Source organism: Polyodon spathula, chromosome 3, assembly GCF_017654505.1.
Source record: "Polyodon spathula isolate WHYD16114869_AA chromosome 3, ASM1765450v1, whole genome shotgun sequence".
NCBI classification, from domain to species: domain Eukaryota; kingdom Metazoa; phylum Chordata; class Actinopteri; order Acipenseriformes; family Polyodontidae; genus Polyodon; species Polyodon spathula.
Window position 1 is genome coordinate 55,009,097 of NC_054536.1, and position 72,089 is coordinate 55,081,185.

Below are 72,089 nucleotides of genomic sequence, written 5' to 3' on the forward strand. Positions count from 1 at the left end.
ATATATATCAATCTCAATCTCAATCTCATAGCATATAGCTTAATTTGCTCATTGGTTAATCCGGTCATGTAGTTAGCATCTGTTTACACAGTTTATACCACACCAAAACAAAAAAAAAAAATCCACTTTTAAAACTTTAGAGCTTGGGGTCCCAGAGTAGTGCACAAGGTCAGTCATACAGAGCGGGTTTGTGTCCGGCTGTACGAGTAGGCTGGTCTTCCATCATTGGCTAGGGCGCTCCCGTGGGTTAGGGAGACAAAACCATCAGGAACTGTTTCTCCTCATCATGCTACAGTGAACCCCGCTGGTTGGGTGCCCACAATGGCGGACACTTGCAAGGCTGGCCTTTGTCCTTCAGAGGTCGGTAGCCCACCGACCTGCTGCGGTAAGGTGAAAAGCAACTGGGCATTCCAAATTTGGAGAAAATTGGGAGGAATATAATAATTGGACACACTAAATAAAAAAATAAATAAATAAAAATAAAAAATGAAAATAAACTTAAAAGCTTTGTTACTGGTTTAAAAGGGTATATATTTATTACAGTATATAAACTGTACAGCTGCCTTAAGCCATCAAGCTTATTTTTGGTCACAGTGAAAAATATAAATGAACTAAAAAGAAACTGATCAACTTTTAACGTTGCTGATAAAAATATTACATATTCATTATTATTTTATGAAAAATATAACTATTCATGGATTAGGTCCAATTGTCTTTTTGTATTACTTAAAAAGAAATAATCAGAAGCACTGTCTGATAAAGTGTTCAAAATGGTAAACACAGCTGAACAGACTGCAAGAACACAAACAACTTTAATATTTGAAGCAGTCAGCTGTGAGCCGAGCTGACTTCAACCCAGATGGCTATGAAAAAATGAGTGGACAGACAGAAAATAATCATTATGGAGTCTTTGAAACAGAAAAGACTAACAGTCTGACAGCTGACTATGACAGGAATAGTCACAAAAGCCTTAATCTACAGAAAAGTTTGAAAAAAAAAAACATTGGGATATCCTTATATACCCTTATATACCCATGTACTATCCTGAAGAATACTTAGCAGGGCCACCAGTAGAACACATAAAACAATGGAATTTCAACCAATACTGAGCAGTGATCCAGAATTAGTAGCACACTAATACTGATTATGTTCTTATGGAAATTATACCATTGTAGTACTGTTATATGTCCTTGTGCTACCATTGCAGTGCCTCTGCATTGCCATTGAAGGTGAGTCATCTGTTCTGATTGACTGCTTTAAATAAAAGCAGGTCCTGGAAAAAGCAATATGTTAACCTGCCTGAAATATTAAGATATGAAGAGATGTCTGGATAAAATATATATATTTTTTTAATGGAATAGAATTAGACTGCTGTAAAAAAAACACATTATTTATTTAAGTTGTACTATTTACTAGAATAAAGCAAAATTGCAATTCAGGTTCCTTCAGCGGTAAAAGAGGTATTTTCCAAATCCGAAAACAAGAAAAGTTTTAGGACCACAAAAATGCTTGTGCAGTCTGTTCATCAGGACAAAAGCATAGCCAGAATACAGGCAACAAATGGTAAGAAGCAGAGAATGGATCATACCATCTATAAAGCAGAACTTGTTGTTTGCACGGCCTTTGTAAGGTAAGCAATGGGGCAATAGTGTTTGTGGAAAACAATGTCAAGGAGAACAGGTGCATGGGCCCAAACAGCTGCAAACCACATGTAAAGACAGGAAGCAAAGTAAAATCAATGTCATTCAATTTGCATGCTGTCAACAGATTGCTCTGTGTTTTTATACAATGCATCAACACATAACGACAGAACAACACATCATAAAAAAAATAAATAAAAAAAACGTCAGTAATTATATAATTGGGAGAGATTAAGTAGCAGTATTGTTTATTTTATGGACAGTTTCTTTTCAACAGGGGTCCAAATCCATCACTGTTTGTTACCTAAGATCTTTTGGCTTGATACTAATGGCAATATGCCTTTGTTTGTCATGTTGTTATTCTATTGTAATGGAATAACAACATAACAAACAAAGGCATATTGGCAGGCCTATGGCAACTCTAAAGGGGTTACAGTCTTCCACAGTTGAGCTGGGAGACACTGTTCATATGGTAACAATAGCCTGGGTGCTTCATAAAACTGGCCTTTATGGGAGAGTAGCAAAAAGAAAGTCATTGTTGAAAAAAACACTCCCATCAAATCTCGGCTAAAGTTTGCCAGAAGGCATGTGGGTGACTCTGAGACCAAGTGGAAGAAGATTCTATGGTTTGATGAGCCCAAAATAGAGCTTTTTGGCCTCAATGCTAAGCGTTATGTTTGGCGCAAGCCTAACACTGCACATCATCCTGAGAACACCATCCCTACCGTGAAGCATGGTGGTGGCAGCATCATGCTATGGGGATGCTTCTCTGCGTCAGGGCCTGCAAAGCCTGTGAAGATAGAGGGCAAAATGGATGCAGCAAAGTACATAGAATTCCTGGCGGAAAATCTGCTGAAGTCTGCAAGAGACCTGGGACTTGACCTCAAACAATGACCCCAAACATACAGCCAAAGCCACACTGGCACAAAAATTCAAGCAGCTCGGCTTTTTTTGATGGCTTGTGACCATCCATCTTCTTCTTGATCACAAGGAGGATCGGTGATGATCTGGGGGTGCTTCAGCAAAGCTGGAATCGGGCAGCTTTGGCTTTGGTGTATAGTCAATGGTACACGGGATATAAACGGGTCTGTGTAGCACGAGTCTTTAAAATGTATATTTGTATTTAGGCATGGGGATTGCACAGCACTTCATGTGCAAGTAAAAAGTAATAATATATGAGCACGGGGAATTGCACTTTATTAATTCACGTGCAGTTGCACCGCGACTCCAACTGAATAATTGATTAGCAATCGCGTCTCGATACAGCTGCATAAAAGCTGCATGTTTTCACTCACTCTGGGTTGTGTGTTCGGTGAGTGGAGACGGAGGTAATAATAATAATAATAATAATAATAATAATAATAATAAAAAAATAGTTAAAAATAGAAGCTCACCGTGTTTTGTCTGTATAATCCGTTTTGTTTGTCTTTTTATTTTGGCAAGTGCTGTGTCCTGTGTTTTTGTTTGTTACAGCCTTTTTATTTACTGTTCTGTTCTTTCATTAAATGCTGAGCACAAGCAAGCGCTCAGCTTCCCCAAAACTCCATCTCTTTGTTTATTTCCTGGTTCCTGTTTCTGGTCTGACGTCCCCCACTTCAGCCATCTTTGTGACAGTATGTTTGTTTGTACAAATGATATTCCTAATGGATTATATTTCTTTAAATGTGATTGCCCAATTAATGCATACTGGTCCCCTTGTGCATCTTCAACTGAGCCATTAAAGGCATTGTGATATAACCGTATGTACCCTTTGAATGCTAGTCACTTTAATTTATGATTACATGCATTACTAATGCAGTGAGTATTACAGTAATCTGAAAAGAAAAAAAATTGGTAATGAACTGCCTGAGAGAATTCTGTCAGATCAGGAAGCACATATTGCATGGTGCATGCAGAGTGTTATGCTTGCCAAGCCCTAAATTAAATAGTGTAAATTGATGTATTCATTTAACCAGAAAGACAAGCTACGGAAGCAGGAAGAGAGAGGAAAATGACTTGAACAGATGGAGGACAGTACAGTAGTTGCCAGTGTTGCTATCGTACTAAGAAACCATGGATTGTGGCACTGGAGTAGAAAAGGATAAAGCATTTTCTAACATCCATCAAATATTACATTGTTTTAAAGTATTGTTTTCCATGCACAAAGTAAGGTTAGCCAGGAATTGTATTTTATAACTGATCCCACTGTTATTTACTGAGGGTTTCTCTGTCTCTACGTCGTTATTTCTAATGCCTTAAACCCCTACTCCCTTAACCAGCAAAATAAACAAATACATTAGGGAATTTAACCAATTGAAGATGAGATTCGCTTTCAGCTCAATGAAAAAAGATTTACAGATCAGCTGGAAACTACAGTGACTGGAGCAGCTGAACCACCTTAATCGCTTAGCTGATGTATTGTAAGTGAGCAGACGTGTTACTATAATACATGAAGTGCACGTACGCAATTACTTCTATTAACATAGCGCATTCAAATCAGACATCAATCAAAACCAACAGTGCTCGATTTAAAATACAAATATTTTCAATGAAATTATGAAAAAACCTAAAAGCATGCAATGTCTGAACTGTTCCAGCGAAAATATTTTCTTCATTGAAAAAAGCTGTAATAAAGGGAAGTTTACTAGTATTGTTATGCTGTGAACTAACTTTATTCTTAAATGTTGCATTATGAGATCTTATTAATATTTTACTAACGGTTTCTAATTAGTATTAATAAGAGATATTGATCTGTATACCAGTTCAACTTTTACTCCCCTCACAGTCTTGAAATATACATTAGTGTGGATTAATTTGCTGCACTTTGTTGTGATCTCGTATTTCATTCAAGATGGGAGTAAGGTATTGATTATATTTATAATTTAGTTTATAAGAGCATTGCTATAAAGTTGCACTTAGCTTTAAGTAGCTCACAAATAAAAGGGAAGTAATACAATGTGTGTGTGTGTGTGTGTGTGTGTGTGTGATTAGATAATAGGGGAATAAATTAGTAGCAGGGGCACAGGTAGTGGTTCATTACTCTAGTTGTGTGAACACAATATTATTACCCTCAAAGACATGTCTTCAGAAAAAACTATTATTACACATGTCATTCAACTGCTTATCCAGTCAGCCATCTAGTGTTTACTTCAAAAACCAGCATATGTGATATGAAAACACAAACAGCCTACTCATTCCAATTTTTAAATGTTCCATTATGTATAATTTAAATGCATTCTAAAGAATTGCATTCATTTCAATGAGCTTTATGTTGTGCTTTAATACATGACAGGCAATAATACTTGAAACCCAGTGGCTTGTAATACCATACAGTCTATTCACAATGCCATGTATTGCTATATCATTTAGAAAGGCTTCATGGTTTCTTTTCGTGCAGTAGTGTGTAATAAACATTACGATTCGTTGAAATTGTTGTTTACTGTCCCTTTCTTGCAGTAGTATATAAGTTTACAGGTGAAATTAAGAAAAAAATGAACAAATAAAATTATATGGTTTACAAATGATAGTAGGAAATGGTCAATTATAAAATGATTAATATTTACCTTTTACATGTTTTACGAACAGATATACTGAACTCTCAAGGTAAAATTAAAACTACACATGTTTCAGCTATGGACCAATGTACAGACACCAGATAGGACCTTTCTGTGTTTTGTTTTGCTCTTTGTTTTGTGATCATTTTTGTCAGCTATATTTTTGTATTCATTTTTTTGTATGATGTTTGTACACATAGCTTATGATTTGTGCAAAATATGATTTGTGATAGTGGTTTTCTAAATGTATTAGCAATGTTTTGATACTGTATAACAGTTTCACTTTCTTGTAACATAGACCTATTTTGAGTAATTCTTTAGTATATTATTGTTTTCTATTGTTCATCAATGGCTGAAAATTTGGAACACCTGTTCATTTTGACTAATTAAGCTAATAATGGTGAAATTAATTAACAGAGCTCTGTTGAAATGAAAAACAGAAGACGCTGTAGCTCTCCAGGATCAGGGTTGAAGACTCCTGGGTTACATCATATTGCTATGTCACGAAGTCACTTTGCTATGTCACTAGAATTTATATTGTTTACCCATGTTATTGTTTTTAGTACCTTAGAAGAATTTAGTTTAAAATATATATTAAAAAATATATTCAGTCAGGACAGGGTATGTGATTTATTTGTGTTTAATTAGATTTGGAGCTTGATCTTGACTTTCAGAGGCACTGTGTGCTGCCTCAAAATATTAGTTGACAGCTTACATTTGAGGAAGCCCTGAGCAAGGCTGGAAATGAGGTGGAGTTTGGGGAAGTGGAGGGAAACTCAAAACACAGCACAGACAAAGAGAGGTATGCTTATGTTGATTCAATGTGGGAGTTCCCTCCTTCATCCAATGTCAGCTTGACTTCTGGTGATGGTTGCAATATACCATTCAGTGGTAGTACAGTGGTGAAATAGAGGGTAGGAGTAAAGGACACTGTGAAGGGGGATTATAAGGGTTGTGGAAATAAGGGCTTACAACAATAATGTTGTTATTAATGATTAATGATGCTTTAGTTACAGAAAAAAAAAATATATATGGTGGGTTTTATTTGTCTTTATAAATCAAACAAGTAACTAACATTCCACATGTGCATATTTAGTCAATCAATAAGGTAGCGAGCAATCTAAATGTGCAAAACTAGTCAACCAGTTAACAGGTTGTCCAAAGGACATATCCAATATCATTTTTTAACTACAGTACCTCATGCTTGAATTCCAGCACATGCAGAATTGGGCTTGATGTATAAATACTGCTTTTCTGTTATATACTGTATTTATGCATTTACAGTGTGAGTCAACAATTTACTGCAGGGCATTTGGACCCATAACCCCCACACATGAAACCTATTTTAGTAAGATAGCAAAAAAAAAACACAATTGGCAAGAGCTATTCATTTAATTGTAGCTAACAAAATATTTCCCCAAATCTTACTCATTTTGCACTAACATTTGGCAGTGCAGTCTTGAAAGTAAACGTGTGTTTTTATTTTAAACGAGACATCTGGTACTGCATACACCAGGTTAAAGCTGGTACTACATACACCAGGTTAAAGCTGGTACTGCATACGCCAGGTAAAAGAAAGTTCCAAGTTGCTTGCCTTGCCACCCAGGCCTGCTACTTCTTTGTTCATTTCATGTCAGTGAAGCAGTGGGAATAATTTCATTTTCCAGGTGAAATTACTGAGGATGTGCAAGACAATCAAATAGCATGGCTTTCAAATAGAGATTTCTTTAACTTTGACCAGTACCAGATACTGTATCATATTCTAAAATGAAAATACAAATTTGCACATTTGAAACTCATACAATGAGTGGATGTTCATGGCAGAGAACATTTAAGGAACTATTCTGTTAGCTGTGATTAAGTGTTTGGGGAAAGCCTTTGATGGACTCCCTCGTATAGACCAATTATGACAATATTAAGAGCTTCATGCAACAACTTATATAGGAGTCTTCCCCTATCAGGTTTTACTGGTCTAGCGATGATTTGCAGATCTTTGCTGCAGTGAATTGTAGCCACTACATATTTAAGAGAATTTCTTTCAAGCCCTATGGTTTTAGTTGCTGTTTATACCAGCAACCTGATTGCATTTGGCTATTAGGGTGTTGAGCAGATTCTGCAACATTTCAGCCCTCATCTTGCACATCTCAAGGACTTCCTCGTGGTTGACCTTCTCTTCCCTGCTGTAGTCCAGAGATATTTTGTTGGTGATGAGTGAAAGTCCAAACACACGTAAACCACAGTGTTTCGCTACAGTGACTTCTGGAATAGTGCTCATCCCTTGAATAGATAAGGAGAGGTGGTTTCTTAATTAAAAGACAATTAACATTATGAAGAAAAAACACTGTTGGACTCCCGCTGAATCCTTAATAAACCATCCATTTTAACTAAAGCTATTCAAATGCCTCAGCGTTAATATCTAATGAAGATGTGTTTCTGATTGTAGATTGCATTTGTGTGATTAAAATGATAGGTTTTTCAAATGTAAACAGTTTACTTGCAAACTCTATGCAAACACTTTCAAAAATATTGAAAACTGAAATTTGAAACTGTTAACATCAATACATATGTACAAATCAGAGTTTATTGATATACTAATAAAGAAAAAACATTGGGTTTTTCAGGTGAAATAAGGTGGGTAACAGTTTTTTACACATGGTTTATTTACTTCTGATAGATGTCCTTCCCATGAGTACACTGGGGTTCTTTATTGATTGATTTTGCTCAGAAGCTCTCTTCTGTGGGTAATTCTGGCAATACTGGATCAAGACTGCCATCATTCACTATTTACAGAATTAAAAACTAATGAAAGCTTTAACGAAAGATTTTATCTGGGTAAGCTTTGATATGGACATCATCAAACATCTTGAACATCAAGATGGAAAACAATCCATCCAGATCATATATGTTTTAATAGCCTGGGTCAGCCAGTTTCTGGAAGTGGGGAAAGGGAGGGTCATCCCCTTCTTCTCTTGTAATTTCTGACCACTTCCTTACATTTTGTAGTAATTGGCACATAAGTAAGCTGTGACAAAGTACATTTTCAGTTGCAGGGCACAAAGTAACCCTACATTTTTCATGGCCCTGAAGAATGTTTAAAGCTACACATAAACCAATGTTATCATGCTAAAGATTTATAGTAGCACTACAAAACAGCACAACAATAGTATGGTTAATCTGACCTGGTTTTAATTTATTTTTTTCATAAAACCTAGAAGCCATCATGCAGCTTTCTGCACAATGCATTTTATTGTGGCAATCACACACATTTTCTCTACAATCACAGTTAACAAGAAGTATTTACCAAATATATAGTGAGATTCCCTACCTAAATTAGTTAGTAAATAATTGCCAGCCAGTGTAAGAAATCACCATGGCATCACCTCCAAAGGTTGCCATGGGAACCATGACTTTCTGAAGCATGTTACTCTACTGTAATGAACTCCAAAGACATCCCTGCCTGGAAAGCTCTAGAATGGGACACATGGACTTACCCACAGAGTCACTTCCAAGGATGTGCAGCATGCGGGCCTCAGCTATGGTCTCAAAGTTTGGTCCACTGACCATGCAGTACACGCCTTCTCGAACAAAGTCAGAATAGCCAAGTTGTGCACTGATGTCAAGTGCAAGCTTCCGCAGGTCTTTATTGTAAGCATCAGACATGCAAGGGAAACGGATTCCAAACCTTTAATGACATTATAGTAATTGATGTTGTTAGGAACACACATTTAAAAGCTGTTCAAAAAACTATTTGAGGCAATGAGTCTCCTTTCACAAAGGATGTGCTAGTATTGAGTATGTTGGTAACACTTTATATTAAGGTGTGGCTTACCAATGTTTTATAAATACATAACAGATATTAATAACTATTTTATAGAGTGTTAATAAAGCACTGTATATGGTTTGTAACTATGCAATATCCATAGACAGAATTACGTTTAAACATCCCAAATTAGAAAAGGTGGCTAAAAACTGTCTCCTTTATAAAACTGTAATTCTGTCTATGTGTATCGCATGGTTATAAACCATCTACAGTATTTTATTAACATTATGTAACATAGTTATTAAGCACCTATTATATATTTATAAAGGGGTCAAGAAGAGCTACTTCCTTGTAGTGACCCCTGGGCAGCGTCTCTGACGGCAAAAAGCTCTTCAAATCGAACTTACCATGCAAGGCTTAAGCAAAGCAATGTTGGGCTTGGTTAGTACTTGGATGGGAGACCACCAGGGAATACTGAGTGCTGTAGGCTGCATGTTAAGTTCACATGAATATATAAAATGTTTAAAAAATATTAATATGCAGCACCTTAATATAAAATGCTACCAGGGTGTGTATGTGTGTGTGTGTTATATAAGCATGGCAAATATATAGTACACTATTATATAAAAATCAGTTTTTTGACAGTGCTACAGTGTTTAAAAATATGAGCAGCTATGTTAATCGAACCTACCTTTCATCATTGGGACCACATAGTGGGTGCTGGCCAGCAAAGCCAGGCAGGTTGATGTGGTCTTTAATGATCATGATGTCTCCTGCTTTGAAGTCCTCACACAGGCCCCCAGAAGCATTTGTAACAATTATAGTCTCTACCCCCAACAGCTTAAATATTCTCACTGGGAAAGTCACCTAGAAGAAAAAAGGCAACATCAAAATACCTCTAGAAAGAAAATGCTATTCAGTATCTATAATGCATAGTCATATTCTTATTAAAGCAGCACTGAGGGCAACTCCAATACTGTAAGTGGAACATGAATGTAACAAATTCAATTTCAGTCTACCAAGATAAACATGTATGTGTAGTAACACTGCAATAAAACAAATTGTAATTCTATGTTTATTGACTTTTAGTTGCTAGGATACAGTGAAAAACACATCATTCTATTTTTAATCCTTTAGAGACTCCTAGTGAAGAAAGTAAATGAAAAATATGTTGTGTATAAAAAAAATAATTACTATATGTATAAACATGACTGGCTTTGTTCAATGTACATACCATTTGTCCTTGAGAACATAGTGACTATCGGAAGACTAATTAGCTTTAGAGTAGCCAGACAGGGAACTAGTCACCATCCTGCCACGTGCAGAGCTGTAATTGGTAATCACGTCTTAATGCCAAAGCCCTTTCATGGCGCTTTACCTTGACCTTCCTCTGAATAGAAGAATGGTACCATTAATATCTATTACAAAAAACAGGGTGAGGGGAAAGGAAAGGAAGCTTGTTTCCCTGGTGGATGATACAATATCAGTGGCTCCTTCGCAGTGGAAATCTTGGAATGGATACATAGTACAGTGCATGTTTAACAGGGGCACGGAAGTGAAAGAAGTGTTTTGATGGTTCACCGCTAAGTAAAAAATAATGATAGTGGGCACTAGTCACAAAACTAAGGACTATATTTTTTTTTTTTTAAATGTGATTTGCATTATTGTTTTAGGCTAAACAACATATTGGAACATAAGAATAAACTAATACACCCGCTCTAAAACATTTGAAAAATGTCTCATGAGCTACACACTTTAATGAATCAAAATGGGCTTTAAAAAGTGTCTTTTACAAAACATTCCTTCAAACAGTACTTTTAGGGTAAAAGTATTTTTTTATGGTTTATGAGTTACTAACAAACTAATAAAAATATCACATGATATCACTTGTAAAAACAGCAAAGTCAGTGCTTTATAAAAGCTAGCAAAATAATGTAATACAGAATTACTAAAGTATTATTATTAAAAGTGTGTAACTGTGCATTTTGCGGCCTGTCTAGTGCCTGAGTAATGAACTTGAATAAAGCTCCTTAGAGTGTGATTTCTTATCCTTTCAGTGCGGTGTTGCAAAACTGCTGCAATGGGGTACATCTGCCTTTCATAAAGCTACTGTGGTACGTGCTTCTACTGCCACAAATGAACAACAGTAGGTATGGTAAACGGTGATAGTAAAACTGAGACAGACAAGACAAAGCTTCAGTGTGAGTAGGTTTATACAAAAAGAAAAATCTGCATATAACACATGTGCTTCCTATACATTTTACAAATATTAACAGCACAGGTAAAATAGTAGAAAGGAGTCATTTGAGGGTCATTGTACTGTAAATTAATTTACCCCTGCAATAATCCGCATTACGTGACATGATTAAAAAGAATAAATGCAAAACAGAGCTACTCCAACTGCATTATTGCTACTGAAATCCTGAAAGTTTCAATTATGGGGAGCTGGTGAGCTGACACAGAATTGTCAACACTAGCAATGCTGTTTACAGCTACTTTCTATTCTTAAATTCTATATACTGACAGTAGCCGACCCAATCCAAATCAGAAACTCGTCACTTCCAGGATATGAACCAGCCAACTTCCCACTGTGCGGCTCACCCTGCACCCCACACAAGAGTCATTATTGGATGGGGACCTCAGTTTAAAAAAAAAAAAAATCATTATTACCTAAAATCTGCTGCCATCCATGAAACAGCCTGTTGACTGTTGGTCCTTTCACACCCAGCACATGGCATCAAAGCGCCAGCGCCCAGCACGTTTTCATGTTGTCAAGATGCCTTCACTCCAAAGGCATCAAATCACCATAAGGATCTACTGTTAATGAATGCAACATTCCACACAAAGTACAGAATGATGTTTTCTTTCAGCACTAAGTAGCTGAAATAATAATTCATAATAACTTTAAAATTAAATATACATGGGAATATTCCATGTATATTTAGTAGGGCTATATGGATACTCTGATTTTCTGAGTAATTACCTTTAAGAAATTACCTGACAGATATTAAGTAAATGGAATAAAAACGGGTTCATTGCTTAAGAAACAATGGAGACCCTTGGTTTCCCTTTATTGAGTATCAATCAGTAACAAGCTGACAGTGGTATTTAATGTAGAACTTGTCGTAATCAAACCAGCTAAAACAAGTTTATATTTTACAAATTATTATTTGTCTTAACCTTTATTTTATCCTTTTGACATGCATATATTTTTTCACTTTCCTTAGTTTCCTTAGAAATACATTATCTCTGCAGTGAATTATAGGATTAGTGCTGGACAAACTGTTGTCACTGATTAAACTCGACAAAGAAATTCATATCCCACTTTCCACAGGATTAGCTCCAGTTTAAGGAAAGGTCACGTTTATGTGATGATTTACTTGCATTTGCTATTTTTACAGCATATTTTCATTGTCAATTTATGGCCTCTGTACAGCAGTAAACATGTCAGCACCCCAGAAGAGAGGAATAGTTGCTTTCAGTTGGCTTTTAAAACATGCAATGCAGAAGTTAATTGCTATTGATTGGTAAAGGTCAGGGAAGAGCAGCCTTTCATGTTTTGAAATCAATACGAGAAACAGGTGTGTTTTGATGTATTTAATACCTGCCGATAAATACTTCTTAAAGGCAATTACTTGAAAAATATGAGTACTAATGTACAGTATGCAATAAATGAATGTACTGGACCCTGGTGTGAAAGGACCTCAAACCTGTTTACTTGTAAATTATTCTACGTGCCGCAGATTTGTCAAGTAACCTAAACACATAATGATGTCAAATTATAAACAGGCTAAATGAATGTTGGGTGAATGTATAAATCTAAAAACAAACACATTATTGAGCCGATAACAAACCTACTGCTCAATGCACAGTATTGTATTATAATGCTCAGATTTTAGAGAGTTGCCATGGCAGATTCAAGATTAAAAGACATTCATCTTTACAGTGGCTCTTTCTTCTTCAAGCCAATTGCAGAAAACACATGCCGCACTAGCTTTTCAGACCTAGATATGATCCTTGAGAAATACTAATGAAATCCTTGGCCACACAAGATTAAACATTAGAGCAGATGAATCAGATTTGCTGTCAGGCTTAGTGACCTGGCCATTGCCTAATCAAGAATTACTAGATCTATAGCATCTGACAAATGGAAAGGCTTCTCCATCCAAAGTATATTAAAGGCCTGAAAAGAAACTAAATATGAAAGGTAATAGTTTTGTCTTTGAGTATATTAAAGTCTGGCCACATTAACACTTACACATAATTATGAGAAAGTTCAGCAGAAATAGAGAATGTGTTTTTATATGAAATTAAGAAATGTATTAACTTTAGATATAATGAGCAAAACACAACACAAGGCAGAAAAACAAGACAACAAAACAAGACACAGCCAACAAATCAAAACATTACAAGACAGGTACTGCGACATGAAATGAAATGTGAAACAGTATTTGCTCTTAATTCACACAAGCTGTAAAGCCCTTGAACTCAGACAGATAGTCAATCTTGTCTGGTACATAAAGTGTCAACTAATGACAACATATGTCGTTGCTTCTTTCTTCCCAAAGTGTCTGTAACCTTTCTGGTTTTCAGTACCTTGATATCAGTGAAGCAACCTGTCTGTCAGTATTGCTGGTCATTCCCAAAATAGCATTTTTGATTGCCATGAGAAAAGGAAACAGGTGGCCCATTAATACCAATGTGTTAAACAGTATAATTATGCAGAGACAAGGATGACTTGTGGTGACGTCAGACCTGGAAGAGAGTCACCGCTCCGTCAGGTATGAAGCGCTGCTTTGCATATTTGTTGTAAATAAATGCTTTGTTCAAACAGAAATTAAAACAAAATGGCACAGTATCCAAAACAAACAGACAATAAATTTGAACAAGTAACATGCTGGTTTATAGCCAGCACGAGTAGCACTTGTTTTCATTCTTACTTTTTAGAGATCTCTCTCTTACATTCCTCCTCTGAACAACCAACCCCAGTTAGCAAAAGCTGCTGGTTTTTATATTGCAGTCGAGGGATTAACTGGCCATCAATTACCTAGTTTATCCCTCGACTACCTTCTGAGCAGGTTTTCTCATCTGTGTGACCGACAGCCAATTTGTCAATCTTGTTCTCTGCCGACCACACATTCTCACGAGATGTAGTCTGGCAAAGATTGTAAAGCAAACGTTGTCTTCTCTGCCAAACTACTTTAAATTATAACAATAAAACACACATAAAGCAGTACATTTAAATAATAGTATGACAAACCAAATACAAAATAAACAAAATACACACAGGGGAGGGGTGTACCCCGTCACAGCACTCTAAAAGTTTGCTTTCTTGGGAGCTGGAGCCATTCATACATCTTCAGTGCAGTGACAGAGGAATGGTTTTGGTGGATGGAAATTGTAAGTTAAAAGGTGTGCCTTGAAAATAATAGGTAAGAGGCCTAAGCCTTCAACTACAAATAGGCTCTTTTAAATAAGTAGGAAAATGATGGGACTAGAGTACACACAACTGTGAGTTGTTAGACTCACAGTTGTCACTGTGGGCTTTGTACACTTGCTGTATTCACTAACCAGTGGCAGCCAACCTAGTGCGTGGAAAAAGTACCGCGTTCGAGTCATTTAAATATAATGAATAATGTTAATGTATGGAAATATATACAACTTACGTCACAAAATACCGCATGGGAGGTATTTGATATGCAAACCACATTCACTTAAGGGCGCTAACTTTGCTAGGTGCCTCAGCGTGAGATAAAAGTACCGCTTATTGAAAACAGGTGGTGTCACAGAACCAGCAGAAGAGCTGCACAGGAGAGCAAGAAGATGAGTCAGGGAGAGAGTATTTCGGAGCAGGCAGACGTTACTTGGGCTGTGTGAGGAGATGGTAATAACTAGATACAAACTGCACAGATCATACTTAGCCTTATATGTAGGGGCACCGGAAAATTCACGATATCACGTGCTTCACAGAAATCATGTATTTGACTGCCTGTCATGAAAAATATGCATTTTATTTTCTTTACAGTATCTTACATTAGTCTTCACCTTCCCAGTTCATTTAATAATTTTATCAAGTTTAACATATTTTTAATAATCAGAAGCATTATCACTCTGTTAATGTACAAATGGTGCGTGACGTGAAAATGAGATTCTCAATGTGATCATCAGCTATCCCGGTTCGGCACATGATGTGTATATTCTCAGACAGTTTGGGCTCTGTGACGATTTGGATGAGGGTGTATATGGACCTGGTTGGCTTCTTGGGAAGTAATTTAGGCTATAATATGTATTTTATATCTCAATGATAGTAAGCATGGGCAATTTGCTAACATTGGTAATGCTTTTCATAGGTGATGCTGGTTACGGGATCAGACCTTGGCTACTTACATCGTTGTTGGACCCCTAAATGCAGCCAGAGATTCGGTACAATACAACACACGTGGCTACACACTCTGTTATTGAGTGCATATTTGGAGTGTTGAAAAGTTGCTTTAGCTAGCTCCAGTGGTGTGCTACAAGTGTGCAAAATAATTGTTGCATGTTGCATTCTGCATAACATAGCTGTCAACAATGCACTAGCAGGGGATAGTGACGATGCCAATATTGATGCTGACCCCCCTGCAGAGGACATCAAGGAGAAACAGAACATGACCAGTGGGAGAGTAATGAGATAACATGTCATCCACACTTATTTTCAATGCAAGTACATATTTAACTTGAATGTAAGACAGACAAACAAACAGAGAACACTTTCATGCGCTCAAGAATCCCCACCATATATTCTTTGTAATGCACATGCTAATGTTGAAGTATTTTGTATCACAAACACAAATGGCAGAGTATTTTGTAATTTCTAATATTTTATATTGGAGAATACAATGTTTTGAAAGTAATTTGTATTTTGACATATTATTCTGCGTATTGTACCCCCAGCGAGTTGGTAAATACAATTAAACGTTAACAAAAAAGGTTCCCCGAACACCTTTTGGAATGTAAAATGTTTAAATTGACGGAACTAGTGATGTGCTTAGATAACATTTGATTAACATAAACCAGAGGTATATGAAGTTGAACCAACAAATGTTTATTTGCAGAGTTAAACATACAGAATTACTTTCTCTTTAACCATATCACAGGACGATGTGAGTGTTTAGGGCAAGACATTCCCCGCCCACTTCCCCTTATCCTACGGAGACACATTGAAGACAGAGCTGGTGGCAATGCTGCGCAGGTGCTTGGATTACCTGGCGTTGTACTGTGGTCATTAGCGCAATTGGGGGAACATGTCAACACCACGTTGGAAGCTGGCAGTGAGTGTAGAGACACTCAACACCAGCAAGTGATTGCCGTCCCCCACCTCTTCCAGTGCTGTAGCATGCGATTCAATGCAACACTCTGGCTCTGCATTGCTGCGGTGTGTTCTGACAAGTATGTTTTTATGTCAGGAAGGGTGGACTGAAGCAACTCATACTGTCTTCTCTGAAGAGCATATATGGCTCCGTTGCACTCCGCTGCACCCTTGGCTCCTGGACCGGGATTGTGTGGTTATCATGAGGTTGCCACCCGGTGTCACTCCCACAGCTGGCACACCTTCTCCTTCCCGACAGGCCCTAGCACTGAGGTCACCCTATTCTCAGATGGCACATATTCTGCACTGGACTGGTAGGTGACGTAATCACATACAAAGACATAAGCCCGATATATGCTCCTTGCAAAAGAGCCGGCTCTTTTGCACAGCGGTATCGGCGCTATGCTTCAGTGCGAATGGTCCCGGGTTCGCGCCCGCCCTCCGCTTCTGTGTGGATTGCCTCACCCTGTGTGAGGGTCTTTGCCTGCAGGAACCAAGATAGCTACATTGGTGTCAGAAGTGGACACAGGTACGCACTCGTCGGACTGTAGCCTGGTGAGCAAGTCCAGGGCGGACTTGAGGCTTGCAGGGGAGAGTGTAGCGTACATGGGGGAAGGCAGCAGCAGGGCTGGTAGATCACGTAATCACATACAAAGACATAAGCCCGATATACACTCCTTGTGAAGGAGCCGGCTCTTTTGTACAGAGGTATCGGCGCTATGCTTTCGTGCGAGAGGTCCCAGGTTCACGCCCGCCCTCCGCCTGTCTGTGGATTGCCTTGTCCTGTGTGAGGCGCCTTCCTGTGTTAACCGAGATTGCTACAATAATATAGCAGGCCAATGTTCAGATTGAAGTAGGCTACAATATTTTCATTAAAAAGTTGTCATTGTTTGTTGAAATGAATCATCTTTCATATTTTGTTGTGTACTACTAATTTAATCAAACCAAGTAGTGTAAGAAGTTGCTTGTATTGTAAGTGATGTTTTTCAAATCACGTAAGCTTATTTGTGTATAAAAAATACGACAATAGAGTTACAGGATTATTTTTTTTAACTGGACGTCGGTTTTACTGATTTCTAACCAATTTTTGTCTATTATTCAATATTTTCCCGGTACTATTTTCTAGGAAATACACAATATTTAGCTTAAAATGCTGTTTTATTTTGACTCCAACATTGCAATAAGCAGTTTTACACTGTATCCTAGGATACAGCAAACATTTAGATGTCAGAGGATCAAATAACATTCAAACGTGGTTCTCTGTCACTTCACAAACACACTATCACCTGATTATGTTGGCCAATCAAAGTCTGATTATTGTGGCAAGTGCAGGGCGTAGTAACTACTAGCTTGATCAAAAACTAAATTTAAATACTTACGCAAAAATACAATAGTTTTAGTGGATGAATAATGGAGAGAAAACGTAAATCAGAATTAAGAAAACATGTTATGTCTTGTGGGTCTGGAAATAAGAGAGCCCAGACAAGGAGAACCGTACAAAATCTAAGTCGTTCATTAAGCCAGTTGCACACAGAACCTCAAGAACCCCCGAGCACACACGCGCCTTCCTTTTTATAGTTCAGCTAACAAGCGGCCTAACAAGTGTTAGCTGTCACGCAGCCTTACACGTGTTGAAATACAGTGTAACTATTTTGTGTGTTCTGTACACGTGAACACGCTCTGCACCTGTAGTAATATATAACAAAACAAATGTTTTAAAGTATACAAAAAGCAAAAATAGCAAAAGAGGCTCAGATGAGGCAGAGGATGCATAGCGCTGCAATACTGCTGCATTGAGGTACATGTTCACGCAGACAATAAAATAACATACTGAAAAATAAGCGACACATGAAACTAAAACAAGAAAGTGAACTGAGAGACAAGCAATCCATTCATCCTGCTTTTACATGTGCTTTAATAAAAAGAAAGTGCAGAATGACTGTGTTAATGAGTTTGTCAGAGCGCTGTGCTTTGCTGGTCAGCCACTGTTTATTGCAGAGAGCTTTGTATTGGCAACTTTGTGTGAAGGAACTGTCTGTAGTAAAACACTGCCTAACACCGACAATCTTAATCGTAAATATCTGACAGAAAATGGTGATGCTTTAGTTATCAATTTTCTTTTTTTTTTTTTTATAATTTCAAGGCGAATAAACCTGGCTTGTTTTGTGCTGATGTCTTCACAAAGTACCAGCTAGCTTGGGAAAATATGGCTTCAACTTGCACAGATTATGATCATCATACATACCAGGGACATTGTTAATCAGAAATCAGAACCGCTACTCATCATATTCTGGATGTAAAGTGTTTTTTTGTTGTTTTTTTCTGAGATTTTTTTCCCCTGATTTTCACATATGTTTCAATTTAAAACTAGTTTTTTTTTTAAACTTATTTTATCCCTAGTTTAATATGTGTAAAATTAACTTTTTAAAGATAAAAACTGAAAATGCGGAACACTACTTATACTGTTTAATGACATAAGATGCGAGTCATAGGTGGGAGGTTTAAAATGGTTGTTTAGATATTGTTGATTTATTAGCTTGCAGTGTATGATTAACATAAAAATTGCAGACAGTTGACAAATAAAAAAAAAAGCTAAATTAATTTCAACAGAAGATCAAGGTCAAAGCTACGAAAAAGGGGCGTTGCATGAAGATGGTGGGATTCTGTTTTGCTCAATTTGTAATGTGTCTTTGGATTGTCTAAGAAGGTACTTTGACAAGCATCTTGACAGTGCAGTACACAAAAACATGAACATCAAACTTGAAGTTCATGCTAAACAATTATCGAACAAGCAGGTCACAATCATTGGACTGTTTAAAAAGAGCACAGAAAGTGAATAAACACGTTATGTCAACATGCCTGAATTAATGGAAGCCGTTAATAGAGAAAACATGAAACAGGTGGAAAATCCGACAGAACAGGTGTTCTGAATATCGATGTTTTTTGAAATGACAGTTTGAGGAATCACTCACGATCTAAGAAAAAATGTAAATACTAAATTTGGTAAACTTTTCTAAAAAAAATTCTAAGCAACAACACTTTGGTGAAAAGAGGCCAGTGTTTGTAAACCTCATGCACAATTCAGCGTGTTGTGACAACTTGCAAACTAATCATTTAGCTCGCTTTATTTGTGCATATAATTATCTTAGTGAATAGAGCTACTGCTGGAGGCATGAAGCGCTATTTTATAGTATTTACAATTCATGGTTTTTGGTTCAATTGCTCTCTCTAACTGTAGCAGGGAGAGATCTGAGCTGACTCTGCTGGCATGTTCACGGGCTGCAGGAAGAGGGCGGCAGTCGCCCAACAACCGCCTGTGAGTCATGGCAGTGACACGGGGAGGTGGGAAAGTGGGTGTGTGGACTTTCCCCGTCTCTGAATGGCTGGGAGGCTAGTCTTGGGTGATTGTTGGTCCTATAAAATAACGCTCTGCTGTTTCCTCAGGTCTGCCCTTATAGACTTGCTGAGAGTGCGGAAACGCTGGTCACGGACCGAGAACCAGCCGGGAGAGAAAAAGACACGAAAGTGTCACAGTGAGACAGTGAGAGCGGGGAACCCTTGGGCAGACCCCTTAAAAATATAACAGAGCAGGCTAGGCAACCGACAGTGTAGGACGGAGATCCGGGTCGCACGGGCAGCGGCGACCGGGATATTGCTGCAGAGTGCAGCACCTTTTATTTGTAGTTTTGCTATTGTGTTATTTTGTCCCTTGTTATTTTTGCCTTCTGTTTTCATTGTTATTTCTTTGAGCACCTGCAAGGCGCCGGTATTGTGTACCATCGCTTGATATGCCCGTGGTTCTGTTTACCATCGTTGGTAAATCAGACCACGGACCCACAGCGCCATCTGCAGGATAAACTGAAAAACAGCACCCCGAAAATAAAACTGGGCACCTGTGCGGTGTTGCCAAATCCACCTGTCTGTCTCCTGTGTCAGTGAATTACCCACCACCCTTCCACACATGGTGTCAGAAGTGGAATTCATTGGCACTGCCCCAAGCAGTGCAGCTACAGAAGGAGCAGACTAGCAATGGATGGTACCCAGTTTGTCGCAATGATGGACCTCCTGCGACAGACGCTCACAACGGCGGTGCAGGGGGCGGCCAGACCCGCAGCTCCAGACCACTCCCTACAGAGACCCACCAAGATGACGGCCGAGGATTGACCTGACGCCTACTTGGAGGTGTTCGAGGCCATGGCGATCTCGGCCGGGTGGCCCCATGCCCAGTGGGCTAGCTGTTTGTTACCCCAACTCACCGGGGAGGCTCAAGCAGCTGCGAGGACACTGTCCCCGGAGCACATGCTGGATTACCCCCTGCTAAAGGCAGCCATCCTGAATCATGTGGAGGCCACCCCGGAGGGCTACCGTAAGAGATTCCGGGAGGAGCCGTTTGAGGCGGGGGAGCACCCCCGAGCTATTGCCCACCGGCTAAAGGATTACGCCATGGGCTGGCTGAACCTGGACGCGGTCACCAAAGCTAGGTTGGTGGAGCTGACCGTGGTGGAGCGGTTTCTGGAGTGTCTGACCCCGGGTCCACGGCTATGGGTCCAGCGACAGGCACCAGATACTCTGGATCAGGCGGTCGAACTAGCTGAGCAGTACCAGGCAGCAGAGCCAACGCCTGTGAAACTGCCGGGGAGGAGTGCGGCTCCCGGATCGTCCCCTCCACCGGCCCCGGAGAGGGCGAAGGGACTGGGGGGAAGGGGTAGTCTAGGATTTGGTCGGGGGGTGTCGGTGGGAGCTCCCAGCCCGGGAACTGAGGCAGGGTGGGGATACCCACGGGCTGCTGCAGTGTCGGACTGGGGTCTCGCGCAGACGCCTTATCGGCGAGCCCCTTTTATGGCTCCAGTGTTTCCCCCTCTTTTCAAAACTTTGGGGAGAGAAACTAACCCACCGAGGTGTTGGACGTGCAGGGAGGCGGGCCAACTCGCCCGAGACTGTCCCGTGGAGTGTGACCTCAGCCGACCAGGTAGGCAAGTTCAATTACCTCAGTCACTTCAGCACAAGGGTTTTGTTATTCCTGTGACAGTGGATGGTACAAGAGAGCCTAATCTCACCGGGGTATAAACGTATATTGGGACGGGTGCATATTAAATGTATTCATGGGGATGTCCCCTCCTATCCCAAGATCAATGTGTGTATGACTATTGGCCAGCAGGTGACGCAGGTGCAGGTAGGATTATGTCCTCGATTGCCGGAACCAGTAGTTCTGGGATGGGACTGTGAGCAGTTTAAAGATTGGTTGGCTGCCCTGACAGCCCAGTCCTCTTTATTGGCGAAGAAAGAGGAAGTAATTGGAGAGATTTTTCCCTTTCGCGATCCAGAGTGCTTTTGCCATAGATTTAAACCCGTTACCAGTTGACAAGCCATTAGAAACATTTTAAAGTTAAAATGTACAGTACTGTATTACTGCTGATATTGCATTTAATAAAGAAAAAGCAAGTGCTAGCCGACGGTACTCATCGTACGTTAACAGCACCATACCATATTGTGGTGCCATAGTCGTTTAGATGTTTTTTCATTTACCATTACTGTAGTTTTCAGTGCTACAAACTGTAGGTTTGCTGATTTTGTCTTAATGTATTTTTCACTGCTTTAAATATCATTTAAATACAGTACAGTACAGTATACCTCCCCCCCCCAGTACGGTAACTTACATTGCAATATAAACTGGATGCAGTTTATAACAAATGTTATGTTATTTAGAAATTATATTTTTATACTACACATATGTGCTTTTAGTGATTATTTCTGGTATAATAGTGCTGGAGATTTTTTTTTCTTTTTTTCTGGTTCAGCAGCGTAATATCTTGTGGAGGTTTGATAAAAAAAAAAAAAGCGTCACTCTCATTCTGTCAGGTGAACCTGTGAAGGAAGGGGTTAGATAAACAAGTGCTGCTGGATTTGATCTTTTGCTGTTCTGAAGTATGAAGTACACAAATAGTAATACAGTAATATATTGGAAGCTTCTGCTTCTTCTCACGATTACCACATCTTCTGATGTTAGCAGGTCATTCAAGCAAAACTTCTATCACACTCATATTGTTTTCATACGTTGTTGTTGAAATGAGTCTACTGTGTATTTTATTGCCAAGTAAATTCCTAAACTTGTAAAATGGTACACATGGTAAAGCCTAAACTATAGTTAACTCATAAAGATAATATATTCTAATCCGCTTCATACTTAACAACTTGATAGTGAAAGAAAAAGCTAATGTTCCATGTAATAGATTATTTCTGTATTGCAAAAGTTTCCCATAAAGTCACTTATCCTTGTTGACTAGCTTTCAGGACCTAAAGTCTCTACTGCTGTGCAGAACTGGCCCCTTTATGGCTTTGACTCTCATCGCAAGCAAAGAGTAAGCCTTGGATAATAACCATATTTAGGTTTACAGCCTTGCAAGTGAAGGTGTTATTAGCTATTTTTTAAAAATAAATAGATATAGAAGGAACTGAAGAAACAAAGCCTTGAAAGACATGTAGTGTATATAAACTCTTTTCCACTGTACACCCGAGCAGTGGAGGGACCACACCAAGCCAGTCGGGTGTAGCTTAGGGGGAGCCTGGTTGTTTTTCCACGCAGAACCCAAGCCATGCAGCTGACGTCACACGCAATGAATGTGTGGAGTCGCATGTAGATGATACTTTATTAAGAGGCGCAGTATTTGAGTTTTGAATGGTGGATCCAGATTATGGTTGTGTTTTTCTTCATTTTTATTCTTCATATGTTACTGAATACAACTGAAATGCAACAACGGGCTGATTATTCAAAAAGGAGAATGCTTATTTGAGAGGGAGCAGTAATTTGGATCTGTTGAACAAGATTCTTGGACTTAGACGCCGCAGCTTAATGCTAAAAATCATGAACCCGGCCTCTGGACCGACTCAGCTACTAGCTAGTTTCAGATGTTTTGTTAGGCCAGAGTTTCATGATTTAATTCTCGCTCGGCTCGAAAAATAGCCAGTGGAAAATCACCTGTACATTCAGGGCCTGGGGCCACTGACAAATGAGGGCCTGCAACACGAAGTATGGCTCAAAGATTATGTTTTGCTTTCTGATAAAGTGCTTTAGAGTAAGCTCCATCTGAACCCTCTGTCTTTATATACTTACACACATATCTATTAAAATAAGTGCAGACCGACCCTGTTTGACAGCCTTAGAAGTAAGATATATGCTCTGTATAGTTAAGCTAATGTACCAATTGGTATACTTTTAGAAAACTATCCCATCCCTCTAACAGAAAGATGGAAAATAGTTAACCTAAATATTTATGTAGACATAAGTCGAAGAAGTTGGGCTCCAAGGTGGAGTTTGACAATTCTGTACAAGAAGGTATTGTGAAGATTACCTGACCTGTACAGCAGTACACATCAATGCTACTTGTCATGAGATGTTTAGAAACAAGAGACCTTACATTTCTTATTTCCTCTGCTTTGACATCACTTTGTAAATTTAATAACATTTGTAATGACTGAAGTGTACATTCTAACTACATCATTTTATTTAGATGTCTAAAAAGACTAAAATGAATACACAGACACGTGCATTTAATATGGGAAATAAAATGTCTTTTAAGCTCAAACACGTAATAGTCAAAGTAGTTAATAGACCTGCACTTGCTTTAGTGTTCAACCCGCAAACAGGCTTGAATTTTACAATTAAAACCTTGATACCGTTTGCAAACAGGTTCATTCAGGCTCATTGATAGTCTATGGGATTCCAGCTCAAGTTAAAAAAAACAGGCACTTACACCCCACTTTTCCACTGCAACATTTTAAACTATGTAGGGTTGGATCATTTTAGGAATTATTTCCAGCACCTTTGACTCAATGCTGATTACTTTTCTCACTGTATACCTCATCCAATTGAGCAGTATGACTTCTTGTTGCAATACCACAAACTGTTTCTTCCCCATTACATTGCTCAGGCAAACAGAGGTGAATATAAAATAGACTACTTGAATAAAAATATATTTATTGACCCACCATATAAGTCACTTACTGTTTGCTAAAATGCTACAGGAATAATGTTTGACACGTGTCACCACATAATGAATGTTAGCAGCTATAGAACAGTGTGTTATAGGAGCTAGTTTCAAAATGGTAGGCAAGATATTACTCTGTATTAAAAAAAAAAAAAGTTGCTTTAAGTAAGTTTTGCAATTTTTTTTGGATTTTTTTTAAATGTAATTATTACTACTGTATTTTTTTAATGTAAAGTTACTAAGCATGTTGAGGTGGGAGTCAGATTTGTCAAGTTACAAATATTACTGCACATGTGTTGGTAAAACAAGTCTTATCTAGCTTACAAATTCTTACACCTACTAAAACCTACTGCCAAACCTTTCTGTCCACATTATCTGACGGTCAGTCATCTTATTTATGTATATATTATTTAAAATGTTTAAACTTTTTTCAGTTTTTTTATTAAGTTTCATTGCTTTGCTTATTTTTTAATGCAGACAACATGACACAGGAAAAAAAAAACGTCACAAAACGTTCATAGTTTCCGGCTTGATATTGAGATACAAGCTCCACACAAGCCTTTTTTAGGTACAGTGCTAAACGCTTGAGAACTTTATTTGTGCTCCAAAGGGCTCAAGGCTGTTAAGATTCCAGACAAATCTGTTCGCTGCAGCTCTTGCAGTTAAGATTCATCTCGACTTGTGGTTGTTCTACAGTGAAAAAGTACAGACAATCATGGTCATCCATGGCCTGACAGACCATAGAAAAGGAAAAAAGGATATTGCTTAAAGAAATCCTAAATAACCACTTGTCTGGAGAAACCTAGAGACGCAAATCATCTTCAATTCTAAAGCTCAAAGTTCAAGGACAATTTTAATATGGTCTAATTTCAACAAACCTGGAGCAGAGGGGTCTTTGTGAGCTGCATGACTCAAGCAGATCACACTGGCCTGTCATTCAGATGCCTGTTATTTGCACAGACCACCACTGTCATTAATGAATGGCTTGCTCCAGTATTTATACCATTCTTAACTCCTGTACCCTTCACTGTGGTGCTTCAATAGTATTATTGAATTGCAAGTGATCAGACAGAACACTGGAAGTGTTAAAAAAAAAAAAAAAACTAAACAAAAAAACAAATACTACTGCTAGTTTCACTAGGTACTTCTTAAAAATACTGGAATTAGCTCAATATTTTCCCTTTGCAATTATACTTGATACAAAATGAGGCAGCCAGGGAGCTCCCGATGAGTGAGGCCAAATTACATTTTTATTTGACTTCATGGCTGTAGTGTAATTTCAATCTACAAAATGAAGGTAATTATTACCATCAATGCAACATCCCACAGGACTCAGATTTAAGAGCTAATGGACGTAAACAGAAAGAAAATAAAGTGTGAAACATAAATCAGTTTTCAGATCAGCCTTAGCTAAGACAATACAGCCAGTGCTCATTACAACTGCTTTATATAGACATGTGCATTTAAGAAATAAACACATGGGCAACTGTGACAAGGATGGCTTGTGGGAAACATAACACCAGGAAGACACAGACACTACACTGTGAAGCGTGGTTGCGCATGTTTATTAAAAAAAAGGGTGAAACAAAACACTTTTCAAAACAAAAGGGCACAATGGCCAAAACAAACAGACAATAAAACAAACAGACAATAAAGCAAACACGCAAGTATCGGGCTGGTCTAAAGCCAGCACGAGTAGCAATTGTTATTTGTATCACTTTAACTTACTTTCCTCCTCTGAACAAACCCCAACCCAGACTGAGGGGTACCTGCCTCTTTTATACAGCCATGCCTGGGCTCGCTTGCTTGTTAATCATTCAGTATGCACGTCAAGTGATTTGGCAGGGAAGGCATTTAACCCTTCCCTGCCAACCTAAAACAACAGTCAAAATAAACCTACATTTAAATAACAACAGTACAACACAAATACAAACAGAATACCCCACCATAGCAATACATGTACAATTACATATATACACCCCCTGACCAGGGGTGGCCAAACTTCCTGACCTTAGGAGCTGAATACCAACATTTCCATATGGCTGAGAGCCAAAGACACACATTGTAAAACTTGAAATATTTGTGAGCAAGACATTTTAAATACTAGCATTGTTTTAAAAATGTTTGCAATTCTCTAACATTATAACTCTGTGCAGTAGTTGTTATCCCTTGATGTCAGCAAAATACACAATAACAAGGGGAAACTTTGCAGAGCATTGCAGTTTCTGTGTAATTTTTATTGTACTGTAGAGCTACGGTGTATTAAACTATAAATGCAACACACTGGTGTTTTTCCATTGTTTCTGTTTATACTGCATGCATTACGCACTTTAAATAAAATATATTCAGTTATTATGAAGCAAAATACATTAACTGACCTGATTTCACTAAAAACACCACATAAAAACACACATTTTTGTAAGGATTGTTTTTGACAAGCTCTTCCCTTGAAGATCTGAATGCTGGATTTATTTTGAAAGGGATTACAGTACCTGCTCATGACGAGATGTAAGATATGTAAATTTAATATTAATTTTATACCTGCAATATATCATTTAAACATGCATTCTGTAGTCTAGCGCCAACACTCCAATTTTATAAAAAGATTAATTCATCTGAATAAGGACTTTTGGCACAAGTCATATTCCATTCCATACAAAACTCACTTGCGTTGTTAAATGAGCTCCTTTACTGAACACTGAAAGGAGCATCTGCTGGCTGCTCAGGCGTGCTTCTAAAGAGGCCAGTTTGTTTCTCATTGTCTGATCCAGGAGGATATTCAGATGAAAATGTGTTGTGCTTTGATTCATAATAATGTTGCTCGCCTTGAACATGCAGGCCAGTGGTGGCTGTTGGCCAAAATTTTTGGGTGTTCATACCTCAGATGCAGGTGAGGGGGTTGGGTACAGGGGGCCAGCTTCAGTGGTAGAAGCTCTGTCCAGTGAATCTGTTTCTTGTTGGAAGTGGATACAAAAAGTTTCCTCAGCAATGTCTTATCGTGGATAATTTTTTGATTACTTTATCATTAGTCAGGAATGTCAGCCATCATGTCTTTTTCAATTGACAACACAGCTAAAGCATTTCATCTTTTGGTTTAGTTTAGGTTCGTTTAATTGTTCATTTCTTACATTAAAAAAATAATAATATAAAAGTGAGATCTTGAAATAAGACAAATACTGTAAATTAAACACACCAAATGGAATTGTAATGTGTTTTTATTCAAAATTAAGTTATCCCTGAATCTAAATCAATCCCAAGTTATAAAAGAACAGGAAAAAATAAGACCTTAAATGGAAGTCACAATTAAGGCCAAAGGAAAAAAAATGAAGTAGATTATAATTTTTTATAACGAGCAGATAATTTATATAGACCTATTAAAAGACTGATCAGCTACAAACAAATAATAAAAACACCTAGAATAAATATATCTGGATAATGGACTAGTCAATTAATCTTATTTTCGACTAACCGATCGTTGGCTATGCTATATATATATATATTATAATATATATATATATATATATATATATATACTATATATATATATATATATATATATATATATAATAAATAATACAAATATACTGTACGGTATATTTAATAACTGATCACCCCAAACAGGCAGTAGTGGTCAGTAAATTAACAAAAAAAAAAAAGAAAATTTGCCAAACACAGCAAGATATTACTGAGCTTAAGTAACTTAAAGCATTGTTGAAAAACAGCAGCCTCTGGATAAAAAAAGTGACAGATGGCACAAAATAATGGCAGATTAAAAACTGAAAAGAACGAAGCAGAGCAAATAAGAGTATTTCAAAGTATTTCAAAGTTAGACGAGATTAGACAAAGATGATTAGACTTGTGAATTTTATTCTAATATTTAAACGGCTTAAACTTGTTTTCTGTCTTTCCCCAAACACGCTAATCGCATGATCACTGTGTTCGCTAACCGGCTGCTCTCCATCCAGACATTTTTAGCCAATCACAGCCAGTCCTGGCTGACGGCTGACGGCTGGCTGCTACTGCGCATGTGCACGGCAGATTTGGGCGGTCACGTGAGAGGGGTAAAATGAAATGCATATCATCCAGAAGAAGGGAAGCGCAATTCATTAATAAGAGAGACCGGGGGTTCGGCGAGCCAGCGAACACTGTTAACTGGACGTCCCTGATACAGGCTCAAAGAAACAGAAGAGAAGAGATAGAAGGGGAGAGAAGAAAGAATAATTAACACAAGTGAATACAGAGAACAAAAATAATACACTTGTTGTGTTAATTTTTACTTTTTCTCTCTTTTCATTTTTGTTTATTATTCTTTCTTCGATTCATTTGAGCCACAATGTATGAGTCACTCAGCATTTGGCTCGCGAGCCACGGTTTGGCCACTTCTGCCATAGACACTCATGGTCGTACGTGTGTAGTCCAGGTTTATTAACATAAAAGAGACAACAAAAAAAAAAAAGCTCACTAGTGTAGTGAGGATTTTATAATCATGTCATGTTCATAAACTAAAGACAAGCCAGACATCTGTGGATAGCCATGTTTGAAAACAAAGCTAACAATTAAATGGCACATCTTTGAAAGCTACAGAATGTGCTCCTTATGATTACTGTATAAATTTCAAAGTAACTTCAAAGCTATTGGTCTTTGTTGCAGGCTGTTTGTGCTCATAATACGTCACCTCACCTTACAAAGTGAATATCCTTCATACAGGTGGAATCTGCTTTGCATGAAGATGCATGACTTTTCCTTCAAATCCCCAAACACCAAACATCCTTCATTCCCAGGCACTGCAGAAGAAACAGATCATCAAGAGATAGTCATCAATATTTACCACAAAATACAGTACAGGAGAAAGAAGGACCTAAAAAATAATATCATCATACAAATAAAACACACTCAAGATGGAACAGTTCCTCATCCACGAGACAAATGTAATCAACATATGTGTACCCTAAAAGCACACTACAATATCGAACACTTCAATACATTCTGTATGGAAATGTACATACAGTAGTTACCAATCCTGTCAGGCAGCACAGTGTATTACATGCAATAACAATTCATTTATTACAGTATGTGTGGCTACATATGCTGTGGCTGATATAACAGTACAATTTAAATGAGAAAGAGTACTAATGTCTAATTTTGAAAGGTCTGCCATTTGCAGTCTGTGTCCATTCTTCTTCAGCGCTAACCCCTAGGCTAAACCACTGAGATGCATCTGTCAATCTTAAACCCTTCTGCAAGAATTGAGCAACTGGATATCAGGAGAGAAAACAACGAGCTGCTCTCCTTAAGCTATAGCGATTGTTTGAACCCCTGTTGGGATCATTATTACTGGATGCCACCGTAAGGATTTAAATCACCTTAAGGTGCTAAAATCAAAAACAGTTTGAGAACCTAGGATTCTGCATTTAGAACTAACACCACACTGACATTTGAGTGAGTAAAGGTATTAAGAAATGAGGAAATATATACATGCATCATAATTTCTTACCCATGCTTTTATATACTAAATCTCTTAAACAAAGGTGTATAAATAAATTAATAAATAAACAAATTACAAACTGAATCTGTAGCATTGTTTACAGAGGCTACATTTATCACTGTTACACCCAGGTAATCTTTTCCCCCTTAGGTATTATGGGTAAAACATTCTGGTTTCTTTTGTTATATGTCACTTTAAATGTTTCCAAATTGGCACGATATTTATAAAGCATTACCTTTTGTGGGCTTGCTGAGTTAAATAGGTCAGTGTCAAGAAAAGATGAGCTGATTGAATCAGCTCTCGCACTTAAGAGGCTGGAAATGGACAAATGAATTCAGCTAGGAATGGAGTACCAACTTGATTAAGTCTGGAGCCTAAATATTAATTTGAAGGCTGGATCTAATAGAAAATGAATAAAATATACAAACCTGCTTCTGTATATTTAATTTCTGGCACTGAAATTCTGAATACTGAAATACTCTCAAATTCAGATAAGGACATGGGTTGTTTTAATTAACCGGGAAATAGTTACACGGTTTTGTAATTATTTTATAAGGTTCATATTAATTTGCACACTGAACGTGTCTAACTATTCTAACAAACACAAGACCAGGTTTGCCATCTCTAAGCATTAAAAGCACTATGTTATTATTGGAATATGGAGATGTATTTCCATGGGGAGAATGATTCAGCCACCATAGATGAATAAACATTTGATGATAATTAAAGGAAATTTTCTAGGGAGATAAAGGTAATAAATGCAGAAATCAACCCAGGTTATGTGTGGCAATGAGCCTCAAATAACATTTTACTGTATTTAATCAAATTGTGGTGTGCAATAAACAAAACATGTAATGTAAATATGTGTCTTTCCACTGAATAAATGTCATTTTGTCCCATAAAACGATTATGTAGCCTAGTCATCAAAAGGCTCAGCAGATATTGCTCTGCTGGGACAATTGCAAAATAAATTCATATTAATTTTTAAATATGATTTATTGGTTAATACCATCATTCAAATGTACTTGTCAAGGTAATGTTAATTATCAGCTGGTCTGATTGTTATCATCACATTCATGTAGGTCAGTGTTTGTTTAGTAACCCCAGTCTTAAAACCCCAAAACAAATAAAATCCACCCTCATACCTTCTACTTCAATTTTGCTTTACTATTCTCAAATCTGAGTGGAGCTTAACAGTAAAAAGAGGCACATTTGTCATTTAAAATGTATTTAAAAAATCTTGCTGGGCAGCAAAGATTTTAATGGTTTTGTAATGTGGAATAATGACCACTAGCAACTAGGTTGAGACTTCCAATCTCATTTTAATTTAACTTAAACCAAGATTTGAATCCAGGTCTGCAGAGGTGAAAGGCAAGAGAGGCTAGTTAGTGCACTCAGCCAACAGTTTACTCCACATTATTTACAGCTTGGCTCCAATACCCTGATGTTAAGGTCAATAATGGAGCCTTTTCAGCAAGTAGCCTTTTTGTTAACTGGCAATGACACAGTTCCATTGAAAAACAGGGTTTAGCATGATCGAAACATTCTTATCAGGAAACAAAAGCTAGCCTGTCACATTGAAAATGCACATGGTTTCCCCAGGATGATAGTGACTTTGGTTAGTAGTGAGCTAAATTATACAAGATGCTTTATAACACTGTCAATCTAATACTTGCAGCTGTCTTGATTATATAAAAGCTGCAGGTTGGGATTTAGCGCAGGTACTGTGCTAATTAACCTTGGATATATAAATTGGTATCTGAAAAACCACTTCAGTCTAAGCAAAACTGAGTTAGAGTCCAGAACAGGCAGATGTCACTTTTATCCCGTGATTTGCTGAAGATTTCCACTGAGGCTTTATTGTGATTTGCAAGTTCATTTTACTTAGCTTATTAATATTGACTAAATAGTTTGAGTAGCTTGTTCCACATTGCTAGTACTTAATCTGGTAGGGTGTGGCTACTTTCCTTTTGAATTGCCCTGTGAATTGGTTCAGATTGGCACAGGTACTGTGCCAAACCTTGGATATATAAATTAGTATCTGAAGAACAGCTGTGCTGTTTTTCATGGGTCCAGAACAGGGGTAAGTCACTCATAGCCTATGTTATATATTTACCTTTTGTTTTTACTCAGTTCTCACCATTTTTTTAATCTGCTGTCTTCCTTGTTAAATTATTACAACTCCTATTTATTTATTGTCTTCCACACATAATGGATTCCGAAATGCGTGCGTTGATCTGTATCTCTTGTAAAATGTATATGGTGGTCAACACATTTGAATTTAATTTAAGGGAGCCTTCATTTGCAAGAAGTGCTCTGTCACATATTTTTTAATGCAGAAGGATGCCAAACTTGAAAAAACAATCTGGAATACATAGAAGCATAAACAAAAATGAGCGGTTAATTGAAAATAGTTTTAATAAAATTAATAACACTTTGTTAGTTTTGGACACTGCAGGTGAGACTGAAAAAGACTCTTAAATTTATAATTGTCCCCTGCTCTATGTGACGTTTCAGTGCCACAGCATGACAGTGGAACTGTATGGGTAGAGGGACCTGAGCAGGTACATATGGATGAAAGGCAGGAGGTGAGTGGGGACTGAGTAACTGTTAGAAAAAAATATAAAGAGGAGGATGACACCCAGCAGTCAACAAGTAGAGGAGATTGATCCAGCTAATAGATTCCAAGCACTTAGCAATGACTTCCTAGTGCTGGATGAAAACAGGGGTGAGATGTTGTTAGTAGGTGATTCATTTATATGCATTGTCAACAGTGATTTTAGCCATAAAAATCCCATAAATAGGCTAGTTACCTGCCTCCCTCGAACAGAAGTAAAGGATATTGAATCAAGAGTGCACATGTTATTAAAATGACAAAAAAGAGTCTGTGGTCATTGTACATGCTGGCACAAATGATATGAGTAACAGAACATTTGAGATTCTGAAATCAGGACTGCTGTAAAAGTTAGGATGCGAAATTATTCTCAGGTCTACTACCTGTTGTTGGTGGTGGGGATTACTATTCTTCTTTTTTTCCAAAAAGCTTGCTCTACTGGGCAGGGAGGTTGACTTGCTACTGTTTTCCAGTATCTTATGGGAACAGAATGCTAATTCAATATATGAGAGCTACTATATGCTCTCTTGATTCTACTCCTACAAAACTATTAAAAGATGTTCTTTGTGTATTAATAACCACATTTAAAAACTGATAAATGGTTCACTTTCCTCCAGAATAGTTCCCTCAGCACTTAAGGTAGCTGTGGTAAAGCATACCCTTAACACAATTTGGACCCTAAAGTCCTCAATAAGCCAATCTGCCACCTACCATTCTTAGATAAGGTTATGACAGAGTTGTTGCAACTCAGTTACAAAGAATACTCTTAATGGTATATTCAAACAATTTCAGTCTGGCTTTTCATGCTGCACATAGCACCGAGACGGCCCTTTTCAGAGTTGTGAACAATCTGGTGATAGACTCTGACTCGGGCTTTCCATGAGTATTAATTATTCTTGATCTAGGTGCTGCCTTTGATTCTGTAGACCATTCCATCCTACTAAATCATCTTGAAAGCACAGTAGGACTGTCTGGCCTTGTCTTATCATGGGTCAAATCTAATCTTTCTGATAGGTTTCAGTTCGTCTCTATTGGGGACATAAAATCGGCATTATCGGAAGTTGTCTGTGGTGTTCCACAGGGCTCCATTCTAGGTCCCTTGCTGTTTTCATTATATATGCTATCGTTAGGTGACATTATCCGCAGTCATTGATGAACTTCCATTGCTATGCTGATGATACCCAGCTATATTTGTCCTTAAAACCAGGAATTTCTTCTGCCTGGGTGTTATTAGCTACTTGTCTTACAGACACCAAGTGTTAGATGTCACAATGTTGAATTCCGATAAAACAGAGGTTATGCTAGTGGGATCACAGAACCAATTTAAAGGAAATGTGGGATTACAATGTGCTCGACCGCTGCAGTCTCTCATCAAAACTTAAACTAGAAATTCAGAGTTTGGGGTCATCTTTGATCCTGATCTATCATTTGAGACTCATATTAGGGAAGTTACTAAAGTATCTTTTTACCATTTGAGAAATATAGCTAAACAATTATTTCCATATCTGATGCCGAGAGACTAATGCATGCCTTTGTTTCATCTAGAATTGATTATTGTAATGCACTTTTTTCTGGTGTCTCAAAACATGTGGTATCCCGCTTCCAGCTTGTTCAGAATACAGCCACTAGAATTCTAACAAAAACCAGGAAAAGTGAACATATTACTCCTGTTTTGGCCTCTTTTCTCTGACTCACTGTGCAGTATAGAATTGATTTTAATATTTTGCTGTAACTTACAAGGCTCTGAATGGATTATCACCTAGTTATTTGCAAGAGTTACTGACCCTCTAATCTTCCAAACCGCACTCTGAGATCACAGGATGCAGGGCTGCTGGTTATTCCTAGGGTCAACAAAAGCAACATGGGAGTGTCACAAAGACGGCCGGAGTGGGTGGCGTCAGACCAGAGCCAAAAAATAAGCAACAGAGAGAGGTGGAGTTTGGTGGAGTTGAGCGAATGGTCTCGCTCAGCATTTAATGAATGAACAGCAGACAGAAAATAAACGGTTGTAACAAACAAAAGCAGGACACAGCACTTTCACCAAAATAAACAGACAAACAAAAGAGACTAAACAAAACCTGGTGATCAGATATTTAACTACAACTACTATTATTATTATTATTATTATTATTATTATTATTATTATTATTATTATTACCTCCGTCTCCAATCCCATTCTCCACTCACCAAACACACAACCCTGAGTATGTGAAAACATGCTGCTTTTATGCAGCTGTACCGAGACTCGACTGCTAATCAATCATTTAATTGGAGTCGCGGTACAACTGCACATGAATTACTAAAGTGCAATTCCCCGTGCTCACATATTATTACTTTTTACTTGCATGTGAAGTGCTGTGCAATCCTCGTGCCTAAATACAAATATACATTTTAAACACTCGTGTTACAAAGACCCGTTTATATCCCGTGTACCAATGACTATACACCAACATTAACACACAACATACAATACACACAGGGGCGGGCACTTTGCCTCAGGGAGGTAGGTCTTTTTCTTGTAGAGCTCCTAAGTTATGAAATGCTCTGCCTTCATTTGTCAGGGAAGCTGGGTCCGTTATAGTCAAGTCAAGACTAAAAAAGCACTTTTATAAAATGGCTTTCTTATCTTAGTGGGTTTTAATTTAATGAAGCTCACTTACTCGTCTGGCAGACGTAATGGCTATTAAAAATCCCACCTTCAATGAAACAGGACACAGTTCTGCTGACGCCATGGGCTGGAATGGGGGATCCGTAAGGGCCCGCAGTACCAGTTCTAGATCCCACTTTGGGACCATACTTTTCGTGGGAGGACAAAGCCTCTGAGCCCCTTTAAGAAACTGCACTGCCAGGAAATGTGCCCCAGGGGACACCGAGTCAATTTTGTCGTGGCACACTGATATTGTTGCCAGGTATACCTTCAAAGTGGACACTGATTTTCCTGCATCAAATAAGTGCAGATATTTTCTGTGCGCGGGACGGATTGGGACATGAAAGTAGGCGTCTTGCAGGTCGATCGATGTGAACCAGTCACCTGATTGGACGGACTGGAGGATACGCTGTGCTGTCAACATGTTGAACTTCCTCTGTTTGAGGAACAAGTTGAGGACCCTGAGGTCCAGAATTGGTCTGAAACCACTGTCCCTTTTGGGCACCAGGAAGTACCTGGAATAAAAGCCGCTGAGGGCATCCCTTGGACTTATCAGGTGTACAACGTTCTGCTGTTGAAGATTGGCAATCTCCTGTTGAAGGAGTATCGTTCTCGCTGGTTCGACGGTGGTAAGGAGCTCACCCTTGAAGTGTGGCGGACCTATGCAGAATTGTAGAGCGTACCTGTGTCGCATAGTCGATAGAACCCCAGAGTCCTGGGTGCAGCCTTGCCATGGGCCATTACCGTTGGTCAGTCCGGTTGTGGGGGGGTTTGGAGGCAGCTGAGGCCCCTCAGGTCCCTTACCGCTGGCTCTGCCTCTGCCTGCTTGTCTACTCTGGAGTCGAGGGCGGTGTTCAGACCCTTTTACCCCAGTGGGCTCTGACAGTAAGCCAGAAGGCGCAAAAACTTGGAGGCGACCTCCGTGGCCTTGTGGGACCTCTCAAGGCTCACATCAATGGTTGCCCAAAATGTCTGCCCCGGTGTAATGGGGGCATCCAGTAGTGCCACCTTCTCGGTCTACACAACCTTGGCTTGCATGTTGTGGGCGCCCTTTCTGCTGGAGGAAGTGGTTCCCCTTTCCCTCCTGTTCTGTCGGCCAGGGATGTCCGTGGTTGCAGCTGCACACTGCATTAGTGCACTGAACTCTTCCCTCTGCGACTCATGTGTCCAGGGCGGTAAGGAGCCCCCCACCATGTCCAACCTGTAGCTGGGTCTGAGAAGTCCGATCTCTATGCCGTGAAGGACAGCTCGCCTGGGCTAGGAGTTCTAGGTAGTGCGGATGGGGAACGAGACTGTAGGGGCTGGGACTGCCTGGTTGTAGGGGGCAGTCTGCCCTGTGATTTCAGTAGGGTCTTCAGCATGGTCTGCTGAGCTCTTAGAGTCTCTGCTTGCTCCGCGAAGTACCGCTCGGCTGAGCTTGGGCACCTTCGAAGTGACTGTGACGGGGATAATCTGTGCCTGCATGGGGAAGGGGAGCGGTGCCTGCGGGGCGACCGACTGTCCCCTGGTGAGCATCCCCACAAGCGGTACCGCCTCGGCGGTGACCATCTCACCTCCTCTGAGAGGTATCTGCGCCTCTGTACCGGTGGTGGGAAGGGGAGGGTGACCCAGCTGTGCGTGAGAGCTCCCTGGTCACTGTAGCAGGGGGTTTCTGGAGGACCTCTGCAGAGGCTCTTGGACCACTGATTTCATTCTCCCATGGCTCGAGGAAAGAGACTCTGCTGGAGAAAGGGCTGCTCTCTGTCTTTTAGTTCTCCTTGAGAACTTTCTGCAGGGAGAGTAGTCCAGCTCACCTACCAGTGCTTTGGCTGCATGTTCTGGCCCTAGGCATCTGACACAGGACTGGTGCTCGTCCTGCATGGGCAGCTTCGCCGCGCTGCGGAGGACCCAGTCGACTGGACCGACATGGCTTTGCAGGCAAAGCTGCTGAGCTCGGTGACAATAGGAGCGCGGTTGGTGCCAGCTGTAGACGCTTCCAAGTGATTCACCGGTACCGAATCAGTTGGTGCTAGGATCTGCATCGAGGAGAGCGCTGTCGGTGCCGAGCAGTTGGTGCCAAGTCAATCGGAGCCAAGGTCGGTGCTGATGTGTAGTGTGCTGGGGGCAGTCGGTGCTGGGGTGTAGGTGGCTCGGAAGATGTTTACACCTGTACCGAGTCAATTGGGGACCGGGTAGGCGCTGTTTTTCTCAACCTCACAAATCGGCGGGAAAACCGCGGTCGATGCCAGGGTATGCAACCGATTCAGTCGGCGTAGTCGCTGAGGGCATGTGCAGCCATGCTAGGAAAGCCCGAGGCTTGAGAGGGGTGCTAGGCCCAAGCTTTTTTTTGTTTTTTGTTTTTTTTGGTTTTGGTTGCTTTGACCAATTAAATCGATGTAGATGACGACACCGCGAGCCTGCAGAGTCTCCTTTCAGCACTACAACAGCTCCCCAAGCGGTATATCAACTACAGTGCAGTGAAAAAGAATAATGGCCGCTCACCAATCCCTCATGAGGAGTCTAAACCAGCTCTAGTCATAAACTGATGAGAGAATTAGGCGAGAGCACTCTTAACAAAACTCAAGAGCGTGATTTTACCGTGGAATCCAATAAATTTGTCGGTAAAAACCAAAAAAATCAGTCAAATTCAGTACAAGAAAGTTATCACAATCTGTGACCTGTCTCAGTGGAGTAAGAGAGAAAATGGCGATATGTTACTGTGAGGACGTCCCTCTTCAACAGGAGGTGGGGGGGGGGGGACTTCCCCCTCACAGCAGGGCCCTGATAGGGCAGCTTTTTCATATATGCTCATTGATTGACGGTCAGAGGGGTCGTTCCCATTTGGTAATGGTTGTCATTCCATTGAAAGGGAACTGCTATTAGCTGCTGCATTGTTGCTACTATATCATGTATTACGCATTTTCACTGTATTTAATGTATTATTTTTACTGTATAGCATGTATTATGCATTTCTCTGTATTTAAAGTGTTATTGATTTTTTGTTGTTACTGCATCTTGTAAAGTGCTTTGTGATGGTGGTCTACTATGAAAGGCGCTATATAAAATAAAGATTGATTGATTGAAGGAGTCCTGCTTCTTGTGTTAACTTTGGATATAATGACAATTGTCATTGTTCCTAAACAGTAATTGTGTTCACCGACAAATAAATACACAGTACCAAAATAATAAACAACCATTTTGCATGTGCACAAGCACCAACAGTGACTCTCTTTTATTGTGCAGTTAGCAGCAAATCAATATGTCTATTACTCTATTAATTGCTTTACTTCCAAGGATAATCAAAAGCTATAAACGAAAAGAACGACAGGACTGGTATTTAGCAATGCGTAACCAAAGATTACTTTGTCCGACTGACACGGACTGTGGCAATTCTGGGTCATGTCTTTCGGTCTGTGCAACGCACCAGCCACCTCTGAGCGACTCATGGAGCTGGTATTGATTGGTATACCGTGCTCGGCCTGTGTACTTGGACAACTTGCTGGTTCATGTCACCACCTTCGAAGAAGCTCTGGAGAACCTGCGGGAGGTACTGGACCGGATCCGGGCTGCTGGCCTGAAGCTACATCCAGGGAAGTGCCATTTAATGTGATGGGAGGTGAAGTTCATGGGGCATGTGGTGAGCTCCGAAGGGGTGGCCACTGACCCGGCAAAGGTGGAGGCCATTCAAAACTGTCCCACCCCCACCTCGGTGCGTCAAGTGAGGGGATTTGTAGGGTTGGTTTCCTATTACCGTCGATTTCTCCAGGGTTTCACAGACATAGCCCAGCCACTCCATCAATTAACAGAATAGGGGAGGCGGTACAAGTGGACAGAACAGTGCGACAAGGTCTTTGGCTGACTAAGAATCGCCATGGCCTGGGCCTCTGTGTTGGCCTATCCATACCCTACCCTCCTGTTCACCATGGACACAGATGCCAGTGATCTCAGTATTGGGGGCATTCTATATCAAGGGGGAAGAGATTGACAAAGGTCCGCCAACCCTCGTGGGAAGAGGTGTCCCCCCTGCTGCACAGGGTGAAAGGGCTCAGCGGTCAGTGGGTCAACCTACTGTGGGCTGTCCGAGTGCAGAGAGCTGCAGGCTTTTATTTACTATGGCCGAGGGGTTAAATAAATCAATTCTCTCATTACCCCTCTGCCACAATCTGCACAAGGTTTTCTTGATTAGCAAGAAACCTCGCCTCTGCCACAATCTGCACAAGGTTTTCTTGATTAGCTGCCAACCTCGCCTCTGCCAGAACATATTTAAACAAAACAAAAATGCACGGCTTTCGTCGTCATATTGAAATACAATAAATCATAAAACACAAATACAAAATAACACAAATGAGACACAGGGGCGCAGGGGGGGAGACCCTGTTCTAAAATAAAAACAAAACAATAACATGGCGGATGGCACCTCGATCGTCCTCAACATACAAAAACATTATATAGCAGGGCTTTGCCCTGCCCCCTTTTCATGTACAGGGCTCCTGGCCCTGTTACACACACACCTGACAGTTTTCTCTTTCATTAACTTGTTCAATGGCAATGTTAGTGTAAAACAGAAACTGCACAATCAAAATATTGTTTTACCTGTGCTCACAGGAAAGTTAGGAATGTCCTCATAACGAAATGTTTCCTTGTTTGTGACTGAATCAGCAAGAAGCCCCAACCCAGATCCACAGATAACAGCAATTTTAGGCCTGTGCCTGGTCTTGTTGAGGAGCCATTCAGCTGTACACTTGTAGTCATCAAACGAGCAGCAGCAGCTAATCAAAACATGAACGTAGTATTAGTCATGTACAGTGCTCAACAGTCTATATTCACCCAGTTTGTTTTTTTTCAATGGGATCATATTGGATATAAACTAAACTGCAATGACCCAACTACTGTAAGAAATATGAATATGGTAAATTGTTCACACCCTGTCTCTGGCCAGCTGATGGTTTAAAGAGTTCTACTGTCATTTACCTTAATGTGCTGCTCCAGCGTGTGGTTTGTGATTATTAAAGTATATCAAGTGTTGACAAAGAATATTACAATCCTCAAAAAACTACAGACCACAGTGGTATGCCGTGGCTATGTGTCAGACCCTGCAGACCTGTTTAATTAAGAATGCTCGTGGAGCCTTTTTCAGTGGACGATTAGACACCTGCATGTCCTCACAGTCACACAAAAACCTGGCAATATCTCAGTGGCTACAAAACACTGAAGAATCAAAGTGTACATCAGATAAAGGGAGACTGCAAAGACTAGAAACAATAAACACAAGAAAACACTGTATTCAAATGTATATATTAAAAACAATAATAATAAATAAATTGAATATAAAAGAATACATGGATTGCAGAAAAGCCAATCACAGCTGTGGTGAAAGACAACTGACTACAGCAACAGTTATGTCTCCAGAGCTAAAGTTAATGCTATGAACCGATTATTTATTTATTTTTTTTGTGTAAAACAGGCATTTACAGTATCTACTACATTTCACTGAACACTAAACAACCATTTTAAAATCAACTCAGTATGCTTTTATGAAGGGCTGTGTGTGATGTCACAATAGGGCATGAATACCACTAGACACAGCTTGCAAGCACTACATGCAATGAGGTGACCTTCTATCAATGATATTTCTTAGCAGAAAACCCACTAAAGAAGGCCATGAGCCTTTTAATGTATCTACCTGTAGTTCTTCAGTATTTACAGAAATATTGTAAAATTAAACAAGCTACCTGTATTTACCAAATTGTGCACTTGCAAATAATTAAGCTCTTAAATCTATTATTAGTTGAGTTTTTAGGGTATTCTCAGGGAACATTTTATGTTAAAAATCAGTGCCTAAACCTGTTTCATTCCCCTACCATTTTAAAGCCGCATGAAAAATTTCAAGTGAATTATCAACCCGTTCAATAGTTATAAGCTGCACAAGCTCTCCGAGAAACAAACAATTATCTTTCCAAACAAGAAAATGCATTTTCCACAGAAAAATGTATAACACACTGTAAAGAATATAAGATTATTAATACTTAATGCTTCATACACTTGCAGTATGTGGAATAGATATCATATGTATTCATATTTAATATAATCTCTCCATGTTATATAGTTTCCTTTTTTTTTTTTAAAGGAACTGTGCCACTGTATGAATTATTTATCTGTGTTACATGCATATCTATCTACTTGCCTGACAGTTCCTCTCAGTTTCTTTCTCAGTAACAAAATCGCTATTAAACACCATGTGTAATAATAATAATAATAATAATAATAATAATAAATAATAATAATAGTTTACCATGGGTTCTCTTTAGCGTGCATGATTCAAGTAGAACGCCAGACTGGGCCAAATAGATTGTTTGAAAATGAAGGTAACTGAGCACAGGGCAGCTTGATCTGGAGGAGACCCTTTTCATTGGTTGAATAAGAGGTGAAGGAACTCAGTTCCAGGAACATTTCCATCTGGGTTAGTTAAACCTGACCTGTTCTGAACAGGTTGTATGAAGCCAGAACAGTTTGCCAAAAAATCTTGTTGACATGGTAACTTTAAATTAAACAAGTCTGGACTTTGTTTCTCAGTACTATCCAACAAAGCATCTGCTGAGCTGGAAAAATGTAATCATTAGACAAGAACAACAATAAAAATGTCCTCCTGTGTTCAGCCGTGAAGCTTCAAGACTCAATAAAGAACAAACATGTTATTTGTTCTGGTGAGCTCTCAGTAATAGTAGTGTCCTTAAAGGCCCCTGTAAAATAACTTTCATGTTTTAGAACAGTTCTGCGAGCTCTGGTAAAATCATATTTGATGGATGGTAAAGCAAGCATGTTGAATCCCTGGGATCTATGGCAGGGCACGGTAAAACCATGATTCAGTTGGGTCAAGAACTATAAACAATATTAGAAAATGCAAAATTATGACTAGAGTATTTCATCCCATGGGGGCTGGTTAGCCACCCTAGCAAGCAGTATCCAGCTTGCGGTTTCAGATTGAACAGGATGTTTGAGACAACCTCTTGAGGTTCCTAATACAGTAAGATGGAAAACATTTCTAGAGTCAGCACGAGTGGGAGCAGAAGATGACTCCAGTTTAGATAAGAAGATTAACAGCTTAGGAAAGGAAATGAACATGACAATGAATACTACTTTACAACTGACACCCCAATTGTGCAGCTCAAGATCTGCAGTGAGAGCTCTAGGACAAGATGTGGCACTCCAGGTTTGTACCTGTCGCAGTCTTCCCAGCGACAGCGAGTGGAAGCGACAGCGAGTGGGAGAAGTACAGGCGTGGAAAAGTACAGAGCAGTTTCAAAGCAGTTTGAAAGCAGGTTGACGGCTGCAGAAGAAACTAAACTTCAAAAAAAAAAACCCTCAACATGGTCTTCAAGCCAGTAATCTGTGACACCTGCTTGATGTGGGAAATCCGAGAAAACCCAGCGGCGCTAAACCAAGTGTGCGTAAAGTGCCGCACGATCCAGGATTTGCATAAACTAGTAAGTATGCTAGAAATGGAGCTGGAAGAAGTGAGACAGCAACAGGATCTTGAGGAACTGGCACACCCACAATTCATGGAAGTCTGCATCACCCCTAACAGACTGAAAGCCACCAGGGAGATAGAAGGTCAGAACAGCTGGGTTCAGGTAGGCAGAAGCAGGGAAAAAAAGAAACTTCGTCAAACACAACCACCAGAAATCAAAACAACCAACAGATTTGAGTCACTTCAGAATTGTGATGAGCAGAACCAACAACAAGAGAATGAAAGGAACAACATCCAGGACCCTATTGACAGTGGTGACCAGACAGCAAAAAGAAGGGAGGTCATGATTGTTGGGGACTCCATATTGAGAAACACAGCAAGTTCAATTCGCAGTTTGGACCCCCTTACTATAACAGTGTGCTGCCTTCCGGGAGCCTCGGTCAAGCACATCACTGAGAACGTGGACAGGCTCCTAGAACGAACAGGAGACGACCCGGTAGTAGTCGTCCACATCGGTACAAACAACATTGGAAGAGACAGACCAAAATCCCTGCAAAACAAATTCAGAGAGCTAGGAAGGAAATTAAAAGAGAAAACCAAAACTGTGGTATTTTCTGGTATACTACCCGCACCTTGCAAAGGACCATATGGACAGCTGGAAATAATTAATCAAAACGAATGGCTGAAGACGTGGTGCACACGGGAAGGCTTCACCTATCTTGATCATTGGACCACATTCTACAACGAGGACTATCTGTATAGACGGGATGGACTGCATTTAAATAACAAGGGAACTAGTCTACTCGGAGAAAAGATCCTCGAGCAGGTTCGGAAGCATTTAAACTAGAAAGGAAGGGGGGAGAAATCAACAAAAAAACAGAAGGGAGACCGCATCAAAACAAGAACAACAACTCAGGTAAGACAACCATTAAATGTATTTATCTAAATGCTAGAAGTATCAGAAACAAAATTCTAGAACTTGAAGCTACTGCACTAACAGGTAACTATGATGTGATAGGTGTTACAGAAACGTGGTTATCTGAGAGTGATGGGGACGAATATAATATTTGTGGGTATACACTGTATAGGAAAGACAGGCAGGACAGAAGAGGAGGAGGGGTAGCGCTATACATAAGAAACAGTCTTGAAGCCCAGGTGTTAAACCTGGACAAAGAAAATAAAACCGAATCAATATGGGTCAGAATAACAGACAAAAATTCAAAAGGCATAATAATAGGAGCATGCTATAGACCGCCAGATTCAGACGGTGAGCACAATAATCTGTTATACAATGACATTAGAAATGTGTGTAGCAAAGGAGAAGCCATACTAATGGGGGATTTCAACTTCCCCCAAATAAAATGGGAAAACCCGGTGGGTAGCGCGAAGGATGAAATAGAAATGGTGGAAATGACAAATGACTGCTTCCTAACACAATTTGTGAAGGCACCGACTAGAGGGGAGGCATGCCTTGATTTAGTCTTTTCAAATAACGAAGATAGAATAACTAAAACAGAGGTCAGAGAACCACTGGCAAACTCAGACCACAACATGGTCTCATTTGAAGTGTTTTTTAAATCCCCAAAAGTAAAGACTAAAGCTAAGGTTTACAATTTTAGAAAAGCAAACTATGAAGGTATGAAACAGAGACTAACAGAAGTAGATTGGAGTAAAATAGAGAAAACACCCACAGAAGAAGGATGGTTGTTCTTCAAAAATGTAGTACTAGAGGCGCAAAACAATTATATCCCTAAAGTAGACAAATCTAAATGTAAAACTAAATTGCCAAAATGGTTTAATAGATCAATTAAAAAAAATATTCAGCGAAAAAAGGCACTTTACAGAGCATTAAAAAAGGACCAAAAAGAAAGTACGCAGAAAGAGTACACAGAACTGCAAACGCAAGTCAAAAAGGAAGTTAGAAAGGCCAAGAGAGAAATAGAAATGAACATTGCTAAGGGAGCTAAAACCAATTCCAAAAATGTTTTTCCAATATTACAACAGCAAGAGAACATTCAAAGAGGAGATTAAATGTTTAAGAGATACAAATGGCAAAATCGTAGAGGAAGAAAAAAAAATAGCAAATATGTTAAATGATTACTTTTCACAAGTTTTTACAAAGGAAGATACTGACAACATGCCCCACATGTCATCCAGTTCCTATCCAGTTTTAAATAACTTTAGCATAACTGAGGCAGAAGTGTTAAAGGGACTAGGAGCTCTTAAAATAAACAAATCCCCTGGGCCGGATGAGATCCTCCCAGTAGTACTCAAAGAAATGAAAGAAGTAATTTACAAACCGCTAACCAAGATCATGCATCAGTCTCTTGACACAGGGGTGGTACCGACAGACTGGAAAATTGCAAACGTAATACCGATCCACAAAAAGGGAAACAAAACTGAACCAGGTAACTACAGACCAGTAAGCCTGACTTCTATTATATGCAAACTTATGGAAACTATAATAAGATCCAAAATGGAAAATTACCTATATGGTAACAGGGTACTGGGAGACAGTCAACATGGTTTTAGGAAAGGGAGATCGTGCCTAACTAACTTGCTTGATTTTTTTTGAGGATGCAACATCGATAATGGATAATTGCAAAGCATATGACATGGTTTATTTAGATTTCCAGAAAGCTTTTGACAAAGTCCCGCACAAAAGATTAATTCTCAAACTGAACGCAGTTGGGATTCAAGGAAACACATGTACATGGATTAGGGAGTGGTTAACATGTAGAAAACAGAAAGTACTGATTAGAGGAAAAACCTCAGAATGGAGTGTGGTAACCAGCGGTGTACCACAGGGATCAGTATTAGGTCCTCTGCTATTCCTAATCTACATTAATGATTTAGATTCTGGTATAGTAAGCAAACTTGTTAAATTTGCAGACGACACAAAAGTAGGAGGAGTGGCAAACACTGTTGCAGCAGCAAAGGTCATTCAAAATGATCTAGACAAGATTCAGAACTGGGCAGACACATGGCAAATGACATTTAATAGAGAAAAGTGTAAGGTACTGCACGCAGGAAATAAAAATGTACATTATAAATATCATATGGGAGATATTGAAATTGGAGAAGGAATCTATGAAAAAGACCTAGGAGTTTTTGTTGACTCAGAAATGTCTTCATCTAGACAATGTGGAGAAGCTATAAAAAAGGCTAACAAGATGCTCGGATACATTGTGAAAAGTGTTGAATTTACATCAAGGAAAGTAATGTTAAAACTGTACAATGCACTAGTAAGACCTCATCTTGAATATTGTGTTCAGTTCTGGTCACCTCTCTATAAAAAAGATATTGCTGCTCTAGAAAGAGTGCAAAGAAGAGCGACCAGAATTATTCCGGGCTTAAAAGGCATGTCATATGCAGACAGGCTAAAAGAATTGAATCTGTTCAGTCTTGAACAAAGAAGACTACGTGGCGACCTAATTCAAGCATTCAAAATTCTAAAAGGTATTGACAGTGTCGACCCAAGGGACTTTTTCAGCCTGAAAAAAGAAACAAGGACCAGGGGTCACAAATGGAGTTTAGAAAAAGGGGCATTCAGAACAGAAAATAGGAGACACTTTTTTACACAGAGAATTGTGAGGGTCTGGAATCAACTCCCCAGTAATGTTGTTGAAGCTGACACCCTGGGATCCTTCAAGAAGCTGCTTGATGAGATTTTGGGATCAATAAGCTACTAACAACCAAACGAGCAAGATGGGCTGAATGGCCTCCTCTCGTTTGTAAACTTTCTTATGTTCTTATGTTCTTATGACCAAGATGACAACGATTAGGGGTCTGAAGGGTCATCAAGGGAGAAAGAGATGCTTCAGGGAGAAGGGGCAGGGGCCTCGCATTGGGCAGTACTTCTTACGAAGCTGCTCAAGTCAGACAAGTCAAATCCAGTGACACAATACACACCACAGTTCGCAAGATATCAGAACCCCTGTTATAGACAAGAGTAGTTCCAGTAGGAACTCAGATAGTCATGAAACCAATAATCATGTTGAGCCTAGTCAGAATAACCATCCCAGGACAGAAAGGAACCTTAACCCTTTGCGGACTGAGAATTCTATGTTTTTGATGGCCGACTGACATGACTTGACTTTAGGGCTTGTATCAGCACAAATATCCACCTAAAGTACAGAGTATTATACCTCTCTAAATAGTTGAGGGTCTGTTTTCACAATATGATTATGCTTAAAAAAAGCTTTAAAATTCACTTAATTTGTTTTCTTAAAAAGGTTCTCAAAAGTGTCATTTAGTGATCTCCTATCTAAAAAGTATTCAATACCAGATAGCCAAAACACTCAGGAACTAGGATCTGAAAGAATTTTATGAACAACTTCTATGGTCTTGATTTTACACAAAATTGTTTGACAGGTTTTTATCTTTTTGAGATGTGATTTTAGCTTATTATGGTAGTTAAGGTATTTAACCATTTAAAACATAGGGCCTCATTTACGAAAAGGCACTGAATTTGGAGTAAGAACACATGTAGTGAGCCTAACGTGTGTGATAAATCTAAATTTACTGCCCTATTTACTAACAGAGAATGCATCAATCATACTGTGCATGCTGCATGTATTGTGAGTGATAATTTAATGTGCACGATAATGTCAGACTTACTCATGACCACCGTGCTATCAAAAGCCCCAGCAGTCCAGGCATACCTTTTGGTCAGTAACTTATTGTGAAGGTGGAGGTGGCTTACATTGACCGAAAATGAGCGATCAACAGACGCAGCACTCAGCAGGGGACAGGCAGAGTCAACGTAGAGAAACTGCACTGCTTACCTTTTAATTTTTACACATATTCCTGGTCTGATGTAAAAAGTCAATTCGTTTCTAAAATTGCATTGTACTGTATCGTTTTGGAATTATTCTTTAAAATAACCTGCCTCTTTAATATAACACACAAATTCAACATGTGCATTCTTGCTTTGTATGAGTAATATTCCCATTAAGCCAAACACAGCTCACAGAGGTAGTAGAATAATAAATCAAATAGCACACAGGATCCGTTTCCTCACACAAACAGCACACATCATTTTTATTAGGATAGCAAAGCAAAGGCTTGTTTAAACTATTTATTTTACTTTGTGTAAAATTTAAAATCAGTAGCAAAAAAGTAGTTGGAGATGTCAGGGAAGTGAAAGGTGGAGGCAGAACACAGAAGATTCCAAAATCATTAGCCACATGCTGTATCACTGCGTATTATTAGACTGCTTAACTACAGAACCCTATGACCAGAGAGAACATCAAGGATTCATTATGAACATTTAACAAGGCATTACTTTTTCTTGAATGTTTTGTTTTGTTTCTTCTTTATACATATGTTTTTTAACTGTGAAGCTATTGTGTTTATTATGGTTAATAATTACATTATGAGCTATAATGGGTATTTTCTTTAATGGTAATTGGCGATGACACAGTTGTGACATAAATCCTAGATATACAAAGTAAATATGCACGACACGATACAATTCATGGTGGATCTGATTCTGCAAATATGCTAGACTGTTTAAATACATTGATTTGTAATATAGAAAGGAAGTTGAAATATATGGAAGACATTACTTTGCAAAGCTCAGATTTAGTTTGAATTGGATTACATTTATAACATTTAAAGAAATGCTTCATATTAATTATTTACACAGATATTCACATTAGCTGCTTTTTCAGTGGCAAATGCATTAATCCAATGTTGTATAATAATGTAACGTCAAGAGTGCTGTGGGTTCCAAGCGGGAGGTTAATTCAGCAGCGAAATAAGCACGCAGACACTGTTTATTGAGGTTGAAATGCACCCAAAGGTACAGTTTATTGCTCTTTTATCAATTCAATCCCCAAGTCAAACAAAACAGAACAGAACAGACCCAACATCGGCGCTGAGCCCCCTAATATAGCCCAACCATGCTTGATCATTGGCCAACTAAATTTATTCCTAATTAGCATGCTAACCCCTCAAATCCCTGACAACCATACTTCCACCCAATCCCAGCTGTACACAGTTGGCACTATGCCCACTATACTACACAATGCAAGGTGTTTAACTATGTGTTTAGCCCCCGTTTTTATAGCCCGCCGCTACATTGCCCCCTTTTGCTGCTTACCACCCTCGGAAAGCTCAATCTGTGTCCCAGAAGCGCAGGGGTGCCCGAACCTTGCGGCGGGGTCTTTGGTTAGGTTCAGAGGCAAGATGGCTGGGTTGAAGGGATGGGGGTCCCCTCTGTGAAGTAGAGGCTCGATGCCGGCAGTGGCATGTCACCATAGGAGGGGTGATTGTGGAATGATGGGGCCTTCCTCTATGGGCTCCCAATGGACCATGCTGAGGTTCCTTTCCTGGGTGGCCGGCTTCCTGGGATGTGTCGTGTACCTGGTCTCCCTGGTACGGGGCGAGGCGATCACAGTGGAAGACCACGCAGCGTCCTGTGAGGTGTATTTGGACCCGGTACACCACCTCTCCCAGCTGTTGCAAGATCCGACAGGGTCCCACCCAGGGGCTGTCCAGTTTGGGGCAGCGGCCTTTCTTCCGTTTAGGTCCGTAGACCCAAACAAGCTCCCCCACTTTAAAGTGTCGCCCCTTCTCCCAGACGTCATAATTCCTCTTCTGTCATATGCCGGCAGCCAGTAGACCGTCCTGGGCAAACTGGTGAGCAGCATCGATCCGGCCCTGAAGGCATTGGGCATACTCTGGTCCAGGAGGGAGAGCTGTGGCGTCAGGAGGGCAACCGAACACAAGCTCGGCCGGTGTCTGGAGCTCACACCTGAGGAGCAGCAATGCAGGAGTACAGCCTGTCAATTCCTGCACCGCCGTGCGGTACGCCAGCATGATTAGAGGCAGCTGGAGGTCCCAGTCTCATTGGTTCCGACTGGTAACAATAGCCAGCTGTGCCAAAAGAGTCCTGTTGAAGCGCTCCACGAGGCCATCGCTCTGGGGGTGGAGTGGGGTGGTGCAGGTTTTCTTTATCCCCAGGCGACGGCGCATCTCCGCAAAAATCCAGGATTCAAAATTCCGGCCCTGATCTGAATGGAGCTCCTGAGGAACCCCGAGCCTTGAGAAGAAGCCTTCAATAAGAGCATCTGCTACCGTGCTTGCCTCCTGATCCGGTAGTGGGTAGACCTCTGGCCATTTTGAAAAATAATCCATCGCCACCAGCACATACTCATTGCCCTTGTCAGACACAGGTAGTGGCCCAAGGATGTCCACTCTAACTCGTTGCATCGGACCGCCCACTGAACATTGCTGCATGGGAGCATGGGACTGCCCCGGAGGACCCTTGCGGGCAGCACACTGGTCACACCTGCGGCAATGGTCTTCGACATCCCTCCAACATCGGCTCCAGTAGTAACTCTGCCGCAGGCGTTGGAGGGTCTTGTTCACTCCAAAGTGCCCCAACCCAGGGGTCCCATGAAGAGCCCGCAGAATCTCCGACTGGAGGGTTTCCGGAACCACGAGCTGCCACCTTGTCTCTGATGTTGGTGTTACCCAGTGTCTCTGCAGCACTCCGTGCTGAAGTGCCACGCCATCCCATTGTAACCAGAGTCCCTTGGTGACTTCTGAATGAGCAGCTACATCCTCCCAGACCGGCCGTCAGTTTTGCGCCAGCCACTGGAAGACAGGTGCTAGATCCTGGTCTCTCTCCTGCTGCGCTCGCCACTCAGCTGCAGGCACAACATGGATCTCCTCGCACTCCCTCATCCGTCCAACACCCTCTGCTAGGGCTCCCACATGGTACAGCTTCTTTGACCCCTCTTGCTCCTCTGTCTGCTGTTCCCTCTTCAGGCAGTAGGCACAGTCGTCTGGCAAGCAGGGGCGCCTGGACATTGCATCAGCGTTAGAGTGGTTCTCTCCAGCCCTATGCTGGATGGTGAAATCAAACTCTTGCAGCTATTCTAACCAGCGGGCTAGCTGCCCTTCGGGCTCCTTAAAGTTGACCAGCCACTGGATTGAAGCATGGTCGGTCCGCAGAAGGAAGTGCCTTCCACACAGGTAGGGCCGGAACTGTTTGACAGCCACTACCACAGTGAAGCTCTCTGCGAGTTACACAGTATCTGAGGGTGTGGCTATAATACGCAACCACGTGTTCTCCATCTGGCCACTTCTGGGAGAGCATTGCGCCGAGACCTCGGTCGCTGGCATCCGTGTCTAGCACAAAGGGGAGATCTGGCTGTGGCAACATAAGAACAGGCACCTGGATCAGTGCTTTTTTCAGGGTGATGAAAGCTTCTTCACAGGCCTCGTCCCAGTGAAAGGTCTGGTTCTTCCTCAAGAGTCAGTGGAGGGGAAATGCAATGTGGCCAAACCAGGGAACAAATCAGCGGTTGTAGGAGGCAAGCCCAATGAACCCTCGCAGCTGCCGTTGATTAGCCAGCCTGGCCCACTGCCTCACCGCATTGATTTTTGAGGGGTCAGTCTTAATTCCATCCTGCCCCACAATGTACCCCAGGAAGTAGACCTCCTGCTGCATAAAGCGGCACTTGTCCGGGTGCAGCTTAAGTCCGGCCGTCTCCAGTCGCTGCAACACAGTCCTCAGGTTTTCCAGTGCCTGCTCGAAGGTGGGGCCATGCACTAGCAGGTCATCAAGATAAACCAGGCACACTTGAGGGTGAATGTCGGCCAGTACCCTCTCCATCAGATGCTCAAACGTGGCAGGGGCATTGCACAGCCCGAACGGCATGGCTTGGAACTGCTACAAGCCCCTGCCAGTTGAAAAGGCAGTTTTGGGACGAGAGTCCGGGGAGAGCTCGACTTGCCAGTACCCACTGCGGAGGTCCAAAGAGCTAAACCAGGAGGACCCAGCGACCAGGTCCAGTGACTCATCTATCTGAGGCAGGGGGTAGGAGTCTTTCCTCGTAACCTCATTGAGGCAGCGGTAGTCCACACAAAACCACATCTCTCCACTCTTCTTTGGAACGAGAACGACTGCAGATGCCCATGGGCTGTCTGATGGTTCTATAATGTTAGGCTCTCTCGTCTCCCGGATAATCTTCTCAGCTACTCCCTGTTTGGCCAGTGGAAGTCGGTGGGGGCGCTGCCTAATCGGGGGGGACCCACCAGTGTTAATGGAATGCTGGATAACATGTGTGCAGCCGGTTTCTTCTGGCTTGGTGGCGAAGCAGTTGGAGAACTTGGTCAGCAGCTCCCCCAACTGGTCCTGCTGCACCGGGCAAAGCCCCTCACAGCTACGGCGCCAGACTGCGTCCACTGCCATTTTTGTCTCAGACGGGGTGGTAGATTACGGTTTCATGCCAGTCTCCTGAAACATAACTGAGTCAGGTGAGGGCTTTCGTGGAGGGGTGATGTTTGTTGTAACAGAGACCTGGAAGTGCTGTGGGATTGGGGGCAACCCTTCCCGTGTAGAGCAGGGGACTGGAAAAGGCCAAGCCGCTGTGCCCTGTGAGCAGGGGGGGGCTCTGGAGGAAGGACTTCAGCAGCAGCTGACATCGACTGTAGGGCCGTCTGTGCATAACACACCACCCCCCTAGACTTGGTCGACTCCCCTAAGGCTGGCAGTGCCAGGCCAGGCTCGGCAATGGTGGTGATGTGCCCATGGCGGAGATCAAGGGAGATACCGGCCCTCCTCAGGAAATCCAACCCGAGGATACAGCCGTCTTGCACTGCGGCGAGCCAGACTTTGTGGCGGATGGTCCGTCCGGCATATGTGACCTTCAGTTGGCCCCTACCTTCCATGGGTGCTTGCTCTCCCGTGACCGTTTTCAGTTGAACTGGTGTTGGTCTGACTCTGTTTCTCCAGTCTCCTACTGCTTGGTGAAGGACATCAGGATGAACGAAAGTGATGGAGGAGCCAGTGTCGATGAGGGCCATGCAGGGGACCCCCTCAATGAGGACAGAAGCGCGCAGGAAGGCCCCGTCACCAGTGCGGCCCACAACACGGGGTTGGCTTGAGTCGAATTCGGCTGCGGCTGGGTTCAACTGTTGGGCCCATGTTTCCCCCCTTACATGGACCCGTTCCTGTTTCCCGACAGTTCCGTTACCCCTTTTTCCTTGGGCTCTCGTTGGCAACAGTCAGCGATGAGGTGCCCAGGCTGTCCGCACCTCCAGCAGATTCTCTCTCTCACTCGTCGAGGGTTGGTAGTAGCCGCTCTCACTTTATACTCTGGTTCGCTGTCAGTGCCTTTAGTGTCTCTCCACATATGCTCCACCAATCGGACTGGCTTGGAAGTAAGGTGGCATGGTAGTGGCTCCTCATCCAGTAACACCTCTTCAATGGATTGTGCATATCCAAGGGCTTCTTTTAGTGTGCTGGGCCTCTTCAGGCGGACCTGGTGACGCAGCTCTGGTGGTTGTAGGCTGCGGAGGAAGGTGTCCAAAGCGATCCTCTGGCTAAAGCTGGTGGGCTTGTCACGGTATGCTTTACAGGAGAGGCGAGCGATGTCAGCTGCCAGGGCTCCTAGCTTTTCTCCTCTAGCTCTGCACCTACCCCGAAGTTGATCCTGTAGGCGGTATGTTGATTCACTGTCTCCAAAGTGGCACTTCAGAGCATCAACCAGGGAGGTATAATTCACTCTCTCTTCTAGCCCAAGATCCAGCAATACGTCTGCTGCAGCACCCTCCAGTGACTAATCGGCCGCAGGGGAAGGTTTCTCTCCCCCGTGAGAGTGAAGCGCTGCGGGGTAGGCAGCAAGGGAGTTCTCGGTTCCAGCATGATGTTTTGTCGGGGCGGAGTTCTGCTGCTTGGCCGTCTATCTCTCTGACAGTCAGGCTGGCTATCAAGCAGTGTTGTAGAGTCGATTTCGCCGCTCTACGCTTCCTCATAGACCTCATCTTCCTGCTCCTTCTCTCTCCCCAGGAGATTCTGTTCAATCTGCTGCGTCTTTTCTTCACCCCTCCAGAGCACTTTAATTATTGGTGTTGCCATAAGCCAAGCCACAGCCCACTCTCTGCTCCCGACGGACGCTCCGAGCTCGGGCGACCGTTCCCCTGGGTGGTTTCTTTCTGCCTCTGCTGGATCCATTTCCCGATCCCACTTCTAAAACCAGTGTAACGTCGAGAGTGCTGTGGGTTCCAAGCGGGAGGTTAATTCAGCAGCGACGGTGGTGAAATAAGCACGCAGACACTGTTTATTGAGGTTGAAATGCACCCAAAGGTACCGTTTATTGCTCTTTTATCAATTCAATCCCCAAGTAAAAAAAAACAGAACAGAACAGACCCAACATTGGCGCTGAGCCCCCTAATATAGCCCAACCAGGCTTGATCATTGGCCAACTAAAGTTATTCCTAATTAACATGCTAACCCCCCCAATCCCTGACAACCATACTTCCACCCAATCCCAGCTGCACACAGTTGGCACTATGCCCACTATACTACACAATGCAAGGTGTCTAACTATGTGTTTAGCCCCCATTTTTATAGCCCGCCACTACAATAACATTCTTTACAAATTATTAATATGAAAAAATGTTGTTATGACTTTTTGACCCCTATTGTTTGTGATGATATATATATATATAATATATCTATAATATATTTAGTATATAAATATTATATCATATATAATATACACAGTGCCTTGCAAAAGTATTCAGACCCCTGACCAATTCTTTCATATTACCGAATTACAAATGGTACATTGAAATTTCGTTCTGTTTGATATTTTATTTTTAAACACTGAAACTCAGAATCAATTATTGTAAGGTGACATTGGTTTTATGTTGGGAAATATTTTTAAGAAAAATAAAAAACTGAAATATCTTGCTTGCATAAGTATTCAACCCCTGTGCTGTGGAAGCTCCCAGTTTGCACCGATGAAAGAAATTGCCCTAACGAGGACACAATTACCTTACCATTGGCCTCCACCTGTGAAGCATTAAAGTTGCTGCCACATTTTCTGGATAAAAACCCCACTGTTGAAGGATCATTGGTAAGGCTATGAATCTGAAGGAAAATGAAGACCAAAGAGCATTCTACAGAAGTTAGAGATAAAGTGATACAAATGCATAGATTAGGGAAAGGGTACAAAATAATATCCTAGTGAGCACAGTTGGATCAATAATCAGGAAGTGGAAGCTGCATCACACCACCCAGGCACTGCCAAGAAAAGGCCGTCCCTCAAAACTCAGCACTCAAACAAGAAGGAGACTTGAGAGAGAAGCCACAGAGAGGCCAGCAATCACTTTGAAGGAGCTACAGAGTTCAGTGGCTGGGAGTGGAGTAATGGTGCACCAGTCAACCATATCAAGAGCTCTGCATAACACTGGCCTGTATGGGAGGGTGGCAAGAAAGAAGTCGTTACTCAAAAAGTACCATCTGAAAGCACGTCTGGAGTTTGCCAGAAAGCATGAGAGTGACCCAGCTGCAATGTGGGAAAAAAGGTTTTGTGATCAGATGAGACCAAGATAGAGCTTTTTGGCCAAAACTCAAAGCGCTATGTGTGGTGCAAACCTAACACTGCCCATGCCTCAAGACACACCATCCCTACAGTGAAGTATGGTGGTGGCAGCATCATAAGCAGGGACTGGGCATCTTGTTACAATTGAAGGAAGAATGGATGGAGCAAAATACAGGAAAATACTGCAAGAGAATCTGCTTCAGTCCACTAAAAAACTAAAGCTTGGGAGGAAATTCACCTTTCAGCAGGGCAATGATCCCAAGCACAAGGCCAAAGCAACATTGGAGTGGCTTAAGAACAAAAAGGTGAATGTCCTACAGTGGCCCAGTCAAAGTCCTGATCTCAATTCCATTGAGAATCTGTGGCACTATTTGAAAATTGCGGTCCACAAGCGTCGTCCAACCAACCTGAACAACCTGAAGTAAATCTACCAAGAAGAATGGACCAAAATCACTCCGACACTGTGTGCAAAGCTGGTACATACTTACCCCAAAAGACTTAAAGCTGTTATTGCAGCGAAAGGTGGCTCTACCAAATATTAATGTGTGGGGGTTGAATACTTATGCAAGTAAGATATTTCAGTTTTTTATTTTTCTTAAAATTATTTCCCAACATAAAAATGTTTAAAAAATATATATAATAATTTCAGTTAAGTTTAAGTAAAAACTATTGATAATAACCTGTTTGGGGTTTTGTTTGTTGAAATATAATTAAAAAAAATCTTTACCTACCTTATCCCAAGTGTCCATAGAAGTCATAAAAAGGGTACTGTTTACTATTAGCTTGTCAGTATCTTTTTTTTTTTCAGTGTTGTTAAAAACTTTATATTTTGGAATATAAGTTAAATATTGAGACTTAGCATTATATACTATAGACCTTTTTTGTCTTTTTTTTTTTTTACTGCTTGAGATTTCCATTGAAATAAAATACTATTTCCCATTATGTTAGATTTGTGATATTAAGTTTTTTTGTCAGTGTTCAAGGAAAGCTGCTTCTAATTATATGCGCCTATTATCTGTTCTATAAAATACATCAAGTAATATGTTGATTAATTGATTGAAACTGTGCCTGCATACTTATTGATGAGTAGGAATCAAGCAGTGGGGGTAATGTGTTTTCAGCAGTATGTTTGAGTATATTGGCCTACATACAATTTAAATAGATATTTTCATGTACATTACTGTGTGTATGTGTGTGTGTGTGTGTGTGTGTGTGTGTGTGTGTGTGTACAGTATATCAGTGGTTAAAGCCTGGTTCCCATACTCACTAATAAATGATCACTTTTTTATGCGCACTAAAATTAACATCCTTTAGTAAAAACCATGCGAATACAGCTCATCTCATTATTCTGAGCTGGATGCTCATTTAAATACATTATCATGCATTACCATACAAATCACATATTCATTCTGATTACCATAGTATGGTACAATAAAAATCAGTGTGTACCATAATGTTCCTACTATTTCATGCGATAATTAATACAATTGCAATAGTAAATATGGAAATGATTAACTTGCACAGTAACTGCAATTATTGTGCACCATAAAGTTTAGTGCCCTTTTGTAATCGAGGCCCCTTGAGTGTAGTACCTTTTGCAATAGCTGACAAACCTTTTTTTTAATTGCTTTAAAAATCAGTATACTTTATAGAATACTGTCTAAGCAGCATAAAACATTAAAAAAATAACTATAATTTTGGATTTACAGTACTATGAGAGTTCAATGTATATACACACAAACACACACCACAAAACAAGATTAACATTTATCAGATGTGTTCTTATTTATAAACAGTTACCGTGTGGTTTGTGACTGATTTTGATGCAAATTATATACTACATATACATTGATGAAGCTGTTCCCCTGGTCAAACAACCAATGTTGAGCCCCACAAAACGGTTTGGATGGAAAGCCTTTTGAGATTGATTAGACCAGCACTCATCATCATAACAAGCATATTATTATTATTATTATTATTATTATTATTATTATTATTATTATTATGATGATGATTATTATTAATCTTGTGCTGGCTGTGATTGATTCTAGAACTGGAACTGTCACTGTCTCATCTTCACTAAAATATGAAGTTCATCATCCAGGAAATCATCATCTCATTTTGGCACCCCATCAAAATCTTTTGTAAAAACGTATTCTAGTTGTTTTGGATCAGTGTGACAAGGTACACCCCACCCCTGTGTTTCATTTGTATTTTTGTTGCATTATTATTACTTAAATGTATTGTTTGGTGTTTAAAAACATGATGATTTGTTATTATTGTTTTACAGCATGGATGGGGTTAAAATTCCCCATTCACCTAAATGTGTGCATAATGTGGCCATCTCCAAATTAAGTGATTACCATTTGGAGATGACTCTGTTTATATAAAGAGCGGATCAGCCTCTCAGCAGGGTTGGTTGCTCTGAGAGGAGGAATATAAGTAGTAAGATATAAAAAATACAATTGCTACTCATGCTGGATTTCGACCAGCACAGTACTTGTTTTGTTTGACTTATTGTCTGTTTATTTTGGCCACCTTGCCATTTTCTTCTGTGCAGGGTTATGTTTTGTTTAAACATTTTATTTTGATTATTAAAGAAAGAGCGCATTTGCGACTCACCCGTAGTACCTTGCCTGTGTACTTACTTCCTAGTCTGTGACATCACCACATGACCATCCTATCGCTGTCAGTAAGCATTCTGGGTCTAGTAAAGTGATTTTGTATACTCTCTGGTAAAAAGTTGCACTTCTAAGCCATTATGCATGGAAAGTGAAAGTTTCGGTGAAACTGTGGATACTCAGACGCCGCACAGCGGCAAAAAAAAAAAATCTGTTTGTTAGGACGGAGCTTTTTGATTTGTTTCTTACAGATATTAACACAGTAAGTCTTTTGTTTATGAACATTTGAGGTGATTTAGTTTGCTGTCAGGTGGCACTTTTCTACTTGAGCTCATTGTAGGAGTAGACTCTCTCGGCAGAAACCAAAGAACTAAAACTCTGCTGAAAAATTAATAAATATTGTATTTATTTGTAAACAAGACTAAATGTGTTTTCTTGATTGTCTGAAGTCTGATGAAGGCTTTTATGTCAACATGAGAAAATAACAGACTTGTCACTGCGTAGTAAGCAATTACATCATCGATCAAATTTGACTGAAATTATAATTGGCCATCTGCAAAGTGTTAACGGGTACAAACGATGGGCTCAAGAGCCTTTGAGAAAATGGCTTGGCACACAGTTGTGTGAGGAATAAAAGGTATAGAATTTATAAATGTTTAAATATTTTGTATACATATTACTCAAGTTAATTTCACAGGTCTAGTTCTGTGACAATCAAGGCTTCCATTGTCTCCTGAATTAACAATCTGTGCATGTGGAGTGTTTCAATACTCGCTGGCTCCATCTATTTTAACCCAACTTTTATCCTGAATGTTCTGAAAAAAGTTTCTGATGTTTTTCAACAAGTGTAGTGGGTGCAATTTACATAAAGGTGGCGGAATAACTATTCAGTATTTAAATGAGAGATCTATATGTTAATGAAACAACAGACAGTTTTTGCATGATTTCAGTCAAGGGACAGGTGGGATTGAAAGTTAGTAAACATAGAGAAAAATGTGTTTCAGGAGATATGGAGAAAGAAGAGAAGATACTGTGTTAGAGTGACCGATGGCCAAGGCAAACTACGGTAGGAAATACGCAAAACACAGGGGCTGCAGTGAAACACTGTAGCATATGTTTATTATATACAGTCGTTGGTTGGCAAAACAAAAATAAACAAACAAAAACCTACTCCAATAAGGAGTGTTAACTAACCACAAGTCTCTATCTAGGACAGGACAACTAAGCTGTTTGCCTGTAGAGAAAACAATGGTAACTTTACAAACAGCACAACTATTCCACACCGTAATAGTTTTTCTTGAATACCCACAGTAATTTTTTCATAAACACCATCTCCCTGGTAGTCGCCCACTTGAACTGGATTTGAGGCTGGCTTTAAACAGCCAGGATCCCGCCCTAACAAGACATACCTGTGCCCTGTTACACAATTAACTTCGACCATTTTGACTATGGCCTTCTGGGATAGAAATACAGTAATCCCTCGCCAACCGCAGGGGTTACGTTCTTGACAACCTCTGCAGGTGGCAAAACCGCGGTTGGTAAATACTAGATCTTATGAGAAATAAAGGGTTAGGGTTATGGAGGATATTTTATGCCAAAATGAAAAATAAAAAAAAAAAAAAATTATATATATATATATATATATATATTTGAAATAAATACATAGACATTGTATTATTGTGACATTATTGTATATATTTGTTTATTTATTCATTTATGTATTTGTTTATTTATGTATTTTTCATTTTGGCATAAAATTTCCACCATATTTTATTTATGTATTTGTTTATTTATGTATTTTTCATTTTGGCATAAAATTTCCACCATACCCGTTTACACTTTATGAAAAGGAATAAGACTTGAGTGTATAATAGGATATCAAATAAACAACTGGTGGCAAAGAATGACAGGGCTGTGAGTGATACTGGCAATGCAGGACCCCTCAGGGTGCTTGACTCTAAAGAATGACAGGGTTGTGAGTGATACTGGCAATGCAGGACCCCTCAGAGTGCTTGACTCTAAAGAATGACAGAGTTGTGAGTGATACTGGCAATGCAGGACCCCTCAGGGTGCTTGACTCTAAATCGTCTTTAACTTTATCACATCAATACAATATCGTAGGTTTATACATTCAATACCTTCGTAGCACTTGACCTTCTGTAAGGTTCAAACAGGTGGTGTTCTTTGACGATCCACCCGCATGGTATATTATCACTGCCATCTGCGATTCCTTACTGGAGGTAGCTACATTATCCCTTTCATCCTCTAAAATCGCAGCAATCTCTAGCAGCACATTGGGATCCATCACCATGGTCGTTAGAGTCACCGCACCCACAACGGACCCTTTTTATTTTAGATGGAGCCTGTTTGAAATAGGTTCCCATTTCCATTAGAACTTTGAAACGTTTTAGACAGAAAATACTCATTCAGACTACATCAACCCTTTTGATTTTTGCACGGGGGTATGTTAATTAGGTACCCACTTAATTTGCATAATATTCCTCATACTGCCAGAATTGAGGTTTTGCAACTGTTCTCATCCTTCCTCGACATTTTTTGTTTTTGCTTGGAACACGAAAAACAGTCGGAAAGTTAAAACCTCACCACAAAAGCACACATTGATGGTCGGAAAAGCTTTGATATTCAGGGCCAGTATGTCTGTATGAAGTAGATAAGATATGATGTAGAAAGTTACTTGGATTGGGGATCAATTTGATCAACTTATACCCTGCTGGGATAAACCACTGCTGAATTTCCAGAACTATTGAACCAACTTGGATTACATTAACAAGCTATCTGTGGTTATTCTTGAATTACTACTATTAAGTAGTAGTTGATCCAATAGTGTATTTCCTGGTGATGAAAAATGTAAAAAAATAAAATAAAAATAATAATACAGCGGTGGCATATGCCGGTGGTATAGATTGATCAAATCAGCTCCTTATTTATTTATTTATTTATTTTGTTTAGTTTTATTCAGATATTTTCATTAGTAAGACTCCAAAGATATGAATAAGATCTAAAAGACAATGATCTTTAGCTGTCTTGCAAACCCAGCCCTGTAGGACTTCTATTAAGCCAATCTGTTGAGGGGGAAGGGGGTCAACAAACAGCAGATGTCACAGATGGAAAGTGAACAGGGACTTCAATTCCTACTCTGCATTATTTTGTGACAAATTAATGATGGGTTGAAAGCACTGATACACTGATGAATTGATTTACGTCACTAATAGCTCAAAGCTAAACTTTATTTACATACTGTACAGTATCAGATGAAGAGGGGGTAACAATGACCCATGACCTACCATTAAGTTCCTTGCTGGTAAAAGGAGTTCATTCAACTTCTATACAGATTCAATCCATTCCCTCACTGTTATGCCACACATACCACATGGTGTGCTTATTTGGGGCTGACCTAAGATCACCTAACCAATATTTTGGGAAGTTAAAGTAATTATACTATATTACAACTTCAAAAACACTCAAATAAAGATTACAACTTAAAACATATCAAATCCTGTAGCAGTGAGGCAAGTTTTAAGAAGAATACAATTCATGCACTTGGTCAGAGAATCAATTTTGAGTAGTTTATTGTTTGTGTCAATGGTAAGTGAACTTTACCTTTATTTTCCTTATTCCACTTAAGAGTCCTATTATACCAGCCAGAGGTTCATTGCACTTTGTATTACACAACCGTTCGAGACAGACAATGCACAGTCATGGCTATAGCTGAACTGAAGCCGGTAAATAACATTATTTGCTCCCAGTGTTCAACTAAGATAACTAAACCTTTTCTCCAGTAAAAGACTGGAGATGAAAAACATTGTTTCAGTGTTGCTAGTTACTAGTTATTTACAAGTCATATATGTACTGTAGACCTATTAGTGATATTCTGTGGAATGCATTGTTGTTTACACCAGTTTACACATTTTAATGTTGAATGTAGAATTTCCTCAGGCACACAACACATTTCTTGGTGTATGGCATCTTTCAAAACAAAATTGAAGTATTATGTTATATAAATGTTAACTAAGAATATCAATTTAAACTGCAGGTGGTGGATACATTATTCTGATTGTGAATGCTTTGTCTTCAAAATTGACAGAAATAATGTAATCAACGTATTAACTCATAAAAGCCTAAATTTGTAGGTTTCTACTCAGGACAGGCATCAGGAGTAGAAGGGATGCAAGACAGTTTTACCAGAAAGAAGCAGAATATGCTAAACAAAAAAAAAGTGCATTTGTGGTGAGATACCCCCGCCCCTGTGTGTATTTTATGTTTTATGTGGAGAGTTATTGTGGATATGTATGTATGTATTGGTGCTCAGGGTGTGTGTATTCTAAATATGTGTATTTTGGCACGGGTAAAGTAGTTAACATACAGACTGTGCCTGGACTCGATTGAATAATTAACAAGCAATAAAGTCTCAGTACAGCTGCAGTCATGAATCACTCAGGGTCGAGTGTTTGCAGTGGAGAACGAGCTAGAGAGGGAGAGATAAGAGAGAAAGAATAAAGAATAAAATTGTTTCTTCTACTGTGTTGTTTGTTTGTCTATTTTTGGCCGTCGTGCCATTTATTTTGGAAAGGGTTTTGTCTGTTTTAAATATTTGTTTTGAAATAAAGTGCCTTGCATACTCCTGTACTGTGTTTGCTTCCTGGTCTGACGTCACCACAAGTCATCCCTTTCACGATATTCTAAATGGTTTAAGAGTAGGTCGTTCGTTTTGCGTCCATTGTTTTTGCTTATTTTATGTATCTTTTTATTTTGTATTTTTTACTACCTTGTGTGACTGAGATCAAATGACACTTGGTGTTAGATCTCTCTCCCGACCTAAGAGGGTACTAAGTAAAGGGAGCAGAGTACTCTGGACTAAAAGGCATGACACTTTGTTTCCGTGGGTAGGTGGAAGTCGGCCAGCTAGAAAAGGGACTGAGCTACGGTACCCGAGTTCAATGATCCAGCGGGAAATTCCACTAGGAACTGTCTTTTCACCACAAGCATAATTCACGCACCATAGGAGCTGTGTCTGTGTCTTTGTGTTTTGTGTGGGTGATAAAACTGGATTTTTGGTTGCGGGTCAAACCCGTTGGATTATACAAACTGAAGTGATACACACACATTTACATGTATTCTCCATAAGGCTCTGGACATTTCAATAAATACCCTTGTACCTGGAAATCATTGTCTGTCTCTTTTGTATTCACTCACCACTTTGCCACTCCTTTTTTTTTAATAATCCTGTCTCTGTTCTTCTGACCTTGCTTCTTCCATTATGCACATTATCAACCTTTCCCTGGTTTCAGGCTTGGTTCTTGCTGCCCTCAAGACTGCCCGAGTAACGCCTGTGCTCAAAAAACCCTCCCTTGACCCTGTTCTCTTATTTGACCATCCCATATCCAATCTTCCTTTTCTCTCCAAAACTCTTGAAAGGGCTGTAGCCAGCCAGCTGATGAAACATCTCACAAATAACATTCTGCTTGAATCTCTGCAGTCTGGATGCATCACAGTACTGAAACTGCTCTGCTCCAGATTGTAAATGATCTTCTCAGTGCTGATGCTGCAGCTTCCTCTGTCCTTGTCCTCCATGAGAACTGCTGCTTTTGATACCATAGATAATAGCATTATTCTTGACTGCCTTCAGAAGTATGCTGGGATCTCTGGAACCTGTCTCTCCTGGTTGTCCTCTTACTTATCTGGATGCATTTAGAATATTTTCTATGATGGAGACAGTGCTGAAGCAAACCCGTTCACTTGCGGTGTCAAGGGTCTGTTCTTTGGCCTCTTCTCTTCAACATCTACATGCTTCTCTTGGGTCACCAACATAGCCTCATGTTTCATTCCTATGCATATGACACCCAGCTCCACCTAAAACTAAACCCTTGATGTCCCTCTGCCATGGTCCTGCTCTCAGCTTGCATCCAAGACCTTGAGGCCTGGATGTCTGCCAGTTTTCGTCAGCTCAATATTAACAAATTTGAACTTTGGAAACTGTCCGCCTTCCCCCACTGTATGAAGCCTTGGTGTCCTTCTGGATAGTAACCTCTCCTTTAATGCCCAAATCTCCTCTGTAGTAAAATCCTCCTTCTACCACCTCTGAAACATCTCAAAGGTCTGTCCCTACCTTTCCCTCCCGGATGCAAAGATATTCTGTCATGCACTCATCTCCTCTCGACTCAACTTCTGCAATTCTCTCTGTGGTGGTCTCCCGTCACACGCCATAAACCGGTTGCAGCTGGTTCAAAATGCCACTGCTACCAGATCTAAAAAACTTGATCAAATTACCCCCTTTCTTGCCCAGCTGCACTGGCTACCTGTAAAGTTCAGGATTATTTTCAAAATTTCTCTGCTTGCCTGCAAGGCAAGTATCTCTCCAGCCTGCTGACCCGCTATGTCCCTACACGTAAGCTGAGGTCTTCTGACTCTGGCTTGCTTGTTATACCCAAGCAAAAGTGCACCACACTCGAAGAACGCTCTTTTAGCTTCATGGTCCTGACTCTCTGGAATTCTCTCCCAGCTTTAATGCGTGCAGCTGCCACAGTCACTCGCTTCAAATCGACTCTCAAGACCCACTTATTCTCTTTTGCTTTCAATGCTCTTTAAGCCTGATATCTGTTATTAGCTGTTGTTTAAATTGCTATTTCAGGTTTTTCACTCTTATTTGTATGATTCTGTATGACACATGCATCCATAATGTTTAGAATTCACAGCCTAGCTTTGTATTTAATGTATTATGTCTGTATTTAATGTATTTGCATTGTTTTTTTACTGTTTGTATTTAATGTACTATGCCCTGTATTTAATGTATTATGCATTGTTCCTCACTATCTCGTAAAGCGCTTTGTGATGGTGGTCCACTATGAAAGGCACTATATAAAAAAAAAAAATTAATTGATTGATCCCACTAGATTAGAGGGCGTGTACATGGCCAGAGAAATAACCTTGCTTGCTTGTCTCATACCTGATGATGTGAACTCTCCATTGCAAGTGGTACATACAGCAGCCCTGAAGTGCAAAACACAAATAAAAAACAAAAAACAAAACAAAACAAATAAATAAAAAAAATAAATACAAATTGAAAAACACAAATGTTGTTTCTGGAGAAGTTAGAGCTGTTTAAGAGTCTTTACTACGAGTATTACAAGTTGGTTGGCCGTGTTGTTAGGGTGACCACCCGTTCCTAATTGGGCGGGACAGTCCTGAAATGTAAAGATCAAGTCCCAGTCATGGGACTAATGCCTCTCGGACGGCATTTGTCCCGAATCTGTAGACAGTCAATTACAGTTTAGTGCCACAGTCAAACCATAGTATATCTGTTTATAGTGCGTCATAGCACCTCCCCTGCCAAATTATTTTGCAATGCCCGACACTCCCTCGCTCACCATTTAAAATAAAAAATACAAAAATGTATATGTATCCAGGCGTGCTCCCAGAAATCTTTCACATGGTACGCACTACTGAACCACACCGACATCTCATCTCAATAAAGACTCTGTATCAACATGCTAAAGAGTTCAGTCATAGTGCTGCATTCTGTGCTTTCCCGAGTTTCACTTTTTAAAAAATAATAAACACAGTGCGCTGCCATCAGTACAGAACAGCAACTACAGTGACAGCCAAATAGTCCACAACAATAAAAGTTATTGGAAATACAGACTGTGACAGGATGACAGAGGGCTGAGGCTCAGAGACAATGTATAGTCAAAAATTAAAGGTCTTTATTTAAACAAAATAATCAAATAAACAGGCACAAGGGCCAACAGAAAGAGGTTCAAACACAAATAATCAAAATTAACTTACAAAATAAACTGTCAGGTTCCAGGTCTTTTAAAACAAGACACTCCTTTCTTCTAAACACAAAACTTTCCAACACAAAGCAAACTCCCAAACAAAAGAACACCTCCAGCCAGGCCCTCTCCACTGGCTTTTATCCCCTAGCCACATTCTCACATGTTTTCCTGGCAGGGAGAAATTTAACCCCCTCCCTGCCAGTTCCAAACACATTCATATAGACTGGGCAGTTCCCAGTCACACAGACTTAAAGGAAAAACTAGCTCACAAATATTTTATGCTGGTTCCATTTCTAATCATTTTACTCAAGTCAACCCCACCCCACCCCCTCCCACCCCCTCCTCCCCCCCAGGGACCCACCCCGGTCACCCTACGATGCTGGTATCTTTCTGTCAGTGTCATAATTGGTATTGCAACTGTAAGTATCATGTTTCCCATAAATTAGTTTCTGTACAGTAATAGCAGTTAAAAACTGCTCTTTTAGTTAGACATATTTTTTTAAGTTTGACTTGTTTTTTTGTAGCTCAACAAAGTTTGGCTTCGATGCCTGTGAATTTCTAGTTGTTTTCAAAAAGAATCATAAAAAGTGTTTTACATGATGACTTTGAGGTTTGTGCAATTTCAATGCATGAAGATCAAAGTTTACTTCTGGGTCACAGCATATTGTTTGTTTAAATATAAGTGCACTTCCAGTTGTTGTTTTTATGTCATCAAACGTTGGGTAAATACTATGTGCTGTTAAATGTACAGGACTAAAGTTCATTGTTCGAGAGGCCATCGTTGTTGAAATGTTAAGCAATGCCAACAATGTATATGTTTTAGGCTAACATTTTTTTATCTAACTAAAATAGTAGTTTTTAACCGTTATTTCCTTTGTAGCAGATTATGGGGAGGAGGAGAGAAAAATGTAGTCCAGGAAGGGCTAAAGGACTGCATCCCCCAGAATGTCATGGAAGGGAGCCTGGATGAGGATGATAAGCAGGCAAGTATTTACCAAGAAAAAAAAAAAAAGTTTATTCAGGGTAGTCTGTGTGAAGGCAAGGGGCACAAGGCTCTGTGACAACCTTTTGTGTGGGCAATAACGTGTAAAAACTGTTTTGTGGTCGGAAAATGGCTTAGCCATCCAATGTAGTGAGGAACATACGAAAAGTGTAGTTAGCACTCTGTGGGGAGTTAGGTTTTTTTGTTTTGTTAAATACGTGCCTGCTCATTACAGGTTGGTGACACCCATTACAATTAGAGCCAGGTGACCCTCATCCCTCCTGTGGCATTCTGGGGGATGTAGTCCTTTAGTCCCTCCTGGACTACATTTTTCTCTCCTCCTCTCCCTAATCTGTCACACCATACACAATTTGTGGAAGACATTATTTGTACCATTGCAATACCAATTATAACACTGACAGAAATATACTACTGCCAACCAACTTATAACACTAGTAGTATATTACTCACTGCAAGCACTGCTTAAAATTCCAGGGTTGCTAGTGCTGAGCAATCTTTCAGAGAAAGAATTACCTGCTGTCAACAATGTCACAGGAGAGATTTTCTGCATTGGCTGTACTGTCAATTGAAAATAGACTTGCAACACAAGAACACTTTTTTGATGTAATCGAAAAATGTGCATTTAAAATCTGCCGTGTAGGCCTTAACTTAGAAAATGAAAAAAATAGGTATTATTATTATTATTATTATTATTAACAAATACATGTATTATTATTATTATTCATTTGTTTTATGAATTTCTGTTTATGAAAAATGAAATCTAAATAGGTACCTATGTTCAATATGGATATCCTGAATAACAAACAAACTTATCATGGGGACTTTTTGAATTAATTACCGCATCCATGAATACAGATTGTGTTCGTTTAAGAGTTGTATTGAATACATTTGTGCTAGAGGCTAAATTTTCAGATGCAGACTTTTTTTTATTTTATAGAAACGTTTTCATACTCACTTTTGTATTTGATAACATTAATTTAAAAATATCAACATTTCAATATTAACTAAATCAGGTTATAAAAAATGAAATCTTAATCGTGTTACATAACTGATTTATTAAAATGTTTGGACGTACTCTTACTTGATTGATTATTGTCAATAAAGTGACATGTTTTTTTTTGACTAATTCAGATTTTGCTGCTGATGTGATTATTTTCAATGGGTGTTCTTTAGCTTGAGTGCTGCAGTCACACTCCCTGGTTTTTTACTGCCCTGCATCATCAGGGCCCAGTAAATCTTAGAGCCGGTTCTGTCCCTACTAGTTCTACTACAAGCAATAACAAAAAAAAAAAAAAGAAAAGAGTTATTACTGATTTTATATTATTTCTTGGACAAACATTTGTCCTGAATTATTCATATTTGAATGTATTACCAAAACCCTCACTATAGCTAGAGTTAAATAAATAATAGAAAAATAATGTTTCACACTTTGTGTTAACCCCAGCTATAACTCAACCATAGTTTTTTTTTTTTTTTTCGTTTCTCAAGAGATCACTTTCTTATGAAATTTCTTTTGTGCATGAGCACACTTCAGAAGCATTTTTTTTTTTTTTTGTATCTTCTCAGATAACTGTTGCGTGAATACTTAAATATAGCAAAGTATTATTTTGGAATGGGAAATTGGAACTACTGGTGTATAATCTTTTATTGCCTAGCTAACTAATGGGTTACCTTGTGTAGTATTGCTAGACAGTCAACACAGTTAGTTTAAGGCCCTTATAAACATAAACAAACATATTTAAATCAATGTGACTCAGTGTCCATTTAGATTCTCTCTTTCAAAAATAAAAAAATGATCAAAAATCAGGACTGTGATGCTTTAGCCAGAAGAGCAATTTTTTATACCACATGTTAAATTCTTCTTTTGTGTAAAGTATTCATTTTTCAATGCTCTTATTGTTCTCTTGTGAGACACATTCATTTTATCTTTAGCAGGAGAGTATATCAAGTCACATTCTTGCATTCCAGGACTAAGAAATTCAAAACTACATATTTCTAGGACCATTATCAAAGCTGTTCTGTTTAGAATTATTCATACAGAGCATCTGACACATTTCTCCTCAAAAAGCAGAATATACAGATACCTTGAAAATTACATTAAATCGTAATAAAAAAAATGTACTTACTACAGTACATCTGTTTTATTATTTGTCTATATAAACTTAGTTGAAATGAAGCCCTCTGCCTGCACTAGTTTCATGTAATAATTTCTCAGGCACCATTTAACTGGCACCTTGTTACTGCTTGATTATTTCTCTTATGATACAGCATCACACTTATAACAGTTTACCAGGGTATTTTGGCAGGTTTACACTGTTTTTTTCCCATGATTATACTATGCATTTACTATAGTTGGCCTGCCATGTTTATTAAAATTATTTACAATGCTTACCTATGCTTTATAATTCTTTCACTATGCTTTATTATATTTGGCTATGCATCAGACTTTATTATAAAATCTTATAGAAAACAATATGGTGATCAATATTGTATACATTTGTGGGTAAAGTTACCTGTTATTTGGATCTTAAGATGCACATCCAACACAAGTCAAAAACTAGACTGTGTAATAAATGAATTCATTTGATGTTTACAGACTGCAGTTGTACTTTTAGAAAACACCTATGAATATGTATTCAAAAAGGCAGGAACGAATACAATAGTAATAAGTAAAAAAAAAGAAAAAAAAGAAACACATTAGGAATATAGAGCCGCGGGATAGATCATACAAGAATTTTTCTTATCAGTGTGTTGAGATAGCTTTGAGCTTTGTCCTGTTCATTAATCCGCCTAGCCTATCTGACTCAAAATGCAGGGGAGTGCCGACCAATAAATGCTCTGCTCAGGCCAATATGGAAGGAGAACCTTCCACGGTAGTGGTGGTGTGATTGGGGGGGATAGAACATAATCCAATCCTCTTCTGATATTCTCCATTGCTAGCTAGATTACCTTTTCATTAAACAGTGGCTATAACAGGTTCATGACTTGCTTTGCTGAAATACGTCTATTTAAGGTTTTAGTTTCTCTTACTAAGCTACTCTTTTAGCATAGTGATTGATGGGCTTGAAGTTAAATCTAGCTCTGTAGTTATGAATCTTGGTGTGGTCTTTGACTCTAGCCTTACTTTCGAGTCACATATCCGCAATGTCACCGAGGTGTCCTTTTTTCACCTTCGTAACATAAATCACTGTGCCCTGTGTTGTCTGATCCTGATACAGAGAGGCTAGTTCATGCCTGTGTTGTCTATGCATAATGCAGAGAGGCTAGTTTATGCCTGCATTGTCTGATCCTGATGTGGAGAGGCTAGTTCATTCCTAATTTGTCTGTACCTGATGCAGAGAGGCTAGTTCATGCCTTTGTTTCTTCCTGGCTCGATTATTGCAATGCATTGTTTGCAGGTGTCTCCAAGGCTGCTATTAGCAGGCTACAATATATTCAGAACTCCGCTGCTCGCATTTTAACTGGCATTAAACTGGGTGCCCATGTTACATCGGTTCTTGCTTTTTTGCACTGGTTGTCGGTTGAGAGCTGGATTGATTTTAAAATACTGTTAACCTATAAGGCTCTGAACGGTTTAGCTCCGTGTTACATTGTTGAATTGCATACACGTTACACACCCGTACATAATCTACGTTCTTCATCCTCCGGTTTATTGGCAATACCCAAAACTATGCTTCGCTCCATGGGCGATAGAGCTTTTTGCCACTATGCCCCCAAACTTTGGAATGACCTTCCTCATTCTATCAGGAATGCTAAGACCATCAATGCTTTTAAAAAACAGTTACACACACTTTTACATTCGGGCATTTTTATCATGATTTGGTTTTTGATTTGTGTAATTTCTTTTTGTGTTATGTATACTCTTAATATGCTGTATGTATATGTGATTCTCTGTGTTTTTTGTGTTTCTACAGCGCTTTTGAGATACGTGCATTTAGGCGCTTTATAAAATAAAATTATTATTATTATTATTATTATTATTATTATTATTATTATTATTATTATTATAGCTTCCTTGTTTAATGCAGCGCTAAACCTGAAAGTGTCCAGGTTTAGTGCTGCGTTAGAACACGATCAAAGATTCATATTTTAAAACACAGCGTGGATGTAATAATGTAATAATGTTTACTTTATTATTTTGTAACTAATTTAGTCTCACGCATGCGTTAAATGATGGAGAGTAATTCTGTACACCAAGTACAGTAACTGAATTATGCAATTGCTTACTGAATATTTATTTTACATTAATTATTTGAAGAGGAGGTCTAATTATTTAATGCATGCTTTACTTTTCCAGGACCACAAAGGTAAATGACCTAAATAAATGTGACTTTTATTGGAAAATCCATCAAAAAGACAGAGACCCCCTTCTTGCAGCAGGGCCATTGAGGTTAGTTGTGTGATATAAGCACTTGGAGGGTGAGTTAAGCTTGTATTTGATCCTCAATGAAATAACCTTGCTGAAAAAGCAACCCTCTTTAAGCTGGCTCCAGTTTCATATTGTTATTGTAACTGGGGGCGCTTGGTTAAAGCTTCTCTTTCTGTTAGTGCAGATAGGAACATGTCTCAAGCTTGGAATTTTAGAGTAGTGAGTGAAACATTCATCAAAGAAATATTATTCAAGTACATTGGATACTGTTTCAAGATTGTTACAAGTACAAGTACAAGTATGTTACAAGTATTACCAATTTTGCACTAGTTTTTTGTGGCTGCTTTATTACCAAGATAACTGTGTTGTTACTATGCAACTACACTAGTGTGATTGCACATTAAATATTTAAGATGTTTGAAAATGCAATGTAATAATTACACACATGGTTATGTATTTGCAAAGTAATCACATTATTATATATGGAAAGGTGAAGCTTACATTCTTCTTGCTACCATGTAAGTGTGTGTAATAAGACTGTGATGTCACTAACGAGGCCTGTAATCAATTGCAAAGCCACGGCAGTGACGTCATCACCCTGCCAGAATTCTAAAAACGCTGAGAAAAAATAGCAGACTCAGGATTTCAAGATGCCAGTTAGGCTGATGTGGATAGTTTTAATCAGGAACAAGAAAACAAAGGCACACAAATTATAACGATTAATCGTAATATTTATCACAATCCTCAGTAAAATAAAATGTTCAGCTTTACCATGAATGTTTGTTAAAAAATGTTTATTTCTTCAGCTTTACAGTATTTGTGTTTGTGTGTTCGGTCGATTACAACTCTCCATATATAATAAAGAATTAAGCTCCAGCAAGCCTGTTAAGGGCTTCTCTGAGTTCTGGGACATCACAGGCACCATAACCCCTTGAAGCCCTTAACAGGCTTTTTACATACACTTACCTATAGTTAATACTCTGTGTACCGCACATGAAATGACAGTGTAATTAAAGGCATTTAATATAAGTTGTATATATTGTGTATACAGTATATACAGCTTGTGTAATTGGGCATTCTGACTGTTGGCAAAGTGTGAGGCAGATTGCCATAAATGATAGGTGCATTCATAACATTGTTGTGACGTATCATCAGGAGAGTCCATACATGCCAACAGTCCCTATATGGTCGGGACAGTCTCAATTTCCTAGCAAATGTCCTGCATCCCGATGCATAGGAAGAAAGTCAAGATATTTGCACATAGAAAAAATTTAATTTATCCTGCACAGTCGAGTTAGGGAAAACCACACTCTGTGCTCTTCGTGCAGCTGACACATCTGCTGATCACTAACTTGCCGGTTTACAAAGGTAAGAATGCTTCATTGTGTCTGTGTTTACCTTCATGCTGGTCGTGTGGTGTTGAGTTGAGGGGATACGTCTATTATTATGTGATAGAGTGCTTTTTGCGCATGGCCTCTCCCATGTGTATGATGCGTA

The 72,089-nt window shown here is 39.7% G+C and overlaps 1 protein-coding gene across 1 annotated transcript; it reads right to left on the minus strand.

The window, feature by feature from the left end:
• Positions 1-5,797: 5,797 nt before the first annotated feature.
• On the minus strand, positions 5,798-41,388 carry LOC121313195 (purine nucleoside phosphorylase-like). The gene is made up of 6 exons (XM_041245499.1): positions 41,284-41,388; positions 39,585-39,760; positions 28,947-29,050; positions 9,625-9,800; positions 8,665-8,855; positions 5,798-7,450 (listed from the first exon to the last, which is right to left on the minus strand). Exons 1-6 carry the CDS (start codon positions 41,304-41,306, stop codon positions 7,227-7,229), a joined length of 894 nt encoding a protein of 297 aa, XP_041101433.1. The 5' UTR covers positions 41,307-41,388; the 3' UTR covers positions 5,798-7,226.
• Between the last annotated feature and the right edge of the window lie 30,701 nt (positions 41,389-72,089).

What these genes read in the sequence shown, in the direction of transcription:
- LOC121313195 (XM_041245499.1), bottom strand. Translation starts at nt 41,306, where the DNA reads ATGCACGCTAAAGAGAACCCATG. An exon ending in TAACTTTCCTGTGAGCACAG is followed by an intron (nt 29,051 to 39,584) that starts GTAAAACAATAT and finishes TTTCTTCTGCAG; the next exon opens with TGCCTGGGAATGAAGGATGT. An exon ending in TGTGGTCCCAATGATGAAAG is followed by an intron (nt 8,856 to 9,624) that starts GTAGGTTCGATT and finishes ATGTCATTAAAG; the next exon opens with GTTTGGAATCCGTTTCCCTT.